The following is a 71,512-nucleotide window of genomic DNA, read 5'->3' on the forward strand; positions in this document are numbered from 1 at the left end:
AAAAAAAGTAAGTCTTAATTTCACTTATAAATCTATGGCATTTGAATTGGTGCTGACTGACCAGGAATAAGCTCCTGGGATAGCTCATTCATGCACCATTACTGATGCCAGAGAAATGGTAACTTGGTCAGATGACAGATACCCATTCACTACTCATAAAAGCTCTGCCACAATGTAAGCATTCTTCGCCGCCGCCATGTGGTTGGTGAGCTAATGTTACCTCACACGTTTGATGGACCTGTTTCAGACAGACATTTACACCACCTGCATTCTAGTTGCATAGCAGACTAACACTAGGGAAATACAGCTTCCAATCTCCATTCTCTGGGTCAACTCCAGCCAAGGGAATGTTGTGAGGATTCAAGGGGAGCAAAGAGAATAGAGAAAGCCAGCCTATGTTTCATTGCTGAAAGGTGGTGAAAAATGTGAAAAATAAACTGGTCATGTCTATGGCTCATAGGAAAGAATATAGTCCTTATAGTTTTTCTATATCCCAAAAGTCTCAGATCTAGATTTTGTGCACTATTTACTTTCCTCACGTAATAATGCCACTTTATTCACAGCGTGTTATCAAAGTTCTTCCAGCACATCCTTGCCCTGGTGTTTGCGATTGATGAGATCAATGAGAATCCCAAGGTCTTGCCCAATGTCACGCTTGGGTTCCACATCTATGACAGCTACTATGATGCTAAGATGACCTACCGCACCACTCTGGATCTGCTGTTTAACTCATATACGTTTGTCCCCAACTACAAATGTGGCTACCAGGAAAATGTAATAGGAGTCATTGGGGGACTGAGCTCTGAGGTCACCTCGTGTATGGCAGACATCTTGGGTCTTTACAAAATTCCACAGGTGGGAATATTATGGTTATCAAAAAATTGTGATTTCACACCATAATTTACTCTCCAGCTCTCTTTCTAGCAGGAGTATATTGATTCATAAATTTGGAGTGTTATAACAGGGACAAGTGAAGGGGACTGAAATGTGTGGGTTTCTTGCTGTTATAGCATTGGGTCTCAAACAATGTGCATGACAGGGGCAAGGTTACAAAGGACATGTGCTTAATACATGTAATGGAAATTGCTTCAAAGGTGCCAGGTTGGGAAATGGGATATCCAGATGGGAACATATAACATCCTTGGAACATATTATCAGTGGATCATGTAAGATCCGGACATGTTAACTAGGAATGCTTTCCATAAGAATTGGGAAATTCTTTTTCTGGGGAACTATGCTGTTTCTGCAAAATGTTCACATTCAACGGCTAATTGAAAACCATGTTTTCTAGTTACTGTTCTGTCATTCGGCATTTGGGAGACACTTCTAGCAGTGCCAGTATTATATGGTGTTCTGTATTGTTTAATTTCATTTTAGTTCTTTTGTTTTTTGCTGGATGTGATTGTTGCATGGCAAGTCCCCTCCCCCATGTGAAATGAAGACACTGGACACATTATATAAGGTTAATGGGCATAAAAAGGCCACAACTTTATTGATTACAGAATTGAAAGGTATTGGCCTTAGGCATTGGCTCCTATCGACTACCCAGCATGGAGACCGGGAAGGGTTATCCACAAGCCGTGGGAGTCCTGTTGAAGTACGCCAACTAGGATCCCACGGGTGTCACCGCTCGGGGGCGTGCCGGAGGCCCTTATCTCCCTAGATTTCGGAAAAGGCAACGCCCCCCGGAGTCCTCTACCGGACTACCCTTTCCTTGGGGGAAGGTGATGGCGCTTCCTTCCCCCCCATTCATTTGCATAACAATGAACCCCTGCCAATGCCTAACCGCCAATACCGTGGAAGTTGTGACGTTTGCTACGAGGTAGGCGAAAAAACCAAAAGGCTGACAGTGCGCCAAATTGGAAAAAATTCCTACCAGGCCCCTTGCGGCGACCAACCGGAGTCCATAGCAAGGTCATAGCTAGCTAAGCCTAAGGGTGGGTGGGATGGGAAAACCACTCAGCTGGCAAGGGGAAAGAGGGCGGTCCCCGGGCGTACCTGGCCTTAAGTATGCTAGGGCACGCCTCCCCAGCCTGCCGATTGGCGGGCCGGGTCGCAGGCACACCCGGGGATTCCCTGGATCTCGCGGGGGCAAAAGGCCAGCCCCCGCGTGTGTGGGAGGGGTAACCCGCAACCCCCTCTCCTCCCAAGGTCGGAAATGGCTATATGCTATTTTTGTATTTTACTGCTTTTTAATTTTGTGGTGCTAAAAGCAGCAAATTTAAAAAGAGTAAATGCTCTCCTATACTTGAAGTAAAGTAACATCTACATGTAGGAATCTGCTTTGATTCCGTAATAATGGGAATTAATATCTACAGGGCAGGGGAATGAGCAAGACTGTGTTTTTATTTTTTATGTAAGTGTGGGTGGGTGTTTTCCATAAAATCAGTATATTGGAGATCTATGGGATAAATAGGTTTGTTATGAATTCTTTCACTCAGAATGCTTGGACTTTTCCTTTTACAGACTTCGTATGGCTCATTTGAAGCAGCCACAAATAATCAAATTAAGTTCCCTTCCTTTTACCACATGGTTCCTAATGAAGGACTTCAGTATCAGGGACTTATCCAATTACTTCTGCATTTTGGATGGAAATGGGTTGGGCTCATCACTCCTGCTAACGAAGCTGGAGAACGTTTCTTGAATACCATTGAACCAATGTTTTTCAAAAATGGGATCTGTTCAGCATTCACAGAAAGAGTTGAATACCATCTACGTTTCACTGGTAACATACTTGATATGGTGCGTGACACAAGTTTTGTTTTCCCAGCTTTCATGAGAAGCGCAGCAAACACAGTTGTTGTATACGGAGAAAGTACATCTCTTATGTGGTTGTCATTTGCTCTAAACGTAATGAAGGTAGCTGAGCTCATACTTGCTCAGTCCAAAAAGAACTTACCTGAAGGGAAAGTATGGATTACCACAGCTCAAATTGATTTCGCAATAAATATTTTTCAAAAAAAAATTGATGTTGATATACAAATGTTCCATGGTGCTATCTCCTTTGCAATTCATTCCAAGGAAATTCATGACTTCCGATACTTTCTGCAGAATGTAAATCCTTCCTTGGTAGATGGAAATGGTTTTATCACAGATTTCTGGGAACAAGCATTCGGTTGTTCATTTACAGACTCTACTAAGTCAATATACAAAGCTAAGCCTTGTACTGGAGAGGAAATGCTGGAGAGCCTTCCTGCGCCATTTTTTGAAATGAGCATGACCAGCCACAGCTACAGTATCTATAATGCTGTCTCTGCTTTGGCACATGCCTTACATAGGCACTTGGCTGGATCCAACAACAGAAGAATGGAGGCTGCAGGCAGACGATCTCCTCAAGATCTAGAGCCTTGGAAGGTAGTGTTTGCTGTTACAAAGAGTTTGGTTTACAAAGTGTTCACTATTGTGCCCTGCCTTGATATTTTATGTGAGTTGGTATTTACGGTAGTTATAAATAGTGGCTAAATAACAGCAGATATTTGAAGAGTTGGAATGAATGCTGTTCCTATATTTCAAGTGGCATTTGATTAGACAATTGTTGAAGCTTTGGGGCTGGTAGTAACTGTGAAGTGGATAGTAACAGAAATCCAAACCAAATTTGGTGTGGCATAATTGTTTAAATACATTTGCTGGGATATAATGCCATAAGCTCAATCAATGTTTATTATGGCAAACAGCTAGCATATTAAATCAAAATTTATGGATAATTCTCTACATAAACAATAAAAATGATCAGTATGGGGTTTAACAAGCAATATAGTGTTTAAGTGTACTTGAAATACATGTCCAGTGGAATAAAACACCATAAGAGTTTAAAATAATAAAAGATTTAACTAAGAACTGTACCAGTTTATGATGATTTATGCAGCTGTGTAATCTTTTGCTTTCTTTTACTTATGGCTGTTTCACAAATCTAGCTACATTTCTGGTGACATAAGAATTCTGGTTGGACAGGAGGTAATTTAAATAGTATTCCTCTATCCTCCCTGGCAGGTTTATGAGGGATGCTCTGAAATCTGAATAAAAACTACAATGGAATAGAATATGGTTCACTGTTTCTGCTTGACCGCTCTTACGTGGACAGATCTGCTTGCCGTTAAAAATCTTTCTATATCTGCCTTCCAATAGATCAGAAGGCATAAATGCCCTTCTAAATTTGAGGATAGCCAAATTTGTCAAATATTTGGGAAGTACCAGCACCAATCTGTTTGTCCTGAGCATGGGATATAAATCAGCTAGGGCTAAGTGATTTTGTAGCTTGATATGTCTGATTCTCTGTGAAATATTCACTTTTGCTTTATCATTTACGTGGGTTAGGATATCGCTGATGGAAAAACCCAAATTTAATAATTTAACTGTTTTTTTCCACTTGGAGTAAAAAGAATCGGTCAATGTGAGAGGAGCTAGTCCCACAGGCACATACATCACTTTCAACCAAAAGTGGAACCTACACAGTCATATTCAAGTTTCTCTTGAAATTGGGTCTGCTTTCAGTCATATTATTGCTCTTCTTCTTTGGCGATCACTCATAGCTGAGTAAGATCGTCTTCCATAAACATGGTTTTAACACCGAGTCCGTAAGTGACTGTGGAGGCCAATTCTGGATCCACACGTCCTTCCACGGTGGGGATATTGGTTTCTGGGCGGGAAGTAATCATGGTGTGTATTTGCCAAGTATGCCTTCCTCTTGGCACATTTCTCCCTTGCATCCTGAGTTTGAGTGTCTTCAAAGCCCATGACACCTTTGGTAAAGGTTGTTCTCCAATTGAAGCCCTTTCAGGCCAGTATTTCACAGTTGTCAGTGTTTCTACAACGTTTTAAAAGATTTGCCTTGAGAGAGTTTTTAAACCTCTTTTGTTGACCACCAGCATTTTCCTTTCCTTTTTTAAATTCAGAATAGAGTAGTTGCTTTGGAAGATGATGATCAGGCATCAACACAACATGACCAGTCCAACAAAGTTGATGTTGAAGAATCATTGTTTCAACACTGGTGATCTTTGCTTCTTCCAGTACACTGGCATTAGTTCACTTGTCCTCCCAAGTGATGTGTAAAAATTTTCAGAGACACTGTTGATGGAATCTTTTGTGGAGTTGGAGACAGTGTTTATAAGTGGTCCATGTTTCACAAGCATACAGTAAGATTGGTAGAACAATAGCTTTGTAAACAAGCATTTTGGTTTCCCTGAGAATGTCCTGGTCCTCAAACACTCTACACTTCAATTGGTAGAAAGCTGCACTTGCAGAGCTCACACAATATTGGATTTAGACATCAGTGTTGGCCCTTGTGGAGAGATAACTGCCCAGGTAGGAGAAGTGATTGACATTTTCCAATGTTACACCATTGAGTTGGATTTGTGGTGCTGTAGAGAGGTTGTTTTGTGCTTGTTGGTGCAGCACTTTGGTTTTTTGTAAGTTGAGTGATAGGCCAAGCTTTATGTAAACTTCTGCAAAGATATTTAGGATGGTTTGTAGGTCATCTTCTGAATGTGCACACATTACATTGTCATCAGCATACTGAGGCTCTATGATGGAAGTTACGGTAACCTTACTCTTTGCTTTCAGCCTGCTAAGATTAAAGATCTTTCCATCTGTTTTCATATGATTTCCATATGATTTCTACTCCGAAGGGGAGTGTCCCTTCAACAAGGTGTAGGATCATGGCAATGAAAATAATGAATACAGTTGGGGCGATAACACAACCCTGTTTAACACATGATCCCACTGTGAATGGTTCACTTTGAGAGCCATTGTTATCTGTGATTGTTGCTGTCATATTATCAGGGAAAAACTAAATGATGTTCACAAATTTATCTGGGCAGCCAATTTTCAGAAGGACAGTCCACAGGGCATTACAATTTACAGTGTTGAAGGCCTTAGGTCAATAAATGCCATATACAGGGGTTGGTTTTTCTTTCTGCATTTTACTTGAAGCTGTCAAGTGGTGAAAATCATTTCCACTGTCCCCAGAAGGTCTAAAACCATTTTGGGATTCAGGAAAAGTCACCTCAGATATTGTTAAGAGACCTTAAGATCCTTTGCTAAGATCCTTGCAAGAATTTTGCCGGCTGCTGTTAATAAAGAGATGCCTCAATTTTTTCCACAATCTGTTCTGTCACCTTTTTTAAAGAGATTGATAATTTTGGCATCCCTAGCTCTACTCTCTATCTCCCATAATTTTTTGATGAGCTTGTGAAGTTGTTGTGCAAGTTCAATTCTGCCCACTTTGAAGACTTCGGCAGGTATCCCATCGTCTGCTGGCTTTGTTGTTTTTCATTTGGTTAATAGCTGCACACAACTCTACCAGATTTGGAGATACCGCAAGCTCATCTCTAATTTGTTTTTGTGGAATTTGTGAGAGGACCTCAGCAGCTACGTGGGAGTTGTGGTTAAGGAGATGCTGGTAATGTTCTTTCCAGTACAGTGCAATAGCTTCTTTATCGTTTAGAAGTGTGGTATGGTCTGTTGAGTGTGGGGGCATATGCCATGATTTATTGGCCCATAGATGGTCTTTGTGGCTTTAAAGAAACTCTGTGCATCATGAGTATTGGCTAAGTGCTGGGTCTCTTGAGCCTTTTTTATCCACCAGGTGTTTTTTAGTTCTCTGGTTCTTCATTGAACCTCAGCCTTAGCATTGGCATAGGGTTTTTTTCTTACTGGCGCAGTTTCTGTCTCTTTGCCAGATCTGAAAGGCGTTCCTTTTATTGTCAAACATGCGTTCAATCTCACTGTCATTCTCATCAAACTAATCCTGGTGTTTCTTGGTTTGGTATCCAATAGTTCGTTCACAGGCTGCAATAATGGATGATTTTAGCTTGGCCCAGAGTTCCTCGATGTTATCAGGGAGTTCCAAAAGCAGATGGTCCTTAAGAGTCACTTGGAAGCAATCCCGTTTAATAGGATCTTGAAGGACTTGAGTGTTCATTTTGTGCCTTGGTTTCCTTCCTTGAAGCCTGCCTATCCTTGATAGCCATTGTGGAGTGTATTAATCAGTGATCTGTCCATCAGTCATCGGCATTCGTCATAGCTCTGGTAAGGAGCACATCGCATTGATCTTCAGGTCGGACAATTACCAGAACATAGTCAAAGAGGTGCCAGTGGCTTTTCACCAGCTTTCTCTGCACTGCCACAACCAGCAATAGCAGCAAGAAAAAATACACTTTTGTTCTTCAGAGGAGAAGTGAGCCATTGGGGAAATGGGGCAGTGGAGCAGTTTGACATTGCACTAGATAAAGCTAATTATCCATGATACCAATTTTGATATGTTGCAGGTCACAATGTACCTCAAAGAAAACACAAAGGGTAGAGGCAGCACCCAAGAATAACGAACTGCAACTTCTCAATTAACTGGTACTGAGGTTAAATATTGTCATTTAGAGTGATTGTTCAAAATCTCTGAAAATTTGTTTCTAAAATGTCCTGTTATCCAGGTGAATAAGGAGATCCTGTTCATGCTCATTTTAACAATTTATCACCAGACTTAACACTTCCAAGGGATTCTTCTGACCAAAGTTCTTTTATCTGCTTTTGAGTGTATTCAAGTGGTAGATTAGAATAGCAATGGTTTGCCGAAAATGAGACAGCAGTCATTTGATTTAGCAGGAAGTGAAATACCTGCTTACAAAGAATTTCCTTCAACATATCCTACCTTATTTCTGTAATGGAGACTTTTGAATGGCCTCCTCAAATCTAAAAGAAGATGCCTACTGAGTTGCAGGCTATGCTCCTTAAGCAGAACATAAATCATTGGGAGGTTTTGTCATAACATTAACTTTTTAAAACTCCTCAGTTGTCATGTCCACTCCAGATATGATCCTTAGACCATCTTCCTCCTAGAGGTGAGATACTGGTCTGGAGAAGCAATTGCAAATATTTTATTATGTCCCTGAATGGTCCCAATTATGCAAGAACATATCATCACACAATACTGATTAAAAAGTGAAAAGGAAAAGGGGCATAAAAGAAGTCTTTTAACATGACAGCATGTAACTTTTCCTCCATATGTGGTGTGTGTGGTATAAATTCCTTCATTTGCAGAAAACAAGAATGGATCTGCCAATTCTACACTGTCACAAATTATACTTTGAATCAAAACTTTATAACCCCTAGTTATAAAGAGCTTGAATGCATCTAGAAAAGCTATTCAGCAATCTTAATCAGAATGTTTTAATACTTTATAGACCTTTTGATTCTCTTTCCACCTAGCTCCACTCATTCCTACAGAAGATCTCATTCAACAACTCTGTTGGTGATGAAATTACATTAAATGAACATGGAGAATTAGCAGCTGGTTTTGATATTACAAATTTGATCACTTTCCCAAATAGATCCTACATCAGGGTCAAAGTGGGAAGGCTGGATCCTCAGGCCCCTCCAGGGAAAGAGTTCACCATTAATGATGGACAGATTAAGTGGCACAGGGGCTTGACTCAGGTGAGGAAATTAATTTCTCAAATACCAACATTCATGGTTATCAATCAAGTAACCTTTATTGGCATCACATAGGAACAAACATAGGAACGGCCTCGGTCCAGTATACCTGAAGGAGCGTCTCCACCCCCATCATTCTGCCCGGGCGCCGAGGTCCAGCGCCGAGGGCCTTCTGGCGGTTCCCTCATTGTGAGAAGCAAAGCTACAGGGAACCAGGCAGAGGGCCTTCTCGGTAGTGGCACCCGCCCTGTGGAATGCCCTTCCAGCAGATGTCAAAGCGATAAACAACTACCTGACATTCAGAAGACATCTTAAGGCAGCCCTGTTCAGGGAAGTTTTTAACGTGTGATATTTTACTGTATTTTGGGTTTCTATGGAAGCCGCCCAGAGTGGCTGGGGAGGCCCAGCCAGATGGGCAGGGTATAAATAATAAATTATTATTATTATTATTATTATTATTATTATTATTATTATTATTATTATTACATAAAATGGGATGCAATGAAAACAAGGAGGCATTTTTCACTTAGCACCTGATTAAATGTGAAGTTTGCTGGGAGAGAAAAGTAGACTTTAAGAAGAGGAAATTAATATGTAGATGGACAGTATTTTAATGGAGAGAATCTCTATTTGAACCATTAGCTTTGCTTGTGGGAAAATGCTTGCACATTAGTTTAAGAGACCCTATTTGCTGTCCAGCTTATGTTGACTGCATTCTGCTTGGTATGTGATATTATATTGTATACGATTTAGAAATTCCATTTTTGTTTATTGCATATTTGTAAGCCACCAAGGAATAAGCAATATACTTTAAGGAATACTGTAAGGTCTATCATTAAATAAACAAATGAACCACAATACAAAAAAGAGCAACATGCTCAGAAGACATCTAACATTGAGAAGGACCAATGGATATCAGAAAGTGTTGTCAGTCATTCTTGTGTGTGAAATACATGAGGCAGATCTCCAGTTAGTGGCATCAGATAGAATGCTAAGCTTGTTACAGCATTCCTTGGGCTTAAAATGAACATTATAATCCTCTTGAGTTTGTATGATGCTATGCAGCTGCTTCTTATCCCATTGTATGTGCCACCTGTGCAAATATGGACCATATGTTTCACGGTATTGGTCCTTCTATTCCTTATATATCACCTGGTGTTAGGTTAATACCACCCAACCATTTTTTTAAAAAAATTCTTCCAATATTTTTGGATAGGTGCCACCCCTGTCAGTATGTAATGACAACTGCCATCCTGGTTACGGGAAGAAAAAGAAGGAGAAAAGTAAATTTTGTTGCTATGATTGTGAAGCATGTCCCAGCGGGATGTACTCAAATGAAAGGGGTGAGAAATGTTATGTTACGATAGACCAAACTGCACAATTTGTTTAGTCAACTCTGAGGTCCTTAAAATTTTGTTGTCGTTAAAATTCTGGTGTGGGGGAGGGTTAAATAATGGATTTTTAAATTGTTCTTATTGTTTGCAATATAATCTTTAAAACATCCTGAAGAAAAAATATTTAGAAAGGAAGGTAATACATTTTACATCCAAATTCTACTAAATTGTGATGGAATCGAAGTGATGGTCACTCCTCTAAGAAGAAGGCAGTTTGGGGAGAGAATGAATGTCTCATTCATTGCACCTCTCACGGTTCAGAAGATTTTAGCTGTAATATTGCTCTCTTTTCACTACAGAGCAGCTTGTGATTCCAAAAAAGAGGAGGAGGACCACTAAAACATAGAGATGTCCTCTATGTAGAAATTCCAGATTTGATGCATGAGATCTATTTTTGAAATATCTCAAACAAAAGTCTTTAAACTAGAAGTTTTGAAAGCTACCCTGGTAAAGAACATTAACTAGTTGAACTCCTGGTGACAAAAATTCTTAAGAATTTCCTTCGTAATTTCATTTTGTCTTTTCAGACATGGAAACATGTTTCAGTTGCCCAGCAAATAAGTATCCAAACCAAGACCAGGATAATTGCATTCCTAAAATACCAAACTTTCTTGGCTTTGATGAAACTTTGGCCATCATTTCAACTTTCTCGGCACTACTGTTGTCTCTGATCACAGTTCTAGTGTTGGGCATCTTCATTAAACACCAGGACACTGCCATAGTTAAAGCCAACAATAGAAGCCTCACTTACATTCTCCTTGTGTCCCTCCTCTTGTGTTTCCTCTGCTCCTTGATGTTCATTGGAACACCTAAGGAGGCAACCTGCCTTCTCCGACAAACAAGTTTTGGCATCGTCTTCTCTGTGGCCCTCTCTAGCATCTTGGCCAAAACTATATCAGTGGTTTTGGCATTCATGGCTACCAAGCCAGGATCCACAATCAGGAAGTGGATAGGCAAAAAACTGGCTTATTCCATCATCCTCTCCGGCTCCTTTCTTCAAGTAGGGCTTTGTGGTCTTTGGCTGGCAACTTTTCCCCCTTTTCCAGATTTGGACATGCAGTCAATGAGTGAAGAAATTATATTGTTATGTAATGAAGGGTCAGTCTTCATGTTCTTCTGTGTTTTGGGCTACATGGGCTTCCTGGCCACTGTCAGCTTCACTGTGGCTTTCCTAGCCAGGAAGTTGCCAGACAGTTTCAACGAAGCCAAGTTCATTACCTTCAGCATGCTGGTCTTTTGCAGTGTTTGGCTCTCCTTCATTCCAACCTACCTGAGCACCAGAGGAAAATACATGGTGGTTGTGGAGATCTTCTCCATCTTGGCTTCTAGTGCTGGATTACTGGCTTGCATCTTTTTCCCCAAATGCTACATTATTGTAGTGAGGCCTGAGTTGAACACCAGAAAGCATTTAATACAAAAAAGATATAAATAATATAAGAATTTATGCTTCCATGGTTGTTCTTAGTTTTCAACACTGAAACGTCAAAAATGTTAATGGATGAGGACAATGTGACCAAATAAAAATATTTCAGCTTTTTTGTGCTCTGTTTGTTGCATGTTATTGTAAGAGGCCAATCTGATCAAATGAGGCAAATGTTCACCTCAGCTTCTGAGCTTCAGTAAAAGTCAGTAAAATTCTGAAAGAGAAACATCAACATTACTCTGTAGCTATTCTGATTAAACAGCTAATATGAATGAAGAATAGAGAGTATTAGTATTAGAGTTGTTGGGTTTTTTTGATATATGAATTATTTAAGAATCTAAATAAAAAAGCTATGTTATATTTGCGTGGCCTGAATCCAACAATAGAGAGTAACTGACAGAGAGAAATATGTAAATGAGAGGTGTGTTTGTAGTTTAACATATGTTCTTGGTATCAATCTAGGAACATGAGGTCTTAAAAGTGTAAATTGGAATCCCCATGTGTGTCCACAACCTACCTAACTCCTAAAACACACTCCCTTGTGAGATCTTTTGCTGGAGTCAACTGGGCACAGCTCAGAGAATAGGCCCAAATTACCTTATGCCCAGAAATGACCTCTCACAAACTGGACTGTTCCCCACAGTTTTGGTTTATGACTGAAAATGCTGAGTTGCAGTGATGGTGATAATGAAATATATTAGCAGTGGAAACATCACTAAATGCAGATTTCAGAACCTGAGATTTTGTCCGAACCTCTGCAGAGAGTATTCCTCAGTCAACTATATATACCTAAATGTGGGATGAGTAGAATAGCTGGTCATGTTGGGTGTCCAAAACTTCCTTAAGGTAGGAAATCCATTCAGGAGGACTCTCTTTAAGATAACCTTCTTTGACTGCACTTTGTCATGTACACAGTCATTTAATTATTAAGGCCCCTGTCACACAGCAACTTGCTAGAGAGGGTTGGAAAAGAAATAGGCAAAGGGGGTGGTTACCCAGGATACACTGCAGGTTAGGCCAACTTCGTAAAAGGTAAAGGGACCCTGACCATTAGCTCCAGTCGTGACCGACTCTGGGGTTGCGGCGCTCATCTCGTTTATTGGCTGAGGGAGCCGGCGTACAGCTTCCGGGTCATGTGGCCAGCATAACTAAGCCACTTCTGGCGAACCAGAGCAGTGCACGGAAACGCTGTTTACCTTCCCGCCAGAGCACTACCTATTTATCTACTTGCAGTTTGATGTCCTTTCGAACTGCTAGGTTGGCAGGAGCAGGGACCGAGCAACAGGAGCTCACCCTGTCACAGAGATTGGAACCACTGACCTTCTGATCGGCAAGTCCTAGGCTCAGTGGTTTAACCCACAGCGCCACCCGCATTCAACTTCTTATCCAGTTACAAACACAAAATGTAGGTCAAGCATTATAGACCTACATAATAGAGGTGTTAATGAATAGGGGCTGTGTGAAGGAATGAAACTATGGATGCTATGCAATATCAAATGACTGAAAGCCTGCTTCTGCTGTTCCTAAAGTCATGGTCTTGTGAAAGGCTCCTAGGGCTGAAGGGTGGGGCAAGGCAGGTGGGAAAAGCCATTGCCTGATAGCCAGCACAAAGTCTCCCCTCACCCCTTGTTTCTCTTTCCTCTGCTTCTCCTGCACACCATCGGTACGCTCCTATGGGAAGCTGCAGAGGGAAGAGAAGGAAGGGAAGCTAGATTATACTGAACCAATTCACTACTGCATTTAGTTCCATATTGTCTACAATGATGGAGAGCAGCTTTATAAGGTTTCAGACTGGGGTCTCTTCCAGCAATACCTGGAGATGTTAGGTATTGAATGTCAGACCCTCTGCACATGAACCATATGTGGTACCACTGTGTAATAGCTATTTTTCTCTTTCTTCTCCACTCGTAGAAGTTTGTCCCATTTATAAATGGATGCAGTTGGATATCAGCCCTTTTTCATCTGTTTTGCTTTTCTGTTTTGGATTGTATAGTGACTGCTTTTTCCTTCAAGTTCATTTTACCATATATACTTTTGGGTTGGTGAGGATTCACAAAAGGGTCAAAGGTTCAATTAAAGAATGATGGACCCAGGTGCATTTTTTAGGAGGAGCTTCGACTTTGGCTATTCACGCCTTACTGCCAGCCCTGCGCCAGTTTGCGAGGCTGGCATCTGATCTCAATGATTTACCTAGCAAACTAGTAAAATCTTACTTTTCCTAATTGAGAATTGCCTGAGGCAACAAATGTTTACTTGACAGTTCTGCCAAAGATGATGCAAGATGGAGTCCGTAAAAAATTGCAAGTGATTGTCTCCCCTGCAATTATTAAAATGACAGTAATTAAGTCACCTTGCCAATGCTCCAGAAGGCAAAATGTGAGGTGGGGGAGAATCAGCAAGCAAGTCTGAAATGTTTATAGTCTCCCAGTGTCCCATAGACAGTTAGAATAATGCAGGAGAGAGAGGCCAGGCTCTGTGATTGTACAGGTCTTATATCAAATCACATCATCTTATTTACCATTCAAGGCAGGTATTTGCGACAAGAGTTTAATGATAAGATGCATGCATGTCCCTTTAAGCACTGAACTGGCAGAATCAGCTGCCTCCAAATCCATGCTGTTCAAATCAGGCTGATGATGATAATGATGATGATATTGTAGAGAGGCAAAGAAGAGTCCATGTGTAGAACCTTGCTGCTGCTGCTTCTCTGGCTCTTCCCCAACATGGTGTGCCAAGTGCATAGTGCTAATTTTACTACAACTAATCCTGTACCTATTCCACATGAGTGGTATGAGCCAGGTGACCCTGTCATTGGTGGGATAGCATCTCATATCCGCTACCTCTTCCCCACTGTTTTATTCAATAAACACCCCTCTGAAGTCTTGATTGACAGACCAATGTAAGTAAATAGTCCTTAATATTATTTTTTTCATTCTTTACATTTTTATATTTGACTGAAATATACATTGTTTTGAATGAATAGTTTTAGAACTGTATTGATTTGATGGATGATATGAGAAATATCTGTGCATACAGGTTATGTCTGCACTGTCAGTTAGACATTAGGAATCCTTAAGATTTAGTGATCCAATTCTGCAAAGAGAAAATTGAGTAAGAATAGAACAGGGCGGCATAAAAACCTAAGAAATAAAGCAGCCAAATTTGCTGACGTGACAAAAAATTTCAGAGTGCCTAAAACAAAAATGAATTGTGAAGAGCTCCAAACATATTTTGCCAAACTGGATGTATAGACAGTTAAATGATGAATGTAATTCAATCTGTAAAGTGATCTATGGTTTTTTTTTTGGGGGGGGGAGTCCTTCATTCACTTATAAGTCTATGGTGTTTAAACTGGGGGTGATTGACCACAAATGAGTTACTGGGACAGTAATGGATAGCTCATTGAAAATAATGACTCAGTGTATAGAAACTGTAGAAATGACAAATTCCATTCTAGAAATCCTCACTTAAGCCTTAAGGGACTGAAACCAAAACCACCCAAATCATAATGCTATCATACTAATTATGGAATAGTGTGCACAGTCCTGGTCACCTCATCTAAAAAGATATATTGTACATCTGGGAAAGGTTCAGAAAAAGCAAAAATCTATGGTGCGACTACACTTGGAATACTGTGTTCCGGTCACCTCATCTAAAAAGGAATACTGTACACATCATAATGCTATTATACTAATTATGGAATATTGTGTACAGTACTGGTCATCTCTGAGGCAGAGAGCAGCACAACAGTTCATCAATGCTGCTCCAACTGTTAAGACTGTTCAGTTAACTGCCATAACTGTCAACTGTCATAACTTCCACAACTTGTATGACCTCACAGAGTTCTACAGCTCTTGAAATTAACCTTTTACATATGCATTTTGGATGCTAACATCCCACAGTCTGAGGGGAAGAAGAAGCAGAGAGTACACTCGCTATCATTGCTAGCATACAAGTAGGCATACTTGGTAGAAATACATGTGAAACTCTCCATTGCTGTATCTTTATTCTCTTGAAAACCTGATGATTTGCACTGAAAATTGCAACTGCTGTCAGCTTTATTATCATTTAATGCAAGTTTGCATTTCCAGAGAAAGCTACAGCCAAAGGGATATAGCAATAATTTCAAAAACTGTAGCATAGTCATATGACACAGCAGTTATTTCTAGATGAAGTGAAAGTCAAGAAAATTCCTGACCCATTCTGTATATTCACAATCTATGTCTTTGAGAAATAAAATAAAAAAAGATTTGAGCTAAAGAGTCATTCAAATATTCTAACAGAACAAAACAAGGAACAAAACAAGACCCATCTTTCCTCTGAAAGTTCTCTCTCTCAGATTTTGTACACTATTTACTTTCCCCACGTAATAATGCCACTTTATTCACAGCGTGTTATCAAAGTTCTACCAGCACATCCTTGCCCTGGTGTTTGCGATTGATGAGATCAATGAGAATCCCAAGGTCTTGCCCAATGTCACTCTTGGGTTCCACATCTATGACAGCTACTATCAATCTAAGATGACCTACCGCACCACTCTGGATCTGCTGTTTAACTCATATACCTTTGTCCCCAACTACAAATGTGGCTCCCAGGAAAATGTAATAGGAGTCATTGGGGGACTGAGCTCTGAGGTCACCTTGTGCATGGCAAACATCTTGGGTCTTTACAAAATTCCACAGGTAGGGACATTCTGGGTATCAGAAAATTGAGTTTTCACACCATAATGACCGCTCCCCGCTTAAAATGGGGGGCGCCCTTTGCGTGGATGCGTGCAGCCCCTAGATCTGGAGCGGCTCCAACAGCATAGGCTTGGCTTTGCCTTCCCTCAGGTGGGATACCTGGAGGTCTCCGCCTACCTCAGTCAGTTGTCCAATCCCACCTGGGGGAAGCGTTGTCAAGGAGACCAGGCCAGGTAGGGGAGGGATTACCTGCCCACACAATAGAGGGAGGATCTTACCTAGGAATCCTCACTTGGCTCCAGAGCTTCTCCCACCCTACCCACCCTCAGTTAATGTCTTATTTTGCAGGTTAACTTTTCTTCACAGGTATGCGGGCGCTGCTATGTTAAGGTCGCTATTAAAGGGCCGGAAAGGAATTTCCCTGCATTGGCAGGTTTCGCCTTTCCCGTAGCAAAACGTCACAACTTTGGCGGTATCAGGCCTTGGGCGGAATCCTTTTGTCCATCTTCCTCTTGCGGTGGCGATACCAGGGTTCCCCGTTAAAGGGGTTTTCTGAAGGGAGGCTTTGGCCATACACCGAAAGGTTGTCATTGCTCCCTCCTGCGGCGGCTGCGTTACGGGGGCGGCCATCTCTGCTTGAACATATGTTCTCCAGAGCCGGCCCATCCCCCCCACACACACACACACACTGGATAACCCTGATGCTCCCTAGGTCCCTGGCTGGGGACCGGGGAGGGAGAACGCCCAATGCCTGAGCCAAGGTCTACCCACATTTGAAATTTAATAAAGTTGTGGCCAATTTAATCCCATAGAACGTTGTCTTGAGTCGTTATTTCACATGACGGGGGGGACCGTGCAGGATCTGGGGACTCCGCCTGTCCACGCAATTCACTCTTCAACTCTTTTTCCAGTAGAAGACTATGAATTTATAAATTTGGAGTGGTATAACAGAGACAATTGAAAGGGACTGAAATGTATGGATTTGTTGCTGATGTTATAGCATGGGGTCTCCAACAATGTTCATGACAGGGGCAAGGTTACAAAGGATGTGTGCTTAATGCATTTAAGGGAAGATTAATTCAAAGGTGCCAGGTTGGTAAATGGGATATACAGATGGGATCATATATCCTGGGAACATATTGTCAATGAATCATATAAGATCAGGACATGTTAACTAGAAATGTTCCCCATATAAAATAGGAAATTGAGCAAGATGGCTTGTGCATTTTTTATGTAAGAGGAAGTGGGTTCCTCCCCCCCCCCAAAAAAAACCCAACAACAGTAAATTTGAGATGTGTGGGATAAATAGGTTTGTTATGAATACTTCCATCAATTCCTTATGGTTGTCTTTTTTCTTTTTCAGATTTCATATGGTTCATTTGAAGCAGCCACAAATGATCAAATTAAATTCCCTTCTTTTTACCACATGGCTCCTAATGAAGCTCTTCAGTATCAAGGAATTATCCAGTTGCTTCTGCATTTTGGATGGAAATGGGTTGGGCTCATCACTCCAGCTAATGAAGCTGGAGAACATTTCTCGAATACCATTGAACCAATGTTTTTCAAAAATGGGATCTGTTCAGCATTCACAGAAAGAGCTGAATACCATGTGCATGTCACTGGTAAGATAACTGATATGCTGAGGGAGACAAGGATTTTGTCCCCAGCTTTCATAACAAGCAAAGCAAATGCAGTTGTTGTATATGGAGAAAGTGCATCTATTACATGGTTGTCAACTGCTCTAAAGCTGATGAAGTTATCTGAGTTCATATTTTCCCAGTCTAAAAAGAACTTACGTGAAGGAAAAGTATGGATTACCACAGCTCAGATTGATTTCATTTTATATGAACTTCAGAAAGTTATTGATGTTAATATACAAATGTTGCATGGTGCTATCTCTTTTGCAATTCATTCCAAGGAAGTTCGTGACTTCTCAGATTTTCTGCAACATGTAAATCCTTCCTGGGAAGAGGGAGATGATTTTATCTCAGGTTTCTGGGAACAAACATTTGATTGTTCACTTGCACACTCCACAAAGTCAACAAAGATAGCTAAGCCTTGTACCGGAGAGGAAATGTTGGAGAGCCTTCCTGCGCCTTTTTTTGAAATGAGCATGACCAGCCACAGTTACAGTATCTATAATGCTGTCTCTGCTTTGGCACATGCCTTACATAGGCACTTGGCTGGATCCAACAGCAGAAGAATGGAGGCTGCAGGCAGGCAATCTCCTCAGAATGTAGAGCCTTGGAAGGTAATGTTTGTGGTTACAAAAAGTTTGGTTTGCAAAGTGTTCACTATTGTGCCCTGCCTTGATATTTTATGTGAGTTGGTATTTAGTTATAAATAAAACAAATTAAAGGTATCCTGTTAAAGAAACAAACAATGAAGATTTCTACTGCACTGCAGGCTATGCTTCTTATAGCAGAACATGAATTAAAGAGGGGGTTTGTCATAACGTTAACTTAAAAAACAACAACCCTCAGTTGTCATCTCCCCTCTCCTAGAACACGTTCCTCTTAGAGTTAGAGTATCTGCATGGAGAAACAATTGAACATATTTTAATATGTGATTGATTGGTCCCAATTATCCAAGAACATATAATAACATAATACTGATTAAAAAGTGAGATGGAAAAAGGGCATAATAGACGTCTTTTAATATGACAATATGTAATCTTTCTTTCGAATGTATTCAAAAATTATCAATCTGACTGTGTCATGTATGGTATAAAATTCCTTCATTTGCAGAAAACAAGAATGGTCCTCCCAATTCTACACTTTCATAAACTATACTTTGAATTAAAACTTTATAACCCTTAGTTATAAAGATCTTGAATGCATCTAGGAAAGCTATTCAGCAATCTTAATCAGAATGTTATAATACTTTATAGACCTTTTGATTCTCTTTCCACCTAGCTCCACTCATTACTACAGAAGATCTCATTCAACAACTCTGTTGGTGATGAAATTACATTAAATGAACATGGAGAATTAGCAGCTGGTTATGATATTACAAATTTGATCACTTTCCCAAATAGATCCTACATCAGGGTTAAAGTGGGAATGCTGGATCCTCAGGCCCCTGCAGGCAAAGAGTTCACCATTAATGATGGACAAATTAAATGGCACAGGGACTTCACTCAGGTGAGGAAATCAATTTCTCAAATGCCAACATTCATGGTTATCCAAATAAAATGGGATGCAATGAAAACAAGGAGGCTTTTTTCACTTAGCACCTGATTAAATGTGATGTTTCCTCGGAGAGAAAAGTAGGGTTTATAGAGAGGAAACTCATATATAGATGGATAGTATTTTAATGGAGAGAATCTCTATTTGAACAATTGGCTTTACTTGTGGGAACACGCTAGCATGTTAGTTGAGATTTTAGAATGTTTTATCATTTTACTGTTGTTAGCCTCTCTGAGCACGGCTTCAGCTGGGGTGGGCGGGATATAAATAATTTATTTTTATTATTATTATTATTATTATTATTATTATTATTATTGAGATCCTACTTGTTGCCCAGCTGATGTTAATCACAATTTGCTTTGTATGTGATATTATATTGTATATGATATGAAAATTGCCTTTCTATATATTGTTTATTTGTAAGCCACCAAGGAGTAAGCAATGTCCTTTAAGGAACACTGTAAGGTCTAACACTAAATAAACATATGAGCCACAATACGAAAAAGAGCAACATGCACAGAAGACATCTCCCACTAAGAAGGAGCAATTGCTATCAGATACTGTTGTCAGACATTCTTTTATGTGACGTCCCAGAGGCAGATCTCCGGTTAGTGGAATCTGATATAATGCTAAGCTTCTTACAGCATTGCTTGGGCTTAAAATGAACATTATAATCTTCTGGAGTTTGCATGATGCTAGGTGCAGCAGGTATACATCTAAGCATAGCTGCACCTAGTGCATCAACCTAAAAGGGACATAAGCAGACCAGCCACAGAAGCCACTTGAGACCCTAGTGATGAGTTGGAATCTCAAGGTAGTTCCAGACTACAAACTTCTTCCTTCACAGTGAGTCCAATCCCTCCCAGAAGGGATCCCAATCCTTTTGAGAGATAGAATCCACTCACCCAAAGCACTTTGGAATTATAAGGATTCAGCCACCATCCTGTCCAACACCACCTTCAGACAGCAGTGCAGAACCTTCACTGTTTCTCCTCATTCCAAGGGAATTCTAAGTGTTCATCATCAGTATACATATGAACACTGTGCTCCAGATTCCTTGAAGATAGCCCCTAACTGTTTCATATAAACGTTTAATCACAAAGATGAAAGAACCTGAAACCTCATGGGGAACCACAGCCCCAAAACCATGGAACTAAGCAAGATGCTCCTAGTAGAACATTCATGTAATTCTGCAAGTAGAAGCAAAACCGCTAACATATACTCAAATCTAATAATGCTTAATGACTGCTTTTTATCCAATTTTATGTCCCACTTGTGCCCATATGGATCATAGGTTTCACATTATTGGTCCTCCTATTGCTGATAGATCCCCTGATGTTAGATTAAATCCCATAAAACCTTTAAAAACAAAATTATTCCTATATATTTGGATAGGTGCCACCCCTGTCAGTATGTAATGACAAATGCCGTCCTGGTTACGGGAAGAAAAAGAAGGAGAGAAGTAAATTTTGTTGCTATGATTGTGAACCATGTCCCAGCGGGATGTACTCAAATGAAAAGGGTGAGAAATGTCATCTTAAGATAGACCAAAATGCACAATTTATTTAGCCAACTCTGAGGTCCTTAAAATTTTGTTGTGGTGTGGGGGTTAAATAATTGATTTCTGTATTGTTCTCATTGTTTACAATATAATCTTTAAAAAATCCTGAAGAAATTATTTTTTCAGAAATGAACGTAATACATTTTGCATCCAAATTCTACTAAATTCTGATGGAATAGAAGTGATGGTCACTCCACGAAGAAGAAGACAGTTTGGGGAGAGAGTGAATGTCTCATTCAGTGGACCTCTCTTGGCTCACAAGATTTCAGCTACAGATAGGTAGCCGTGTTGGTCTGCCATAGTCAAAATAAAAAAATTCCTTCCAGTAGCACCTTAAAGACCGCCTTAAAGTTGGTCTTTACGGTGCTGCTGGAAGGAATTTTTTTATTAAGATTTCAGCTGTAACATTGCTCTCTTTTCACTACAGGGCATTCTAAGAAAGAGGAGGAGGGCCACTAAAAGATAGAGATATCCTCTATGTAGAAATTCCAGATTTGATGCATGAGATCTATTTTTGAAATATCTCAGACAAAAGTCTTTGAGTTAGAAGATTGAAAGCTACCCTGGTAAAGAACATTAGCTAGGTGGACTCCTGAGGACTAAAATTCTTAAGAATTGTCTGTAATTTCATTTTGTCTTTTCAGACATGGAAACATGTATCAGTTGCCCAGCAAATAAGTATCCAAACAAAGACCAGGATAATTGCATTCCTAAGATACCAAACTTTCTGGGCTTTGATGAAACTTTAGCCATCATTTCAACTTCCTCTGCACTATTGTTTTCTCTGATCACAGCTCTTGTGTTGGGCATCTTCATTAAGCACAAGGACACGGTAATTGTCAAAGCCAACAATAGAAGCCTGACTTACATTCTCCTTGTGTCCCTACTCTTGTGTTTCCTCTGCTCCTTGCTGTTCATTGGAACACCTAAGCAGGCAACCTGCCCACTCCGACAAACAAGTTTTGGCATCGTCTTCTCTGTGGCCCTGTCTAGCATCTTGGCCAAAACCATATCAGTGGTTTTGGCATTCATGGCTACCAAGCCAGGATCCACAATCAGAAAGTGGGTAGGCAAAAAACTGGCTTATTCAATTGTCCTCTCTGGCTCCACTGTTCAAGTGGGGCTCTGTGGTCTTTGGCTGGCAACTTTCCCCCCATTCCCAGATTTGGACATGAAATCAATGAGTGAAGAAATTATATTCTTATGTAATGAAGGGTCCGTCCACATGTTCTACTGTGTTTTGAGCTACATGGGCTTCCTGGCCACTGTCAGCTTCACTGTGGCTTTCCTAGCCAGGAAGTTACCTGACAGCTTCAATGAAGCCAAGTTCATCACCTTCAGCATGCTGGTCTTTTGCAGTGTTTGGCTCTCCTTCATTCCAACCTATCTGAGCACCAGAGGAAAATACATGGTGGCTGTGGAGATCTTCTCCATCTTGGCTTCTAGTGCTGGATTACTGGCTTGCATCTTTTTCCCCAAATGCTACATTATTCTTGTGAGGCCCGACCTGAACACCAGAGAACATCTAATGCAAAGAAAGATATAAATAATATAAAAATTTGTAGTTTCATGATTGTTCTTAATTTTCAACACTGAAATCTCAAAAATGTGAATGAATGAGGACATGTGACCAAAAGAAAATATTTCAGCTGTTTTGTGCTCTGTTTCTGGGCTGCAAAATTGTTGCATGTTATTTTAAGAGGCCATTCAAACCAAATGAGGCAAATGTTCACATAACCTTCTGAACTTCAACTGAAGACAATGAAACTCTGAAATTGAAAGAGAAACATCAACATTATTCTATAGTTGTTCTGATTAGACAGCTAACGTAAATGAAGTTAAGTATTACAGTTGTTTTTTACTAAGTGGTATATTAATTATTTAAGAAACTAAATAAAAAAGCTATGTTATATTAGTGAGGCCTTAATTCAACAATAGAGAGCAACTGATATAGAGAAATACAGTGGTACCTCAGGTTAAGTACTCAATTTGTTCCAAAGGTCCGTTCTTAACCTGAAACTGTTCTTAACCTGAAGCACCACTTTAGCCTATGGGGCCTCCTGCTGCTGCCGCACCGCCGGAGCACAATTTCTGTTCTCATCTTGAAGCAAAGTTCTTAACCCAAGGTAATATTTCTGGCTTAGCGGAGTCTGTAACCTGAAGCGTATGTAACCTGAGGTACCACTGTATGTAAATGACAGATGTGTTTGTAGTTTCACTTATGTTCTTGGTATCAGTTTAGGAACATGAAGTCGGACAAGTGTATATTGGAATCCCCATTTGTGTCTACAAACTAACTCACCCCAAAATATTACGGCTTGGTTTCTCCCACAAACACGAGATGACTCTGGCTGTTAATTATTTCAGATTTATTGCTAAAACAACAAACTAGATGGCGCTCCTCTACACATTGTCCTCCCTAGAAGATGGAGTTGCCCGGACTGAGCTCCTCCCCCTTCCCCAGCACGGAAGCCCCCATCTTCTCTTCCAGTATCTTTCGTGTGTCTCTGCTACTTTTGAAATCCTGAGATTTGGCAGAGAGTGTTTCCTGCATTCCAACATCTTGCCAACTATTGGAGTTCTCACACATCTGACTGTCCCTTTGGTCAGAGCTCAGATTACAGCTGCTCTCCCCCTCCTCTCTGCTTTCTGCTGTTGACTGTCCTCTCCCTGTGCCAGCTTCTTCTCCTCCTGTCAGTATCTGAGCTTCGCTGACACTAAAACACACTGCCTTGTGAGCTATTTTTCTGGAGTCAAATGGACACAGCTCTGAGAATAGGCCCAAATTATCTTATGCCCAGTAAAGAGCTCTCACAAACTGGACTGTTCCCCATACTGTTGGTTTATTACAAAAGAATAAATGATCTTTTAACAATAGATTGATTAGCATAGTTCAGAATATATAGAACCATGCGTGCATATCCTCATGCATTCAAACTCAAAGTAATAAGTTCCTACACTACAAGGGGAAGATAAAGGGATTGAGGATAACAGTGTGTTGTATGATTCCCAAGCAGGGCTGGCCCTCCCATGAGGAAAGGTGAGGCAACCATCTCTGGTGGCAAGATCCACAGGGGCAGCAGATCCCAATGTTGATCTTTATTCCCCACTTGTTCCTGATGGAGACATTCACTCATTCCTTCTTCCCTGGAGAGGATGGAGATGCCATTTTGTGGCTTACCTCAGGCACCAAAGTGTTCTGGACCAGCTCTGCTCCCAAGAAGATAGTGATCGATGCAGAGTTTACCTGTATCTATCCAACCACTTACTAGAGCAATTGCTGCAGCTATGTGGGCATAAGACTGTGCTGCATCCAGGATCCAGAAATTCTATGCCTGAAGCTATTGCACTTCTGAATGATATATCTGGGCTTCACACTGACAAGCAACTTCACTAAAATCTAAATTGACTTTTATTTAACATCATCAGAGGCTATGTCATTCAATCCTCCACAAGTAGCATCTAATACAAAGAAAGATATAAACAGAAGACTTTATGGGTTCATACATGTTCTTTGTATTCTAAGTCAAAATATCAACATATGTAAATCAATTTATGTAATAAAAAATCTTTTATTTCTGGATTGCAAAATGGTTGTCTCTTCTTTAAAGAAGCTGTTCTGACCAAATGTGAAAAACAGTTGAAAAGCGGATCCAAATTTCAACTGAAGAAACTGAATCTTTGAGATGAAAACAGAAACTTATTATTTATTTTTATGAAGCTATATAGAGCTTGTGGTTGCCAGACCACTATAAATTCTGGACCCAGCAAGTGTCAGAATTTAATTAGGGTTTGGGATGCCAAACTATGTACTAGACATCTCTAATCCCCTGAATCAGCAGCTGATTAATATAAGCTAATTTCCCGTGAAGTGATAGGCTGGGTGATGTGTCAAAGGATCAAAGGGAACCCAGTGTGAAATGGCAAAGACATCCGCTCCCCAAAATTATCCAGTTCCCCTCCCCCATTACATTCATATAATTGACCTAGGTACCCAGAAGCCATTGTTCTTGGTGAGAATTTGCTGCTCACACAAATAGAAAGTTATCATGTTGCTTCCATCAACACCTTGCTGACAAGGTACCCACGAAGGCACAAGAAGCAGTATCTACCTCCCTCCATTTTCTCACTTCTCCATTACATGGCTGCATACAGAAAAACAACAAAAAACAAGCAAAATCATGTTCTTCCTAACCTATAATTCCATGAGGTGATAAATATATTTACTTGACAGTTCTACTAATGATGATGCAAGATGGAGTCCTTTAAAAATGGCAAGAAGTGATTGTCTCCCATGTAATTATTAAAATTACAATAATTAAGTCACCTTGCCAGTGCTCCAGAAGGCAAAATGTCGGGTGGGGGAGAATCAGCAAGCAAGCCTGAAAGTTTTCATAGACAGTTAGAATAATGCAGAAGAGAGAAGCCAGGCTCTGTGATTGTATAGGCAAAATTTCAAATCACTTCATCTTATTTACCATTCAAGGCAGGTCTTTGTGACAGGGTTTAATGATAAGATGCATGCATGTCCCTTTAAGCACTGAACTGGCAGAGTCTGCTGCCTCCAAATCGATGCTGTTCAAATCAGGCTGCTGATGATAATAATGATATTGTAGAGAGGCAAAGAAGAGTCCATGTGTAGAACCTTGTTGCTGCTGCTTCTCCTGCTCTTCCCCAACATGGTGTGCCAAGCGCATAGTGCTCATTTTACTACAACTAATCCTGTACCTATTCCACATGAGTGGTATGAGCCAGGTGACCCTGTCATTGGTGGGATTGCATCTCATATCCGCTACGTCTTCCCCAATGTTTTATTTAATATACACCCCTCTGAAGCCTTCATTAACAACCCACTGTAAGTAAATAGTCCTTAATATGATTTTATTAATTCTTTACATTTTTATATTTGACTGAAATATACTTTGTTTTGAATGAGTAATTTTAGAATTGTATTAATAAACTGTATTAATCAATTGACTGTATTTATTTGAAAGATTTGATAGACTGTATGAGAAACATCTGCGCATACAAGCCACGTCTAAACTCTCACTTGGACATTAGGAATCATTAAGATTTTGTGATCCAATTGTGCAACTCATTGGGTTGCTAACATATATAAAAACATAATATTACATTAAACATTTAAAAACTTCCCTATACAGGGCTGCCTTCAGATGGCTCGGGGGTCGGATAACTCCATACCCCCCCCACACACAACATTTCTCCAATGAAAATAATAATAATAATAATAATAATAATAATAATAATAATAATAATAATAATTTATTTATACCCCACCCATCTGGCTGAGTTTCCCCAGCCACTCTGGGCGGCTCCCAATCAGTGTTAAAAACAGTACAGCGTTACATATTAAAAACTTCCCTGAACAGGGCTGCCTTAAGATGTCTTCTGAATGTCAGGTAATTATTTATCTCTTAGACATCTGATGGGAGGGCGTTCCACAGGGCAGGCGCCACTACCAAGAAGGCCCACTGCCTGGTTCCCTGTAACCTCACTTCTCGCAATGAGGGAACCGCCAGAAGGCCCTCGGCGCTGGATCTCAGTGTCCGGGCTGAACGATGGGGGTGGAGACGCTCCTTCAGGTATACAGGACCGAGGCCGTTTAGGGCATTAAAGGTCAGCACCAACACTTTGAATCATGCTCGGAAACGTACTGGGAGCCAATGCAGATATCTCAGAACCAGTGTTATGTGGTCCCGGTGGCCACTCCCAGTCACCAGTCTAGCTGCCGCATTCTGGATTAATTGCAGTTTCCGGGTCACCTTCAAAGGTAGCCCCACGTAGAGCGCGTTGCAATAGTCCAAGCGTGAGATAACTAGAGCATGCACCACTCTGGCGAGACAGTTCGCGGGCAGGTAGGGTCTTAGCCTGCGTACCAGGTGGAGCTGGTAGACAGCTGCCCCGGACACAGAGTTAACCTGTGCCTCCATGGACAGCTGTGAGTCCAAAATGACATCCTAAGGAAAACTGGGACATTCCGGGATCCAATCATAAACCAGGATGGCTTCTCTTAATCAGAGACGTCCCTGTAAAATAGGGAATCTTGGAGAGTGTGGAGGTGCCTCTTCAGTATTTGCTGAAAGCTACGTAGCGAAGTTGCCAGATGCACTTCTTGTGAGAATTAGACTCTAGTTCCCATTTCCAGAGCGTGCAGAAGTCAGCCTTGGGTTATTTGATCCTTTAATGAGTTCTCTTTTCTTCTCCTATAAAAACTATGCAAGACATTCCCTTTTAAAGTTTAAAGAACCCATAACTTTTACTTAGTGTACTTGCAGTTGCAGATAAAAAGTGTACAACACAGGTAGGTGAGACTTAAATAGCTAAAACTTCTTACATAGATAAAACTGTGGGTTACCTACAGCCTAGGGAGTGTTATGAGGATTCATAGCAAGTGAAAGCCAGCCTGTGTTTCCTTGATGAATTGGGGGTGGGGGTCAAATACTTGTGTTCATTTTTATTGGAAAGAATCAGAGGTAAGTTAGTAATGGAGAATGGTTTCAAAGCATTTTGTAAACATGGGATCAGAGCCTTTCACAACCATCATTGCTAGCTCACAAGTAGGCATACTTGGTAGAAATATGATATGTGAAACTCTCCATTGCTGTATCTTTATTCTGATACTTTGCATTTAAAATGGCAGCTATCATGAGCTTTATTATCATTTAATGCAAATTTCCATTTCCAGAGAAAGCTACTGCCAAAGGGATACAGCAATAATTTCAAAAACTGTAGCATAACCATATGACAAAGCACATGATTATAGATGAAACTGAATACAGAGAAGGAACAACATGGTCAGAAATGCAAAAGATGAAGTTAAATTCAAGAAAATTTCTGACCCATTCTGTATAGGTCTCTTCAGAATCTATGTGTTTGAGGAATTAAAAAAACAGATTTGGGCTAAAGAGGAATCCAGACATTCTAAAGGAACAAAACAAGACCCATCTTTCCAATAATACTTACTTCATGACTAATTTTGCTGCCTTTCCTTATAGTCCTTATATACCACAATAGTTTGAAAGTTGCACCTCTCAAAACTAGATTATGTGCACTATTTTATTTCCCCATGAAATAATGCCACTTTATTCACAGCGTGTTATCAAAGTTCTTCCAGCACATCCTTGCCCTGGTGTTTGTGATTGATGAGATCAATGGGAATCCCAAGGTCTTGCCCAATGTCACTCTTGGGTTCCACATCTATGACAGCTACCATAACTCTAAGATGACCTACCGCACCACTCTGGATCTGCTGTTTAACACACATAGCTTTGTACCCAACTACAAATGTGGCTCCCAGGAAAATATAATAGGAGTCATTGGGGGACTGAGCTCTGAGGTCACCTTGTGCATGGCAGACATCTTGGGTCTTTACAAAATTCCACAGGTAGGAACATTCTGGATAAGAGAAAATTGAGATTTCACACTATAATTCACTCTTCAGCTCTCTTTTCAGTAAGATTCTATTGATTCATAAATATGGAGTGGCATAACAGGGACAAGTGAAAGGGACTGAAATGTATGGGTTTGTTGTTGTTATAGCATTGTTATAGCATGGGCGTCTCAAACAATGTGCATGACAGGAACAAGGTTACTAAGGATGTGTGCTTAATGCAGGTAAGGGAAGATTGGTTAAAAAGTGCCAGGTTGGTAAATGGGGTATCCAGATGGGATCATATACAGTGGTACCTCGGGTTACAGGCGCTTCAGGTTACAGACTCCGCTAACCCAGAAATAGTACCTTGGGTTAAGAACTCTGCTTCAGGATGAGAACAGAAATCGTGCGGCGGCAGCACAGTGGCAACAGGAGGCCCCATTAGCTAAAGTGGTGCTTCAGGATAAGAACAGTTTCAGTTTAATAACAGACCTCCGGAACGAATTAAGTTCTTAACCCAAGGTACCACTGTAATCATATAATATTTTCATTTAAGCCCAGGACATGCTAACTAGAATGCTCTCCATAAGAAATGAGAAATTGAGCAAGATTGCTTGTGTATTTTTTATGTAAGTGGAGGTGGGTATTTTCCAAAATATCATTAAATTTGGGATATGTGAGATAAATAGGTTTCCTTTGAATTCTTCCATCCCTTTGAAAGTGGGTATTCTCTATTCTCTTTTTCAGATTTCATATGGTGCATTTGAAACATCCACAAATGATCAAATTAAGTTCCCCTCCTTTTATAGCATGGCTCCTAATGAAGATCTTCAGTACAAGGGAATTATCCAGTTGCTTCTGCATTTTGGATGGAAATGGGTTGGGCTCATCACTCCAGCTAATGAAGCTGGGGAACGTTTCTTGAATACCATTGAACCAATGTTTTTCAAAAATAGGATCTGTTCAGCATTCACAGAAAGAGTTAAACAACATGTTCATATCACTAGTAACTCATTTAATATAGTGGGTGACACAAGGATTTTGTCCCCAGCTTTCATAACAAGCAAAGCAAATGCAGTTGTTGTATATGGAGAAAGTGCATCTATTATATGGTTGTCAACTGCTCTAAATATAATGAGGTTAACTCAGATGATACTTTCCCAGTCCAAAAAGAACTTACCTGAAGGAAAAGTATGGATTACCACAGCTCAAATTGATTTCATAATATACTTTCTTCAGAAACTTATTGATGTTAATATACAAATGTTCCATGGTGCTATCTCTTTTGAAATTCACTCCAAGGAAGTTAATGATTTTCAAGATTTTCTGCAGCATGTAAATCCTTCCTGGGAAGAGGGAAATGGTTTTATCTCAGGTTTCTGGGAACAAACATTTGGTTGTTCACTTACAGACTCTACTAAGTCAACAAAGAAAGCTAAGCCTTGTACAGGAGAGGAAATGCTGGAGAGCCTTCCTGCGTCATTTTTTGAAATGAGCATGACCAGCCACAGCTACAGTATCTATAATGCTGTCTCTGCTTTGGCACATGCCTTACATAGGCACTTGGCTGGATCCAACCACAGAAGAATGGAGGCTGCAGGCAGCCGATCTCCTCAGAATATAGCGCCTTGGAAGGTAGTGTTTGCTGTTACAAAGAGTTTGTTTTGCAAAGTGTTTGTGCACTCCCTTGATATTTTATGTGAGTTGGTATTTACTTACAAAGAAAAGAATGAAAAATATTCAGTTACAGAAATAAAATTCAAGTATAATAGATACAATATCAAAGATGGGAATTAGCATATTTCTTAAAACGATACAGAACCAATACTGGATGAGGGACTTTCATAAGCACCAGACTAGCAGCTACCTGAAGACAGAATAGCTGCTAAATAACAGCAGCTGAGAATGAGTTGGAAGTAGTGTTTTCCAATATGTCAATTGGCATTTAATTAGACAATTTTTGTAGCTTTGGGGTGCATAGTAAAAATGGGGTGGGTAGTAATAGAAATTCAAACCATGTTTGGTTAGGTGCAGCGTAATTGGTTAAATATATTTGCTAGGAAGGTGTGCCTGTCTTTTTTTTCTCTTTTGCTACCTTCTGATTGTATGCACTGTTCTAGCAAAGTATAGGCATGCCATAAACCAAAAAGAGAAAGAAAATTAAAATCAAGCACATTTTCCACTTGGCCACCTTGTGATGTTAACAAAGAATAGAAAAAATATAGGCAATCCCCTTCCCGCTTTGAATTTCTTAAGAACTTTCTGACTCACCCATACAAACTTTGAAAAACCTTCTCTGCACTGCCAACACCAGCAAAAGCATCAGAAAAATCAACTATTGATTTGCAGAGGAGAAGGGAGAGATTGGTGAAATGAGGCAGCAGAGTCGTTTGGCATTGCACAAAATATAACTACCGTAATTATTCAAATGATCAGTATTGAAAAAGTATCTTTAAGGTTCAAATATACCTTTTTTAAAAAAAATAACATAGGGTAGGAGGCACATCCTAGAATAACAAACGGCAGCTTCTCAATAAATTGGTAGTGGGCTTGGATATTGTCATCCAGAGAGATTGTTCAAAACCTCTTAAAAATTGCAAGAACATATCATCACACAATACTGATTAAAAAGTGAAATGGAAAGGGGGCATAAAAGAAGTCTTTGACATGACAGCATGTAATTTTTCCTCCATGTGTGGTGTGTGTGGTATAAATGCCTTCATTTGCAGAAAACAAAAATGATTCAGCCAATTCTACACTGTCATAAATTATACGTTAAATTAAAACTTTATAAACCTTAGTTATAAAGATCTTGAATGCATCTAGGAAAGCTATTCAACAATTTTAATCAGAATGTTTTAATACTTTATAGACCTTTTGATTCTCTTTCCACCTAGCTCCACTCATTCCTACAGAAGATCTCATTCAACAACTCTGTTGGTGAAGAAATTACATTAAATGAACGTGGAGAATTAGCAGCTGGTTTTGATATTACAAATTTGATCACTTTCCCAAATAGATCCTACATCAGGGTCAAAGTGGGAATGCTGGATCCTCAGGCCCCTGCAGGCAAAGAGCTCACCATTAATGATGGGCAGATTGAATGGCACAGGGACTTGACTCAGGTGAGGAAATAACTGCACAGTTTGTCAAATTCATGGCTATCCCATAAAATGGAATGCAATGAAAACAAGGAGGCATTTTTGTCACTTAGCACTGATTAAATGTGAAGTTTGCTGGGAGAGAAAAGTAGTCTTGAAGAAGAGGAAATTCCTATCTAGATGGATACTATTTTAATGGAGAGAATCTCTATTTGAACAAATGGCTTAACTTGTGGGAACATGCTTGCAGGTTAATTTAAAAGAGCCTACTTGTTCCCCAGCTGAGGTTGATTGCACTTTGCTTTAAATTAGATATTATATTGAATAATATAGGGATATTGTCTTTCTATTTATTGTATATTGGTAAGCCAACAAGCAGTAAGCAATATACTTTAAGGAATACTGTAAGGTCTAACACTAAACAAACATATGAGCCACAATACGAAAAAGAGCAACATGCTCAGAAGACATCTCACATTGAGAAGGACCAAGGGCTATCAGATACTGTTGTCAGACATTCTTTTATGTGAAGTCCCAGAGGGAGATCTCCAGTTTGTGGAATCTGATAGAATCCTATGATTGTTGCAGCATTGCCTGGGCTTAAAATGAACATTATAATATCCTGGATTTTGTATGATGCTAGGCATAGCTGCACCTAGTGCATAAACCTAAGCTGGGCATAAAGAGCCAACCACAAAAGCCACTTGAGACCCTAGTGATGAGTTGGAATCTCAAAGTAGTTCCAACCTATAAACTTCTTCCTTCAGATTTAGTGCCATCCCTCCCAGAAGAGATCATTCACATAATTCTGAGACACAGAAAACACTCACCCAAATAACTTTGGACTTATAAGGATTCAGCCACCATCCTGTCCAGCACAACCTTCAGACAGCAGTTCAACACCTTCACTGGTTCTCCTAATTCCTACGGAAAGCCGAGACAGAGATGCAGGTCATCAGTATACTTGTGACACTGTCCTCCAGATTCCTAGAATATAGCCGCAATTCCATATAAATGTTGAATCATAAAGATGACTGAACCTGAAACCTTGTGGGCCAGCACAGCCCCAAAGACATGCAACTAAGCAATACCCTCCTAGTATTACTTACTAGTAACAACCCTGCAGGTAGGAGCAGAATCATTATACTACAGTACCTCCAATTCCCACATCCTTTAGTTGCATAATAATAATAATAATAATAATAATAATAATAATAATAATAATTTATATCCCGCCCTCCCCAGCTGAAGCCGGGCTCAGGGCGGCTAACAACAATAAAACAGTACAAAAGTACAGCACAAACTCCACATGGAGTTCAGTGTGGACTATGGAAAAGGGGCTGATCTGTCAAGAAGGGACAAAAATACTGTCAAGTTGGAGTTTCCACAAGTGAAAGGACCAGGAGACAAAGTAAAGTACAGGTATAAATATGAAGAAGATCTGCGGAAGGGACATGGAAGAGACTTAAGGGCCTCGGACATAAGATTACCAGGTTAATGAACTAGATGGATGGGATAGAAAGGACTGACAAAACCCGGGACCAGGAGGAAGAGACGTTGGATGAAGATGGGAAGAAAGTTTTTTAAAAAAAATATTTAGGATTGTTTTGTAAAATTAATGAGTATTAGAAAAATGTTGGAACGAAATTATTTGGCTTTAGCAGAAATGTTAAAAAGAACTATGCAAGAATATGTTATGGTTATGAGAAATTGGTATAAATAAGATTTAAGTTTTAGGGTTTTTTATAGTAAGATAAGGTTAAAATAGATTAAGGTAATTTAATGACAGAATATTATGAAAAATGGCAAGGATTTGCTGTGATAATTAATAACTAGAATACAAAAAAGGGAGGTGTGAGGAGGTTGATGAAATATGGTAATGACAGTTAAGGATTTGAGAATACTGGATCTGTTTTTAAATTTTTGTGGTTTACTTTTGTTTTTTGATTTTGATGTGTTATGTGTTTTGGTTTTGCTTTTTGATTTTGATTTTTATCAATTTGTATTGTTTAATTGCTGTTTGTTTTTCCCTTTTTTTCTTCTTTGTCTTTTTGTTTTTTCTGTAATTTTAAAATGCTTAATAAATATAATTTTTAAAAAAACAACACAAAAGTACAGCACAAACAACACTCTAAAATCATTCATTATAAAATTAATAAGGACACCAAGTGACATTCGTGAAGGAAACAGCTGTGGTTCCTATAACTGGCATAGCCAATTTATTGAATTCTAATGAAGTTGTATGTATAGCTATGCCAAATATGTATGCTCAAATTATATTGGGCTCCTATGATGCTTAACAACAGCATTTTATCCCATTCTATGCGTCACCTGTGCACATACGGATCATATGTTTCATGTTATCGGTCACTCCTTTTGCTGATAGACCCCCTGGTGTTAGATTAAGTCCCATAAAATATTTTATTAAAAAATAAATTATTCTTATATTTTTGGATAGGTGCCACCCCTGTCAGTATGTAATGACAACTGCCATCCTGGTTACGGGAAGAAAAAGAAGGAGGGAAGTAAATTTTGTTGCTATGATTGTGATCCGTGTCCCAGCGGGACATACTCAAGTGAAAAGGGTGAGAAATGTCATATTAAGACCAAACTACACCATTTATTTAGCCAACTCTTAAGTCCTTAAATTTTTGTTGTCACTAAAAGCATGGAGGTGAAAGGATTAAAATTGTGGTGTCTGTATTGTCCTCATTGTTTGCAATATAATCTTTAAAACACCCTGAAGAAAATATTTTTAGAAAGGGAGGTAACCTCTCTCAGTTCAGAAGATTTTAGCTGTGATAATGCTCTCATTTCACTATAACAGCTTGTGATTCTAAGAAGGAGGAGGAGGACCACTAACACATAGAGATGTCTTCTATGTAGAAATTCCAGATTTGATATATGAGATTAATTTTGAAATATCTCAGACAAAAGTCTTTGGACTAGAAATTGTGAAAGCTACCCCAGTAAAGAACATTAGCTAGGTGAACTCCTGATGACAAAAATTCTTAAGAATTTTCTTCATAGTTTCAAATTCTCCTAATCATTTCTTTTCAGACATGGAAACATGTATCAGTTGCCCAGCAAATAAGTATCCAAACAAAGAACAGGATAATTGCATTCCTAAAATACCAAACTTTCTTGGCTTTGATGAAACTTTGGCCATCATTTCAACTTTCTCGGCACTACTGTTGTCTCTGATCACAGCTCTAGTGTTTGGCATCTTCATTAAACACCGGGACACTGCCATCGTCAAAGCCAACAACAGAAGCCTCACTTACATTCTCCTTGTGTCCCTCCTCTTGTGTTTCCTCTGCTCCTTGATGTTCATTGGAACACCTAAGGAGGCAACCTGCCTTCTCCGACAAACAGGTTTTGGCATCGTCTTCTCTGTGGCCCTCTCCAGTATCTTGGCCAAAACCATATCAGTGGTTTTGGCATTCATGGCTACCAAGCCAGGATCCACAATCAGGAAGTGGATAGGCAAAAAACTGGCTTATTCCATTGTCCTCTCCTGCTCTAAAATTCAAGTAGGGCTTTGTGGTCTTTGGCTGACAACTTTTCCCCCTTTCCCAGATTTGGACATGCAATCAATGAGTGAAGAAATTATATTCTTATGTAATGAAGGGTCAGTCTCCATGTTCTATTGTGTTTTGGGCTACATGGGCTTTCTGGCCATTTTCAGCTTCGCTGTAGCCTTCTTAGCCAGGAAGTTGCCGGACAGCTTCAATGAAGCCAAGTTCATCACCTTCAGCATGCTGGTTTTCTGCAGTGTTTGGATCTCCTTTATTCCAACCTACCTGAGCACCAGAGGAAAATACATGGTGGCTGTGGAGATCTTCTCCATCTTGGCTTCTAGTGCTGGATTACTGGCTTGCATCTTTTTCCCCAAATGCTACATTATTCTTGTGAGGCCTGAGTTGAACACCAGAGAACATCTAATACAAAGAAAGATCTAAATAATATTAGAATTTGAGGTCCCATGGTGTTTTTCTTTGTATTCTACAGTGAAACATCAAAAAATGAGAATAAATGAACCTATTTCAGCAATTTTGTCTTTTTTTCTGGACTGCAAAATGGTTGCATGTTATTTTTGGAGCCCATTCTGACCAAATGAGGCAAACATTTGCTTCAACTGAAGAAACTGAAACTCCGAAAGAGAAAGAGAAACATCAACATTATTCTACAGTGGTGCCTCGCAAGACGAAATTAATCCGTTCCGCGAGTCTCTTCGTCTAGCGGTTTTTTCGTCTTGCGAAGCAACCCTATTAGCGGCTTAGCAGATTAGCGCTATTAGCGGTTTAGCGGCTATTAAAGGCTTAGCAGCTATTAAAGGCTTAGCGGATTAGCGGCTAAAAGGCTATTAGCGGCTTAGCGGCTTACAAAAGGGGGGGGAGCGGGAAAAAATCGGAACACTTGCAAGACGTTTTCGTCTTGCAAAGCAAGCCCATAGGGGAAATCGTCTTGCGAAGCAGCTCAAAAACGGAAAACCCTTTTGTCTAGCGGGTTTTCCGTCTTGCGAGGCATTTGTCTTGCGGGGCACCACTGTATAGCTTTTCTGATTAGATAGCTGATATGAATGAGAAGTAGAGATAATATATGTATTATAGTATAGTTTTTGATTAAGTGATATATGAATTAAAAAAACTAAATTTAAAAAGTTACATTATTTTGAGTTAAATGTGGTTAAAAAAGTGAAATACCTGGGGGTCAACTTGTCTTCCAAAAATTTGAATTTATTTAAAGATAACTATGAAAAATGTTGGTCAGAAGTTAAAAAAGACCTAGAAATCTGGTCAATATTGAAACTTTCCTTGTTGGGCCGAATCGCAGCTATAAAGATGAACGTATTGCCAAAGATGTTGTTTTTGTTTCAAACCTTACAGATCGTGGACAGAGTGGAATGTTTTGGAAAGTGGCAGAAGGATATTTCAAAGTTCGTTTGGCAGGGCAAAAAGCCCCGAATAAAGTTTAAAATACTAACTGATGCAAAAGAAAGAGGGGGGTTTGCCCTGCCAGACTTAAGGTTATATTATGAAGCTGCAGCCTTCTGCTGGATGAAAGATTGGATATTGTTAGAGAACACTGATGTCCTAGATCTGGAAGGTTTTAATAATTCGTTAGGATGGCATGCGTATTTGTGGTATGACAAGGTAAAAACACATAAAATGTTCAAAAACCATATTGTCAGAAAAGCAATATTTATGGTCTGGACAAAATATAAAGACTTATTAGAAAGTAAGACCCCGAGGTGGTTATCACCAGTGGAGGCTAAGGCCCGGAAGAAACCCAATATGGAGGCCGGCTGGCCGAAATATGGGGAAATAATAGAAAAAAATGGAGACAATTGGAGGTTGCAGAGCTATGAAAAACTAAAGAGTAAGGTGCAGGATTGGTTTCATTATGCTCAAATTCATGAGGTTTTTAAGTTGGATAAAAAAACAGGATTCCAGGTGGAAAAATCGAAACTAGAGACAGAACTGTTAGAACCGAGGACTAAGGTACTATCGAGAATGTATAACTTGCTGCTTAAATGGAACACCCAAGATGAGACAGTTAAATCAGCCATGATAAAGTGGGCTCAAGACATTGGGTACAACATTATGTTTGAAGACTGGGAAAGGTTATGGACCACCGGTATGAAATTTACGGCATGCAATGCCCTGAAAGAAAACATTATGAAAATGATATACAGGTGGTACATGACCCCAGTCAAGCTTGCTAAGATATACCATCTGTCTGATAACAAATGTTGGAAGTGTAAGGAGGCTGAAGGGACATTCTTTCACCTTTGGTGGACTTGTCCAAAAGTGAGGGCCTTCTGGGAAATGATCTACAATGAGTTAAAAAAGGTGTTTAAGTACACCTTTCCTAAGAAACCGGAGGCCTTCCTCTTGGGCATTGTCGGCCAAAAGGTGTTAAAGAAGGATAGAACGTTTTTTATGTATGCAACTACAGCAGCAAGAATTCTTATCGCCAAATATTGGAAGACTCAAGATTTGCCCACACTGGAAGAGTGGCAAACGCAATTGATGGACTATATGGAATTGGCCGAGATGACTGCCAGGATCCGAGATTTGGGAGAAGAAGCAATGGAGGAGGACTGGAAAAAATTTAAGGACTATTTGCAAAAACTTTATAAGTTATATGAATTATAAGAACTCGCATGATTTGGAAAGGTTAGCTCCAGCAATGAGAGTGGATGATATACGAAACTAAGCAATACCAATGAAAGGACTAATGTTTAAATGTTTAAAATGAGATTATATTTGTTTTTAGAGTAAATGGATAATAAGTAATTTAAACTTAAAATGCAATGATCTGAAAGTACTAAAGAAACACATGAAACAAGGTTATAATTTGCTGATAATTTTATTGTTAAGAATGCACTGTGTGGGAGATGTGGGGAAGTCCGATAGAAGACTGAAATAAGCTTTGAAATGATCCATCTTTTTTCTTTTCTTTTCTTGTTGTTTTCGTTTCTTTGTATATCTGACTGTATATCTTTATCTGGAAAAAATGCAATAAAAAATATTTAAAAAATAAAAAAAAGTTACATTATTTTGGAAAGGCATGAATTCAACAATAGAGAGCAGCTGATAGAAAGAAATAAGTAATCAACAGAGATGTTTGTAGTTTCACTTAAGTTGTTGGTATCAATGTAGGAACATGAGGTCCTAAAAGTGTAAATTGGAATCCCCATGTGTGTGTGCAACCTACCTAACCCCTAAAACAAATTCCCTTGTGAGATCTTTTACTAGAGTCAGCTGGACACTATGCCGGCCAAGAGTGCCAAGAGGGGCCAAACATGGAGTCCATGGAGTCCGGCACTCTTCCGCTGCGCAGCTTACAAACTGTCCGTGCCGATCCAAAAGCCCTTCTGCCTCTCCTTGGCCGGTTAGCAGAGCGATCACAGCGGTTAGAAAGCAATTGCAGTGTGTGGGTAATAATTCAGAACAAACACAAGGCGCTCCTTATCTTCTTAGCCTTTAATCATGTAGAATAACAGCGTACATCAGACCTGGCGAAACCTCGCACATTCTCCCTCTCGCATAGCGACAGACTGAAACACTCAGAGCAAAACCACTCCCATAAGTGTCTGTGACCACGCCTCAGGAAAGAGACGTCACTCAGAACTCTTTAACCCTGTAAGTTCTGAAACCTTTAAGCTCTGAGAATTGACCCAAATTATCTCATGCCCACAAATGAGCTCTCACAAATTGGACTGCTCCCCACAGAGTTGGTTTATTACAAAATAATAAATGATATTTTAATTATAGATTGATTAGTATGGTGCAGAATATATAGAACTATGGGTGCATTTAAAGTAATATCCTCATGCATTCAAACTCATAGAGACTCTCCTCCCTGAAAGGGAGGGTAGGGGTTGTGGTCGGAGCCCGAGCCCCGGCTAGCAGGGGGCGTGGCCCCCTGCTGCCCGCTCACCTGGCTGGCGCTCACGCCCCCTCGGTGGCCATCCAACCGGGGGCCACGGAGGGGGCGTGTTCAGCAGCATTTTGCTGCAGCGCCAGCCTTCCCCGGCCTCATTCTTCCTTCTTTCGCCCCTCGCGAGTCAGCAGCAGCTCATCTCTCATCCGTGCTCAGCAGCAGCGACCACGTGGAGCTGGACACGACGCGGACTTTCTACCAGGGGAGTATTCGGCTTACTTTTCCTGTTCCGTGTGCTTTTCTCTTTTCCGCCCCTGATTGCCCCTCGTCCTCTGTGTGCATTCGTAGCTCGTTACAGCTTCCTTCCTAGATCCCGGCTCCTTTGTCTCTGTTTCCCAAACCTCATCCCAGCGCCTTATTTACTGGCCGTGGTCAGTTTCCTGGTGTGGCTTGTGAGTTTAAGGGAGCTTAAGGGTGCTGCAGGGAAGCTCCGTGGTCCGGGGTGCCTGTTTAACCACGTGGTCGAAACCTCTTTGCAGCCGCCGGCCGGGTTCAGCCGCCCAACAGCTGACGGGCGCATCTAGCTTATTTTGCTTGCTTTCACCTCCCCCATTACCTTCCCTTCCCCCCAGAGCCATAGAGGGGTGGGGTGAGTGTGTGCCCGCTAATTATTCCGCTTGAGCAATTTAACATTGGGAAGCACAGCGTTGTTCGGAGGTTTTAAGAGTTTAAAAGACGTTGCCGGCGCTTCCCCCTGCAGCCCTAGAATTTAAATCCCAGTTGCCGGCGTTTGCCTTCACGCTCTCTCTCCGTTCCGTCTGTGCTACAGAGCGGTAGGGTGTATTTAAAGGGCGGCCCGAATTGGTCTGTCGCTGCGGGAGATAAAACGCGTCGCTAGCACGTTTATTGCGTTGTAGCCAGGTCTCCACTTGTTTCGCTGCTCTTTGAGCTTTGTTTCTACAACCCCCCATGCTTCTCCCCCCCCTTCCGACTGAGAGCTGGTCACGGTGGGGGGGGTGCCCAGTTGGCTTCATCTAAGTACCTACGCGTGTTGCTTCCAATCCCAACTTGTGCTGCAGCATCTGCTTTTGTTTGCGTGGCTTTGAGGGACCCATTTTCATTCGCCTAGCAATTTGTGCAGCCCATGTGCGTTACTCCACGTGTTGCTGCCGCGGCTATTGTTTGAGATTATTACAGCTTCACCTCACCTGGCTTGGGGGACCCCCTCTTCGTAGCCTACCAAGTGTTGCTGCCCACGTGCTTTAGCCTCCCGTGTTCTGTGGGTGTGTGCGGGTGTGAGTGTGCTCGTAGCTCTGGGTGTGGGTGAGTGTGTTCTCAGTCGTGCCTGGCTATTTAGAGTTCTGCTTCTGCCCCCCCCCCCCAGCTGGCTGGGTGTTCTTTTCCCCTCCTTCTCCTAGCTGGCCGGTATTTGTTTTTACCCAGTACCTTCTCCTCTTGCTGCTGAACTATAACGTGATGAGAGAGGGTTATTTCCTATTTTGTTCAAAACAGCAGGACTGAGTGTGCTCTCCACGTGCTCGCCAACCCTGCAAGTTTTCTGCTTTCCCCCCTCTTTTCTCTAGTTTGTGATCCTTTATGTTTAGTATAAAGGGGATAAGTTGTTTCTGGGTTACTGGGTGTCTTCTAGTTCGCTTAGTTTCAATCATTCGGCTGAAGTTTGAATTGTAACGTGGGGAGGGAGAGCTATTTCTATTTCTATTTTGTCTCAAACAGCAGGGCACAGTGTGCTCCCCACGTGCTTGCCTACCTTATAATTTCACTGCCCTCTTTTGGGTTTCTGATTCTCAGTGTGTGGTTTAAAGGGGAATAGTTTTTCCGTGTTGCTTGAGGTTCAGGTTTTCTTTTTCGTGCCCACTTGGGTTATTTCATTTAAAAAATTCTTTCCCACCTCTGCCCTTGTTTTTAGCTTTCTTGCTGCCCCCCCCCCCGTCCTTCCCCCCCATAGGATTAGAGGGTGTTGGTGAATTTGTTATTGTCTTATTGTCTGCCTCTCACGGTTGCTGGAGGAACGCTGGTTGAAGCTCACCGGCTAACGAGCGGTGCTTGGGGGCTTTGTTATTCAGCATTTGCATTTGGAAAGAAGCACCGATTCACCTCCAGCTGTGTTCCATGGGCTTGGCTGCTGAGTTATTGTTCCATTGTTTCCTTACCAGTACTTTTAGTGTCACCTTTCGTTCTGGCAGTCGTAGGATCCTTTTTGTTGTTTGGTCGCTTAGCAATTGATTACCCTGCAGTTTCTTGTTGGCTGGTCAGGAGTAGCTCAGCTTTGGGGAAGCCTGAACTAATTGCATTGTTGAATAACTAGGTGGAGCTTGGTAGCTTTTGTGGGAGTTTTATCTCTGGCCTACCCTGGGTTACTCCCATAGGGCAGTGGCTCCACATATACAGCTGCGATTCACAGGCTGATTTGTAAAGCATTTTTGTTGTAGTATCAGGAAGAATATCAAAGTTTGGGATACGTTGAGATTTTATTAGCGACAATACTGAAACTCATCGTATAGTTGCTAATCAGTCAATAGCAGGAGTAGCAATTAAAGTCAATAGCTACAGGATATTTGATTTGGTTAATTAGCACAACCAATATTGGGAAATATTAATCGGAATATAGGGAGAGAGATTAGTAATTAAATTAATATGCAAATAAATAAATAAATTATATAATAAATAGATATATAGACATAGTTAATAAATTAATACTTAATTTAAATAAATAAATAAATAAATAAATAAATAATAAATAAATAAGATAAGATAAATAAATAAACAAATACACACACGCTCACACACACACACACACACACTAACTTACATCGTTACATTTGTGGTTCAAAGCGCACCTGATGGCCCCTAAGAGGAAGCGCGCGCCTGTGGCCACACGTAGCTCAGCAGAGAGCGCATCACGGGGACGACAGGGCAGGGGTAATAATACAAAGCCTCCTGTCTCCCACTTCCTAAACGCTTTTAGATCTTTTATAGATGAATACGAACAACGCTTCCCGGACGCGAACCACAGTCCCCCCTCTTCCCCTGATGTCATCCCGGATACCCAGGAGTTCCCAGAGAGTTCTCAATCTTCCCAATGGGATGAACTGCCTAGTACATCGGCCGCCCTCTTTAATGATACACAACCGGTGCGGACTAGGTCCCAGTCACGGGCTTCGGCATCCGGGTCTCGGGCGCGGGGGGGGAAAGCTACCTCTCTGTCTATTCGCAATAACAATCCTGCTGCCCTTAGCTTTTCTAATCGCTCACAGGACAAGCTGCCCAGGGTCCAGTCGCCCGATTCTGCGGCTTCGTCGGCGGCTGAAGACGCGCAACAGGGGGAGGAGGGCACCGTCGCTGCAGCGCCACTGGAGAAGCCTTCGGGAAAGAGGCGTGAAAAGAAGAAGCATGTATGTCGGAAGAGCAGGTCTCGGAGGGAGGACTCCGATGATGATACAGGTACTTCTTCGGAGTATGACAGTGACGCGTCCCTAGGTTCCTATTGGGGGAAGGGCGAGGAAGTATCTGGTCTTCCGGACTGGGCACTGTCGAGGAGGGCCAATTGCCATCGTAAAAAGTTTGGGGGGACCCAGGAGTGGAAGGATGGGGCTCTGGTAAAAGATGCCACCACATCCACCTACTCAACCTCAGATGTTATACCAGGTGATCACCTATCTCCTAAACTACGAGCAAAAATCTTAAATGGTGAATTTGTTGACATGTTTAAATTAGTGCCCCCAGCAGAGGAGTTAGGTAGGGGTGAAAAGAGGCCCTCGCATGGTAAGAGAAAGAGCAAGTACCCTTCTGTGCCTAGGACATTTGAAAATTGGCTTGATGGTTTTCAAGCCTTTATGGGGACAATTGCTGCTGCTTACCCCAAGCGGGCGGTTCACCTTGTTGCCTACCTTTCACATATTTGCACGGCCTGTGCTCTTTCGGGGGAGGCGGCAGCCATAAGCTATGACAAGAAATTCAGAAGGAAGGCGTCCAGGATCCCATTAGCACGCTGGGATCAGATTGAGAATGGAATATGGTCCGTGGCTGTCGGTCCGTACGTGGAAAAGAGGCCAGTCGACTCATATCGGTCGGCCAGAAGTGACCAAAGGAAGGATTTTAAGCGTCGGGTGTGCTGGGAGTACAACAAAGGGTTTTGCCAAAGGCCATCTTGTAAATTCACACATGAATGCGAAAGATGCGCCGGGGGTCACCCTGTTACATCCTGCTTAAAAGGGGGGAAACAGCCCTTTCGTGGAGGCCGGGGGTTCCATCATCCCAGTTCCAGGGGGGCCCCCACAGCAGGGAACAGACGGTGAGGTAGTCTTGGGATTGGCCTTTTCCCCTATTAAGCTTGTCCCCCTTTGCAACCTTTTGTCTCTTTACCCGGATAAGGATGCAGCTTCCTACCTCAGGGAAGGTTTTTCCAGTGGGTTTCGTATTCCCATAGCGGGTTCTTTAATTGCAAAAGATTCACCCAATCAAAAATCAGTTAGAGAGAGACCGGAAGTTGCTGAAAGAAAGATAGCAAAAGAGGTCAGCGCGGGCAGGGTTGCAGGCCCCTTCGATAGTCCCCCCATACCAAATTTGCACATATCTCCACTAGGCATTGTGCCCAAGAAGACCCCCGGTGAATTTAGGCTCATCCACAATCTGTCCTTTCCAAAGGGTGGCTCGGTCAATGATGCCATCCCGCCCGAGTTATGCACAGTTAAATACGCCACCTTCGATCAGGCAGTTAAGTTGATCCGCAGTTTCGGCCCCGGGGCGTTGTTGGCAAAGTGTGATATCGAATCGGCCTTCCGCCTCTTGCCAGTACATCCTGCTGATTTCCGGCTGCTGGGTTTTAAATTTCAGGGAAAATACTATGTTGACAGGGCCATGCCAATGGGCTGCGCTGTTGCCTGTTCGGCATTCGAAGCCTTCAGCACGTTCTTGGACTGGGCCCTGCGTTTCAGGGCAAATACCATTGGGGTCACACATTACCTGGATGATTTTCTTTTTGTGGGTGGAGCCAACACGGGGGAGTGCGCCTCCTTGCTGGAGGCCTTCTCAGCCCTGGCCGAGGACCTTGGGGTCCCTCTTGCTGCGGAGAAAACAGAGGGACCAGCCACGCGCTTAACTTACCTTGGCATTGAGCTGGATACAGTGGCCCAGTCATCCCGCTTACCTCTGGAAAAGATTGAAGCCCTTAAACAACTAATTCAGGACACTCTTAAGCTTAGGAAGATCACCCTTAGGCAAATTCAATCTTTATTGGGCCACTTTAACTTCGCGTGCAGGTTGGTGTCCCCCGGACGCCCCTTCTGCGCTCACCTTGCCAGATTGTCAGTCGGTCTGAAACACCCCCTCCACAGGGTTCGCCTCCCCAGGTCGGTCAAAGCGGATCTCGAGGTCTGGACAGCCTTTTTGGGGAAATATAACGGGGTTTCTCTTTGGCAGGATGTCTTGAATCTGTCATCTGACTTTCAGGTTCAATCGGACGCAGCAGGGTCTTTAGGTTTTGGTTTGTACTTCAAAGGGCGCTGGTGCGCGCAACGCTGGCCTTCAACATGGCAGGGTCAGGCCATCACGCGGGATCTCACCTTTCTCGAGTTCTTTCCAATAGTAGTGGCCGTGCACATCTGGACGGAGGAGTTTCGAGACCACCGAGTGTGCTTCAGGACCGACAACCTGGCGGTGGTGAACATTCTTGCCAGGCAGTCATCTCGGTCTGCGAGGGTCTCCTCTCTCCTGCGGGCGTTCGTCCTCCGTTGCCTTGAGTACAATATTTTATTTTCAGCCAAATTCATACCCGGAGCCAATAATGATATAGCCGACGCCTTGTCTCGATTCCAGATTCCTCGCTTCCGGTCGCTCGCACCTGGAGCACAACTGTTGCCCGAACCCTTTCCGGAGTACCTGTGGAACGTTGGAGACGCAAAGTGATACAGGGAGTATTAGCGTCCGTGGCACCTTCCACGCTCAGGTCCTATAAGAAGGCCTGGTGTGATTTCCTGGGTTTCAGGTTTGGGTTGTCTGGGCTGTCGCATAACACACACCCCACTACTGACGACGTCCTGCAGTACCTGTCCCATCTGGATGATCTCGGACGTGCTACAAAAACTTTAAAGATCCACGTAGCAGCCATCAGCTTCTTTTCAAAGGCGATGTTTGCGCAAGACCCATGTTGCGATTTTCTGATCCGTAGAGCCATTGAGGGTTGGGGCAGGTTGCAACCGCCTAGGTCCGTTGGCCGTAAGCCGATTTCTTACGGATTGCTATCTCAGATACGCGTAAAACTCAGGACAATTTGTTGGTCCAAGTTTGAGGCACGGCTATTCTCTGCGGCTTACGCTATAGCCTTTTTTGGTGCGCTCAGAGTTGGTGAGGTGGTGTGTGAAGCTAGTGCGCGGGGTTTAACTCGCGGCCTCCTGTGTGAGGATGTACAGCTATCCGAATCTGCTGTGTCAGTACTTGTGCGTCAGTCCAAGACCGATCAGACTGGCAAGGGTGTCCTGCTCAAGCTCACGGTGTCGGCCCAGCAGGGCCCATGTCCGGTAAAGGACACGAGGCGGTATCTACGCCTTAGACCAGCCGTCCCGGGACCGTTTTTGATACACGAGGATGGGTCGCCCCTGTTGAGGTACCAATTCACTAGAGTAATGCGCAAGGCTATTGAGGCTTGTGGCCTACCCCCCCCCATGAGTACGCTGCACATTCGTTCAGGATCGGGGCCGCCACCACGGCCGCGCACCTGGGGTTACCGGCAGAAAGGATAAAAGAGTTGGGCCGGTGGAAATCCAATGTTTATAAGTCATATATTCGCAACCTTGCGGCTACTCCTTAGTCTGCTTACCCTTCCTTTGTTCTATCTTTATCCCCAGCTATGTCCGGAAGAAGCGTGTGGATTTGCGGCCATAGTATAGTCCATTGGGCCCGTGTGCGAGCGGTGAGCTGCGTCCTGGCACCCAACCTTGGTCTGCCACGTGATGTTCGAGTTTCCTGGTTTTCGAGAAGAGGCATGCGTTGGGAAGAGCTGATGCCTTTGCTGTGGGAGAAAATAGCCAAGCTCGGCTCTCCCGACATCCTGGTGATTCATTTAGGGGAGAATGACCTTGTCAACAAAAGGAGTGTGGACTTGTTGTCGAGCATAAAAAGAGACTTGAATGCATTCGCTGCCTTGTGTCCCAGAACGACAGTATTCTGGTCCTCCTTCCTGAAAAGAACTGTGTGGCGCGGTGCGCAGAACTGTATGGCCATTGAAAGAACCAGGAAACTCGTAAATCGGGTGGTAGCCCGTTGGGTGTGCTTTATGGATGGCCGAGTGATTTATCATGACCGTATCCGGATTAGCGACAAAGCTTTATACCGGGATGATGGTGTCCACCTATCGGATCTGGGGAATGACTTTTGGTTAGCTAGTGTCATTAAAAACATCTGGGATTGGTTGCAGCTTTGAGGGTATTGGCGGCGAGCCTTTGGCTCGGGTGGCGGTTAGGCATTGGAATAATGTGTTGCGCTGTGTGGAAGTGCTAGGTGTGGCCATCGCCTATGCCTTCAATTTTTAGGGGTATTCCGTTAAAGGAATCTGGGGGTCGTGTATTCCGTCCGATGCCTGCTTGGCGGGAGGCCTTGGCACGACCCTCGGTGACAGCAGGGGTGAGCCTATAGTTGGATTAGCATCAACAGGCTCCACCTACTGGTGAAGAACCCACTTGTTTCGATCCAATGCCTAAGCCAATACCTTTTCAATTGCTGTAACCAATAAAGTTGTGGCCTTTTCTAGCCCATTAACCTTATATTCCGTGTCCATGTGTCTTCATTTCACTTCACCTGGGTCGGGTCCTCGAACCACAATAATAGGTTCCTACACCACAAGGGGAAAATAAAGGGATAGAGGATAACAGTGTGTTGCATGATTCCCAAGCAGGGCTGGCCCTCCCATGAGACAAGGTGAGGCAACCACCTCTGGCGGCAAGATCCACAGGGGCAGCAGATCCCAATGTAGATCTTTATTCCCCACTTATTCCTGATGGAGATCTTCACTCATTCCTTCTTCCCTGGAGAGGATGGGGATGCCGTTTTGTGGCTTACATCAGACAGCAAGATGTCTTGGGCCAGCTCTGCTCCCAAGAAGATAGTGATTGATGCAGAGTTTACCTATCCAACCACTGACTAGAGCAACTGCTGCAGCTATGTGGGCATAAGGATGTGCTGGACCCAGAATCTAGGAACAGGAATTCTATGCCTGAAGTTATTGCACTTCTGAATGATATATCTGGCCTTCACACTGACAGGCAGCTTTACTAAAATCTAAATTGACTTTGGTTTAACATCATCAGAGGCCGTGTCATTCAATCCTCCACAAGTAGCATCCAATACAAAGAAAGATATAAACAGAAGACTTTGTGGCTTCAAACACGTTCTTTGTGTTCTACACCAAAACATCAACAAATTTAAATTAATTAGGACAATGTGGCCAAATGAAATTGAGGGGGTTTTATGATCAGATGGTGAACATTTTATTTATGAAATAAAAAATATTTTATTTCCGGGTTGCAGAATGGTCGCGACAGAAGTTCAAATGCAGATCCAAAGTTCAACTGAAGAAACTGAAACTTTGAGTTGGAAAAAGAAACCTCAACAGAATGCAATAACTTTCTTAATGGTCAACTGATATGAATGAGGAGTAGAGATGATTAAACCTATTATTTATTTTTATGAAGCAATATTGAGCTTCTGGTTGTCAGACCATTGTAATCACTGGACCCAGCAAGTGTCAGAATTTAATTAGGGTTTGGGACGCTAAACTGTGTATTAGACACCTCTAATCCCCTGAATCAGCAAGCTAATTCAGACAAGCTAATTTCCCGTGAAGTGATAGCCTGGGTGACGGGTCATTAAGAGAACAAAGGATCAAAGGCGCCTCGGTGTGAAATGGCAAATGGGTGAGGCCCCACTTCCTCAACTGATAAAGATACATACCAATAACATTCCATTTTACAGACCAATCTAATACAAAGTTTTCCTCATGCCAAGGAACAGAAAATTACAATTTCCCCCCACATATTATCCACTTTGCCTCCTCCGTTGCATTCATACAGTTGACCTAGTTACCCGGAAACCATTGTTTCTTGGTGAGAACTTGCTGCTCACACAAATAGAAAGTTGCTTCCACTGAAGACTTGCTAACAAGGTACCCATGAAAGCACCCAGAGCAGTATCTAACATCACCTCATTTTCACTCTTCTCCATTACATGGTTGCATACACACACAAAACAAGCAAGAAAAACCTTGTTCTTCCTAAACTATAATTCCATGAGGTGATAAATATATTTACTTGGCAGCTCTGCTAATGATGATGCAATGTGGGGTCGTAAAAAAAATGGCAAGAAGTGATTGTCTCCCCTGTAATTATTCAAATTACAGTAATTAATTCACCTTGCCAATGCTCCAGAAGGCAGAATATGGGGTGGGGAGGGGGGGTCAACAAGCAAGCCTGAAATGTTTATAGTCTCCCAGTGTTCCATAGATAGTTAGGATAATGCAGGAGAGAGAGGCCAGGCTCTGTGATGGTACAGGTCATATATCAAATCACTTCATCTTATTTACCGTTCAAGGCCGGTTTTTGTGACAGGGTTTAATGATAAGATGCATGCATGTCCCTTTAAGCACTGAACTGGCAGAATCAGCTGCCTCCAAATCGATGCTGTTCAAATCAGGCTGATGATGATAATGATGATGATATTGTAGAGAGGCAAAGAAGAGTCCATGTGTAGAACCTTGCTGCTGCTGCTTCTCCTGCTCTTCCCCAACATGGTGTGCCAAGTGCATAGTGCTCATTTTACCACAGCCAGCCCTGTACCTATTCCACATGAGTGGTATGAGCCAGGTGACCCTGTCATTGGTGGCATAGCATCTCATATCCGCTACGTCTTCCCCAATGTTTTATTCAATAAACACCCCTCTGAAGTCTTGATTGACAACCCACAGTAAGTAAATAGTCTTTAAAAAAAATTTTTTCATTCTTTACCTTTTTATATTTGACTGAAACATGCTTTGAATGAATAGTTTTAGAACTGCATTGATTTGACAGCCTGTAATTATTTGAAGATTTGATAAACTGTATGAGAAACATCTGTACATACAAAGCATGGGATACAGCAACTCGCCTATGAGAAAAGGTTATAACATTTTAGTTCTGAGAAAAGTGAGCAAGAGGTGACATTATATAGGTGTACCAGATTATGTATGGTGTGGTGAAATTGGATAGAGAAAAGTTTTTCTCCTCTTTCCTAATACTAGAACTTGGGGAAATCCAATGAAGCTAAATCAGAGCCAGTGTGGTGTAGTGGTTAAGAGTGGTAGACTCCTAATCTGGTGAACCGGGTTCGCGTCTCCGCTCCTCCACATGCAGCTGCTGGGTGACCTTGGACCAGTTACACTTCTCTGGAGTCTCTCAGCCCCACTCACCTCACAGAGTGTTTGTTGTGGGGGAGGAGTTGTTAGCCGCTTTGAGACTCCTTCAGGTAGTGATAAAGTGGGATATCAAATCCAAACTCTTCTCTTCTTCTTCTAAATGTGGAAAAATTTGAGACAAGCAAAATAACCTATTATTCACAAACTGCATAGTTAAACCATGCAATCTGCTCCCCCAAGAGGTAATGGAGAATGCCTTGAACTTGCCTAATGACTGGCTGCTAAGGTAAAACAAAATGAGCCATAATGTTGGTCTTAGTTACTCAGTTATTCATAAATGAAGTGGCTTTTTAAAAGAAGAAATTACCTATGTGATTTCTAGTCTCCCATATGAACTTTGACTAGTGCAGACGTGTTTACACATGTTGGTGTTCAAGATCTTTCTTACTAAATGGCCAATTGTTCTTCTATTAGCATTCTTTCAAGGACTCAGTGACTCATTCCCTTCCACCTTTCTCCGATGAAAATAGGGACGCCCTATTCAAGAAGAAGAAGAAGAAGAAGAAGAAGAAGAAGAAGAAGAATTTTACTATTTATTTCCCACCCAACACACTGGGTTGCCATTCTGGGTGGCTTTCAACATATATAAAACCATAATATTACATTAAACATTTAAAAACTTCCCTATACAGGGCTGCCTTCAGATGGCTCGGGGGTCAGATAACTCCATACCCCCCCACAACATTTCTCCAAGGAAAGTAGGGACATCTGAAGGAAAAGTGGGACATTCCGGGATTTATCAGGGACATCCCTGGAAAATAGGAACACTTGGAGAGTCTGGAGTTGCCTCTTCAGTATTTGCTGAAAGCTACATAGTGAAGTTGCCAGATGAACGTCTTGTGGGAATTAGACTCTAGTTCACATTTGCAGAGTGTGCGAAAGTCAGCCCTGGGTCGTTTGATCCTTCCATTAGTTCTCTTTTTTCTCCTATAAAAACTATGCAAAACTCTTTTTTAAAAAGTTTAAAGAGCCAATAACCTTTACTCAGTATACTTGCAGTTGCAGATCAAATACAAAGCATGTAGCTGAGACTTAAATAGCTAAAACTTAGATAAAGCTGTGACAGACTTAGCTAACTCTGAGGCAGAAAGCAGCACAACAGTTCATAGCTGTTGCTCTCACTGTTAAGACTCTTCAATTACGTGCAATAACTGTCATAACTGCCACAAAGTGTATGACATCACAGAGTTCTACAGCTCTTGAAATTAACCCTCTACATATGCATTTTGGATGCCAACACCCCAAATTTCTGAGGAGAAGGTGGAGCAGAGAGTGCACTAGATATCATTTGACAGGCTCTACTGTGATATGAAACACTGTCTGACTCTGAGTGATATTGTCCCCAAAGTGCCACCCTAAATTGTTACAGCAGGCTGATGTCAGAGAAACGCTAACTTGGCCAGATGACAGATACCCATTCACTACTCATAAAAGCTCTTCCATATTGCTGTTTGTCAGTGCAATAGTGGCAGAGAAGTAAGCACTCTTTGCCACCGCCATTGCTGTGTGGTTGGTGTGCTAATGTTCCCTGGCATGTGTTTGATCAGTTTCATACAGAAATTTACAGTGCAATATGTGTAACTCTCCATTGCTGTATCTTTATTCTCTCGAAAACCTGATACTTTGCATTGAAAATGGCAGCTGTCATCAGCTTTATTATCATTTAATACAAGTTTTTATTTACAGAGAAAGCTGCTGCCAAACGGATATAGCGATAATTGCAAAAACCGTAGCACATTCATATGGCACAGTACATATTTCTAGATGGAACTGTATAGAGAGAAGGAACAATATTTTCAGAAATGCAGAAGATGTAGTTAAAATCAAGAAACTTTCTGACCCTTTTTAATTCTGAGGAATTAAAAAAAGCAGATTTGGACTAAAGAGCAATCCAAACATTCTAAAGGAACAAAATTAGACCTTTCTTTCCAATAAGACTTAATTCATTACAAACTTTGCTGCCTTTGAATATACTCCTTATATATCCTAACAGTCTGAAAGCTGTATCTCTCAGATTTTGTGCACTATTTACTTTCCTCACGTAATAATGCCACTTTATTCCCAGGGTGTTATCAAAGTTCTTCCAGCACATCCTTGCCCTGGTGTTTGCGATTGATGAGATCAATGAGAATCCCAAGGTCTTGCCCAATGTCACTCTTGGGTTCCACATCTATGACAACTACCATAACTCTAAGATGACCTATCGCACCACTCTGGACCTGCTGTTTAAATCACATACCTTTGTCCCCAACTACAAATGTGGCTACCAGGAAAATGTAATAGGAGTCATTGGGGGACTGAGCTCTGATGTCACCTTGTGCATGGCAGACATCTTGGGCCTTTACAAAATTCCACAGGTAGGAACATTATGGGTATCAGAAAATTGAGATGTAACACTATAATTCACTCTTCAGCTCTCTTTCCAGTAGCAGTCTATGGATTCATAAATTTGGAGTGGTATAACAGGGACAATTGAAAGGGACTGAAATGTATGGGTTTGTTGATGTTATAGCATGGGGGTCTCCAACAATGTGCATGACAGGGGCAAGGTTACAACGGATGTGTGCTTAATGCGTGTAAGGGAAGATTGATTCAAAAGTGCCAGGTTGATAAATGGGATATCCAGATGGGATCATATAATATCCTTGGAACATATTATCAGTGGATCATGTAAGATCAGGATATGTTACCTAGAATTGCTCTCCATATGAAATGGGAAATTGAGCAAGATTGATTGTGTATTTTTTATGTAAGTGGGGGTGGATATTTTCCCCAAAAAAATCATTAAATTTGGGATAAAAAAAATCCTTCCAGTAGCACCTTATTTTGACTATGGCAGACCAACACGGCTACCTATCTGTAAATTTGGGATGTGTGGGATAAAGAGGTTTGCTTTCAATTCTTCCATCCTTTTCTAATGGTTCTCTTTTTCTTTTTTCAGATTTCATATGGTTCATTTGAAGCAGCCACAAATCATCAAATTAAGTTCCCTTCCTTTTACCACATGGCTCCTGAAGAAGCTCTTCAGTATCAAGGAATTATCCAGTTGCTTTTGCATTTTGGATGGAAATGGGTTGGGCTCATCACTCCGGCGAATGAAGCTGGAGAGCATTTCTTGAATACCATTGAACCAATGCTTTTCAAGAATGGGATCTGTTCAGCATTCACAGAAAGAATTGAATACCATGTGCATTACACTGGTAACATACTGGAGATGGTCCGTGATACAAGGATTTTGTCCCCACCTTTCATAACAAGCAAAGCAAATGCAGTTGTTGTATATGGAGAAAGTGCATCTATTACATGGTTATCAACTACTCTAACGTTAATGAAGTTATCTGAGTTCATATTTTCTCAGTTCAAAAAGAACTTACCTGAAGAAAAAGTATGGATAACCACAGCTCAGATTGATTTCATTTTATATGAACTTCAGAAAGTTATTGATGTTAATATTCAAATGTTCCATGGTGCTATCTCTTTTGCAATTCATTCCAAGGAAGTTCGTGACTTCCGAGATTTTCTGCAACATGTAAATCCTTCCTGGGAAGAGGGAGATGATTTTATCTCAGGTTTCTGGGAACAAACATTTGGTTGTTCACTTACAGACTCTACTAAGTCAACAAAGAAAGCTAAGCCTTGTACAGGAGAGGAAATGCTGGAGAGCCTTCCTGCGTCATTTTTTGAAATGAGCATGACCAGCCACAGTTACAGTATCTATAATGCTGTGTCTGCTTTGGCACATGCCTTACATAGGCACTTGGCTGGATCCAACCGCAGAAGAATGGAGACTGCAGGCAGACAATCTCCTCAGAATATAGAGTCTTGGAAGGTAGCGTTTGCTGTTACAAAGAGTTTGGTTTACAAAGTGTTCACTATTGTGCTCTGACTTGATATTTTATGTGAGTTGGTATTTAGTTACAAAAAAAAGAATGAAAAATATTCAGTTACAGAAATAAACTTTAATAGATACAATATCAAGGATCGGAATTAGCATATTTCTTAAAATGGTATTAAACCAACTCTGGATGAGAGACTTTTATAAGCACCAGACTAGCAGCTACCTCAGGGACGCGGGTGGCGCTGTGGGTTAAACCACAGAGCCTAGGACTTGCCGATCGTATGGCCGGCAGTTCGAATCCCCGCGGCGGGGTGAGCTCCTGTCTTTCGGTCCCAGCTCCTGCCCACCTAGCAGTTCGAAAGCACCCCTAAGTGCAAGTAGATAAATAGGTACCGCTTTATAGCGGGAAGGTAAATGGCGTTTCCGTGTGCTGTGCTGGTGCTGGCTCGCCAGAGCAGCTTCGTCACGCTGGCCACATGACCCGGAAGTGTCTCCAGACAGCGCTGGCCCCCAGCCTCTTAAGTGAGATGAGTGCATAACCCTAGAGTCGGACACGACTGGCCTGTACGGGCGGAGGTACTTTTACCTTTACCTTTACCTTTACCTAGCAGCTAGCTGAAGACTGAATAGCTGCTAAATAACAGCAGCTGAGAAGGAATTGGAAGTAGTGTTTTCCAATATTTCAAATGGCATTTAATTAGACACTTTTTGTAGCTTTCGGGTGCGTAGTCACCATGGGGTGGTCATAACAGATATCCCAAGCAAGTTTGCTTAGGTGAAGCATAATTGTTTAAATTTATTTGCTGGGAAGATGTGTTTGTCATTTGATTTAGCAGGAAGTGACAGAAATTTCTTCAATATATCCTACCTGATTTCTTTTATGGAGACTTTTGAATGGGCTCTTCAAATCTAAAAGAAGATTCCTACTGAGTTGCAGGCTATGCTCCTTAAGCAGAACATAAATCATTGGGAGGTTTTGTAATACTGTTAACTTTTTAAAAATCTTCTGTTCTCATGTACACTCCAGATATGATCCTTAGAACATCTTCCTCTTAGACATGAGAAATTTGCATGAAGTAACAACTGCAAAGATTTTCATATGTGCTGATTGGTCCCAGTTATCCAAGAACATATCATCACACAATACTGATTAAAAAGTGAAATGGAAAAGGGGCATAAAAGAAGTCTTTAAACGTGACATCATGTAACTTTTCCTCCATATGTGGTGTGTGTGGTATAAATTCCTTCATTTGCAGAAAACAAGAATGGTTCTGCCAATTCTACACTGTCATAAACTATGTGTTGAATTAAAACTTTATAACCCCTAATTATAAAGATCTTGAATGCATCTAGGAAAGCTATTCAACAATTTTAATCAGAATGTTTTAATACTTTATAGACCTTTTGATTCTCTTTCCACCTAGCTCCACTCATTCCTACAGAAGATCTCATTCAACAACTCTGTTGGTGATGAAATTACATTAAATGAACATGGAGAATTAGCAGCTGGTTTTGATATTACAAATTTGATCACTTTCCCAAATAGATCCTACATCAGGGTCAAAGTGGGAAGGCTGGATCCTCAGGCCCCTCCAGGGAAAGAGCTCACCATTAATGATGGACAGATTGAATGGCACAGGGGCTTGACTCAGGTGAGGAAATTAATTTATCTAATATCAGCATTCATGGTTATCCTATAAAATATGATGCAAGAAGGCTTTTTTTCACTTAGCACCTGATTAAATGTGAAGTTTACTGGTACAGAAAAGCGGGCTTTAAGTAGAAGACATTCATATCTAGATGGATAGTATTTTAATGGAGATAATCTCTGTTTAAACAATTAGCTTTCCTTGTAGGAGCATGCTTGCACATTAGTTTAAGAGATCCTACTTGTTGCCCAGCTGATGTTGACTGCATTCTGTTTGGTGTGTTATATTATATTCTATATGGTATGAATATTCCTTTTTTATTTATTGCATATTTGTAAGCCACCAAAGAGAAAGCAATATACTTTAAGGAATACTGTAAGTCTATCACTAAATAAACAAATGAACCACAATACAAAATGAGCAGCATGCACAGAAGAAATCTCATGTTAAGGATGACCAGTGGCTATCAGAGAGAGTTGTCAGCCATTCTTGTTTGTGAAGTCCTAGAGGCAGATCTCCAGTTAGTGGAATCTGATGATGATGATGATGATGATGAATTTATTTATATCCCACCCATCCTGCTGGGTTTCCCCAGCCACTCTGGGTGGCTTTCAACAAAATATTAAAATACAATAGTCCATCAAACATTAAAAATTTCCCTAAACATAGAATAGTAAGCTTGTTACAGATGGAATACCAAGCTTGTTACAGCATCGCTGTATTATAATCTTCTGTAGTTTGAATGAAGCTATGTACAGCAGGTATATATCTAGGCAGTGCTTTTTCTCTAAAAAAAATGTTTAGGGGTACTCTCGTTTTGACTCAAGAAAATCAACATCTTATAATTCAAATAAAATGTATGATGCTATGTGCAGCAGGTATACATCTAGGCATAGCTGTAGCTAGTGTATAACCCTCAAATGGGCATAAGCAGCCCCCAACCACAGAAGCCACTTGAGACCCTAGTAATGAGCTGGAATCTCAAAGTACTTCCAGAATACAAACGTCTTATTTCACAGTGACTCCAATCCCTCCCAGAAGGGATCCTACACATAAATCTGACACAGAGAAACCACTCACCCAAAGCACTTTTGACTTATAAGGATTCAGCCACCATCTTGTCCAACAAAACCTTCAGATAGCAGTGCACCACCTTCACTGCTTCTCCTCAGTGACACTGTTCTCCAGATTCCTAGGAAATAGACCCTCTTCCATATAAATGTTGAATCACAAAGATGACAGAAACTGAAACCTCGTGGGCCAACACAGCCCAAAAGCCATGCAACTAAGCAATACCCTCCTAGTATTACTTTCTAGTAACAACCCTGCAGGTAGGAGCAGAACCCTTGTACTATAGTACGGTACCTCCAATTCCCAAATCCTTGATTTTCATCATAAGGATACCAAGTGACATTCCTGAAGGAAACAGCTGTGGTACCATCAACTGGCATACCCAGTTTATTGAATTTTAATAAAGTTGTATGTTCAGCTATGCCAACTATGTTTACCCGAATCTTATTGGGCTCGTATGATGCTTAACAACTGCTTTTTATCCTTTTCCATGCGCCACCTGTGCACATAAAGATCATATGTTTCATGTTATCGGTCCTCCTTTTGCTGATAGACCCCCTGATGTTAGATTAAGTCCCCCCAGACATTTTCTTAAAAAATAAATTATTTTTATATTTTTGGATAGGTGCCACCCCTGTCAGTATGTAATGACAACTGCCATCCTGGTTATGGGAAGAAAAAAAAGGAGAGAAGTAAATTTTGTTGCTATGATTGTGAACCATGTCCCAGCGGGATGTACTCAAGTGAAAAGGGTGAGAAATGTCATATTAAGATAGACCAAACTGCACAATTTATTTAGCAAATTCTTAGATCCTTAAAATTTTGTTGGTGTTAAAATTCTGGAGGTGAAAGGGCTACAATTTTGATGTCTGTATTGTTCTCATTGTTTGAAATGTAATCTTTAATACATCCTGAAGACATCATTTTTAGAAAGGAATGTAATGCATTTTACATACAAATTCTACTAGATTATGATGGAATAGAAGTGGTGGTCACTTCTCTAAGAAGAAGGCAGTTTGGAGATAGAGTGAATGTCTCATTCAGTGGACCTCTCTTGGCTCACAAGATTTCAGCTGTAATGTTGCTCTCTTTTCACTACAGAGCACCTTGTGATTCTAAGGAGGAGGAGGAGGGCCACTAACACATAGAGATGTCCTCTATGTAGAAATTCCAGATTTGATGCATTAGATTTATTTCTGATATATCTCAGGCAAATGTCTTTGGACTAGAAGTTCTGAAAGCTGTCCTGGTAAATAACATTAGCTAGGTGAACTCCTGATGACAAAAATTCTTAAGAATTTTCTTCATAGTTTCAAATTCTCCTAAACATTTGTCTTTTCAGACATGGAAACATGTATCAGTTGCCCAGCAAATAAGTATCCAAACCAAGACCAGGATAATTGCATTCCTAAAATACCAAACTTTCTTGGCTTTGATGAAACTTTGGCCATCATTTCAACTTTCTCGGCACTACTGTTGTCTCTGATCACAGCTCTAGTGTTTGGCATCTTCATTAAGCACAAGGACACTGCCATCGTCAAAGCCAACAACAGAAGCCTCACTTACATTCTCCTTGTGTCCCTCCTCTTGTGTTTCCTCTGCTCCTTGATGTTCATTGGAACACCTAAGGAGGCAACCTGCCCACTCCGACAAACAGGTTTTGGCATCGTCTTCTCTGTGGCCCTCTCCAGTATCTTGGCCAAAACCATATCAGTGGTTTTGGCATTCATGGCTACCAAGCCAGGATCCACAATCAGGAAGTGGATAGGCAAAAAACTGGCTTATTCCATTGTCCTCTCCTGCTCTAAAATTCAAGTAGGGCTTTGTAGTCTTTGGCTGACAACTTTTCCCCCTTTCCCAGATTTGGACATGCACTCAATGAGTGAAGAAATTATATTCTTATGTAACGAAGGGTCAGTCCTCATGTTCTATTGTGTTTTGGGCTATATGGGCTTCCTTGCCATTGTCAGCTTCACTGTGGCCTTCTTAGCCAGGAAGTTGCCAGACAGCTTCAATGAAGCCAAGTTCATCACCTTCAGCATGCTGGTCTTTTGCAGTGTTTGGATCTCCTTCATTCCAACCTACCTGAGCACCAGGGGAAAATACATGGTGGCTGTGGAGATCTTCTCCATCTTGACTTCTAGTGCTGGATTACTGGCTTGCATCTTTTTCCCCAAATGCTACATTATTCTTGTGAGGCCTGAGTTGAACACCAGAGAACATCTAATACAAAGAAAGATGAATAAAAAATAATATTAGAATCTGTGATTTTCAAGTTGGTATTCTGCAGTGAAATGTCAAAAATGTGAATGAATGAGGACAAAGTGACCAAACGAAACTATTTCAACAATTTTGTGCTTTGTTTCTAAACTGCAAAATGGTTGCCTGTTCTTTTAAGAGCCCTTTCTGATCAACTGAGGCAAATGTTCAGCTAATGTGGATACAAAGTTCAGCTTAAGAAACTGAAACTCCAAAAGAGAAAGAGAAACATCAACATGACTCTATAGCTATTCTGATTAGACAGCTAATATGAATGAGATGTAGAGATAATATATGTATTACAGCATATTTTTTGACTAAGTGATATATGAATTTAAAAAGCTAAATTTAAAAAGTTACATTATTTTGGAAAGGCTTGAATTCAACAATAGAAAGCAGCTGATAGAGAGAAATATGTAATCAACAGACATGTTTGTAATTTCACTTATGTTGTTGGTATCCCTGGAGAGGATAGGGATGCTGTTTTGTGGCTTACCTCAGACACCAAGATGTCTTGGGCCAGCTCTGCTCCCAAGAAGATAGTGATCAATGCAGAGTTTACCTATCCAACCACTGACTAGAGCAATTTCTGCAGCTGTGTGGGCATAAGGATGTGACACTTTTGTGTCAGCGTCATTTGTGTAGGTTCTCTTTGCTATTCGCTTGTGTTCCTTTGGTGGTGAGAGAGGTTGGGGTTGGCTTAGGCTGCGGTTGCTTGTTTGTGATTGGCTGTGGTGAGCTTTGTTTTCATGAGTGAGTGGGGTGGATGGGTGTTTTAACACAAAACCCCACACATACATTAAGCAAAAGAGAAACATCGCCACCAGACCCCAACCCCACCCACCATGGTCCCCTCCACCTCCCCCCCTTCTTTTCCTTCCTAATGTAACACTAAAGTCTCAACAAATGAAACTGACCTGTAGAAAATGTAACTTGAGGAAAGAGACTTTGCACATACTTTTGTTAACTAATAAATATTTAATAATAATAAAAAGAAAAAGAAAAGAAAGAAAAAGGATATGCTGGACCCAGGACCCAGAAATAGGAATAGTGACCAACAGGGCTAAAATCTGAACTTCTCTATAGGATTTTGGGTACCAGAAGTGGGCATGTATGTGATGCAACGAGGATGGGTTGGAACATAGGTAGGCTTGCCCCATGGCATGCTATAGTTTTACTCATCCCAAATTTTCGTGTCTATATTTGACTGAGTTAGCCTCTCTCTGGAGACACGGCTCTCAAGTTGTAAAATCTGCATTCAGGGATGTTTCCATTGCTCATGTATTTCATTATCATCATCACTGCGACTCAGCATTTTCAGTCATTTAATTATTAAGGCCCCTGTCACACAGCAATTGCTAGGGAGGGTCAGAAAGACATGAGCAGAGGGGGTGATTACCCAGAGTACACTGCAGGTTAGGTGAGCTTCTTATCCAGTTACAAACACAAAATGTAGGTTAACCATGAACCCTCATAATAGAGGTGTTAATGAATAGGAGCCGTGTGAAGGAATGAAACTATGGTTGTTACATTGGTTAAAGGATGTAGCCCAGCAGTAGAAAACTAGACACATAGAGAAAAGTGTTGTTCTTTTTTCATGATACTCTGTTGCATTGTTTTGTGTTTCATTGTTCTAACCTAAGATGTCATTTTTTCCCATTAAAAAATATTGAAAATCTAGTGTAAGCTGGGGGTCTGTTCATATTATTATGAGTTTGGAGTGCTAAACTGGGGTCCCTCTAATCCCTGGATCCAGCAAGTGTTAAAAGTTAATCAAGCCAGGCTAGCTTCCTGAACCCCAGGGTCCAGCAAATATAAGCCAGGCTCCTTTACTGATGAGGTGATCACCTGGGTGATGAGTCATTAAGAAGGATTAAGCGGCTCAGTGTGAGAAGGGAAATGGGTGGGGCTCCATCCCTCAACAGATAAAGCCAGAGTTTAGAGTAGAGAGTTTGGAGGGCAGTGATGTAAAATGGAGGAAAAACGTGAAAAGCTGGAGATGGGGGGAGGGGGCACTGTTTCATATGTATCTAATCCAAGGCTATGGGCTAAACAAGACCCTTTTGGGATGTTGATGCTGTGAAGCCTTCAATACAATATCAGGTTGTATATATGTGCTAATGAACCATATACAGTGGTACCTCGGGGATGTTAGTTTCTCTTTCTCACTGAGCAGCTGTGTGGAGTCACAGGACTCTGTTTACATTCCTGGGATTCCATACTATTGGAGTCTCACAGGAAAGGAGACAGGACGTTAGTGGTTTCCCGTTTCCTTTCTTCCTTTGTTCCTTTGTTTCAGCTGCTCTCTGCTTTCATAGAGAGAGGATGTCTTTTCTGTTCTGCGTAGTTTAGAAATAAAACTCTTTACAATGTAGCTCATACTATCTCATTCTTCCCTGTGCTGGGAACCCTGCTGGATAGAATGGGCTTGGAGCCTTATCAAAGGCTCAGGTCATTAAACACGTCGGAGGCGATTTCAAAGGCTCGGCTCGGAGGAAAATGAGGCCTTATTGGCTCGGTCAAGCGGAGTTCCGACAGAGTTAAGTACTTAATTCATTCTGGAGGTCTGTTCTTAACCCGAAACTGTTCTTAACCTGAGGTACCACTTTAGCTAATGGGGCCTTCTGCTGCCGCCGCACCGCCGCTGCATGATTTCTGTTCTCATCCTGAAGCAAAGTTCTTAACCCGAGGTACTATTTCTGGGTTAGCGGAATCTGTAACCTGAAACGTCTGTAACCTGAAGCGTATGTAACCCGAGGTACCACTGTATCATAAAGACACCACAAAGAACCCACGGAGGGGAGGGGAGAAGTCTTGAGACCCGGAATAATCTTGTGTAATTTTTAATATCTGTGATTTTGAATGTGAATGAATTTGTAAAATAAAGTAAAAATTATTTCCAAAAAAAAAAGTTTCATTTCTATCTAATCCAAGGCTGTGGCTATGCGCAAAACAAGCCCCTTTGGGGGTGATGATGCTCCATTGCAGGGTCAGGTTGTATAAAAGGTAAAAGTAAAGGGACCCCTGGCCATTAGGTCCAGTTGTGACCAACTCTGGGGTTGCGGCGCTCATCTCACTTTATTGGCCAAGGGAGCCGGCGTTTGTCCGCACACAGCTTCCAGGTCATGTGGCCAGCATGACTAAGCTGCTTCTGGTGAATCAGAGCAGCGCACAGAAACGCTGTTTACCTTCCCACCTCAGCGATACCTATTTATCTACTTGCACTTTGTGCTTTCGAACTGCTAGGTTGGCAGGAGCAGGGACCGAGCAACGGGAGCTCACCCAGTCGCAGGGATTCGAACTGCCGACCTTCTGATCGGCAAGTCCTAGACTCTGTGGTTTAACCCACAGTGCCACCTGCATCCCTTATGTCAGGTTGTATATATGTGCTAATAAACCATATATCATAAAGACACCACAATCTCAACCATGCTTCATTCCCAAAAGGAAACACGAACCCTGGGCAAGTGCCTGGAACCCCCTGGAATCTCACACCACTCACAACAATATTCTGATGGTCATGTATTACAGGTTTTGTAGCTGTGGAGGCCCTCTATCAGCAGAGGGTTGGACTAGATACCCTTGGCAGTCCACTCCATAATCTCTGCTCTAACAAATAAGTTTCCTTCGGCAGAGCGCCAAATGATGAGACATTACATCATCCCAAAGCATTTCAGTAGTGATTCTTTCCCCTGTAATTATTAAGATTACAGTAATCAATTCAACCAGCCAAAGCTCCAGAAGGTGGTAGGGAGACAGGGGAAAATCAACAAGCAAGGCTAAAATGATTATAAACACTTCAGTAATCCATGGCCAGATCAGATAAAGAACAAAAGAGTGATCAGGCTCTGTTAAGCTGTTCAGGTTCCTTCTTTCATTGTAGTGGGGGTAGTGGTATTTATTATTATTATGTTATGCATTTTGTGTCTTTATGTTGTAAACTGCCCTGTGTTCTTTAGAAGAGAGGAACTATAGAAATTTAATCAATAACAATCCTAACATAGCTAAAGCTTCAGATCAGTGTTACTTATCTGATATCCAAGGCATGCTTTTCTGACAATGTTGAAATCAAGGATAAAGTGGATATATGTCCACTTGAGAAATCCATTGGCAGATTCTGCTGCCACCAAGCCATCTTATTCAAATCAGGCTGAAAATAGCAACCATGTTGGAAAGAGACAGAGAGGGAGGAAAGCCCATGCATAGAATAAAGTTTGAAATCAGGATGATGGTGGTGCTGCTGCTGCTGTTCCTGCTCCCCAAACTGGGGTGCAAAGAGCATAGTTTGAAGTGCACCCAAAGCAATCCTGCACATATTCATCATGAGTGGTATGAGTCAGGCGATCTCCTCATTGGTGAGATGTCGTCTCATATCCATTATGTGTTTCCCAAGGTTTTATTCAATGAACACCCTTCTCGGGTCATGATTGACAACCCCTTGTAAGTAAATGGTCCATTTAAATTTCATTTATCTTTATATTTTTCTATCTGACTGTAAGGTGCTTCAGTTGCTTTGAAAAAAGTAGTTCTAGGATAGGACTTTTTGCAGCTTTCCTGGCTTCTGTATTGTGCAGGGAAGTGGGTTCCTGGACAAACCAGAGAATTCCCCTCTGCTCACCCAACCTCCCCTTTAGACCACCGGAATTAGAATCATAGAATTGCAGCTTTGGGAGGGTCCCAGAGTACAAATCTAGTCTACCCCCTGAAATGCAGGAATCACAGCTATTTTCCCTCATTCCTACATTTCAGGGGGTAGACTAGATGGCACTCTATTGAGGGAAAATCTACCGTATTTTTTGCTCTATAAGACTCACTTTTTCCCTCCTAAAAAGTAAGGGGAAATGTGGGTGCATCTTATGGAGTGAATGCAGGCTGCACAGCTATCCCAGATGCCAGAACAGCAAGAGGGATTGCTGCTTTCACTGTGTAGCGATCCCTCTTGCTGTTCTGGTTTCTGAGATTCAGAATAATTTTTTTCTTGTTTTCCTCCTCCAAAAACTAGGTGCGTCTTGTGGTCTGGTGCGTCTTATAGAGCGAAAAATACGGTAATCAATATGTTTTGTAGATGGTACTTAACACCTACCAAAATAGCTAAAATGTATAAGACAAAAACAAATCTGTGCTGGAGGTGTGGTAAAACAGAGGGGACACTTATACATGTTTAGTGGACCTGTGAAAAAATCAAAAGTTTCTGGAACACAGTATATGATGAGCTTAAAAAATGTTTAAGTATACCTTTATGAAAAATACAGAAGCTTTTCTACTAGGAATAACGGACACAGTTATAGCAAGATTAGAAAATATTCCTCTATGCAGGAAGCAGCAAGGATCCAAACTGCTAAAAACTGGAAAAAAGAAACTGTGCAACAAAAAAGGAATGGCAAGACAAACTGTTAGAGTATATTGAACTGGCCAGATTAACAGAGGCAATTAGAGATCACACTAGACAAGAGTTTCAAAAAGCATGGGGGAAATGCAGAGAATACTTCACAAAACAGTGCCCTAAAATACATACCTGGACTTGTTTCGATTAATGTCTGCAGACTTTGTGGATATTTAAGTGTAATGGGTATGGGGTTGCTCGTGCGTAAGTTGCCGCCTCTCCTGGTTATGTTGCCTTGTTAAACCTTTCTGTCTGGACAGCCCTTCAATTCGTGGCTGTCTCAGTCGCTAGCAGAATCCGTCAGTGGGCGTTTCTTAAATCTTTTCCAACATAAAAGTTGTTTGACACCCAGTCTCCTCCTACTCTCTCTGCGCGGAAGTCTTCTGCGCAGCGTGGGCATGGGTAGCGGAGGACCCATGCTCTCCCCGCTGGTGTCCGGTGAAGAGTCCTGGAGCCCTCTCGCCGATTCCCCCATCAGCCCCTCTATATCCCTGGTGTTGCGCTGATTTGCTTCCCCATCTGCGGAGCTGCCTCTCTCCCTGCTGGGCCCTTCTCCAGCATCATTTGAGAGCCTTCCCTTCGCCTCTAGCTCCGATGTCAGTTCCCTGACATTAAGTTATAATTAGAAAAATCTTAATAATTATTTATAAAGGAAACAGTTTATAAGAAGCAAATAAGGAGGCCAGATACAGGATAAAGGAAGTCTTTTATTTAGTTGTTTGTATTGTTGTATGTTATGCTCATTGTATGTTATGTTCACGTTTAATGAGGGTGGATTTGTGTATTGGGGGGGTTATGTTATGTTGTAAATAAAATTCGAATAAAACCAAAAAAATACAAGGAATCACAGCTATTTTACTACAAGTCTTCCTTTTAGCAATCAGCCTGAAATATGCTTTGCATCACCTCAATTACAACACAGATGGATGTGGGACTCAGTTGTGGGCGGTGTATAAATGGAGACAACAATGTTTTTTATGAAACTTGGTCTTATCTTCCCATCAAATAGCAAGTCGTTTTATTTGCAGAATGCTGACAAAATTCTACCAGCACATCTTGGTCTTGGTCTTTGCTGTTGATGAGATCAATGAGAATCCCAGGATCCTACCCAATGTCACTCTTGGGTTCCACATCTATGACAGCTATACTGATTCAAGGATGACCTACAGGGCCACTCTGGACCTGCTCTTTAATACAAATTACTTTGTCCCCAACTACCAATGCGGCATCCAGAAAAATGTAATAGGAGTCATTGGGGGACTGAGTTCTGATACCACTTCATGCATGGCAGACATATTGGGTCTGTACAAGATTCCACAGGTAAGACCTGAGCATCAGAGACAGAGAGACTTGGCACTGCAATCCATTCTTCTTTCTTTCCAGCAGGAATTTGTTGATTCATAAATATGGAACGATGCCCTGGGCAAAAGCAAAAGGAGCTGAAATATATGGGAAATGTCTGGGGAATATAATACAATGTGTATGAAAAGGGTGAGGATCTCAAGAATATGTGTTGAAAGATTATTCTGAAGGTGACAGGTTGCTAAATGGGACTGCTAGGTGGGATCATACCTACGGGACCGCCTCTCCTGGTATGCCCCGCAGAGGACCTTAAGGTCCATAAATAACAACACTTGGGAGGTCCCGAGCCCCAAGGAGGTTAGATTGGCTTCAACCAGGGCCAGGGCATTTTCAGCTCTGGCCCCGGCCTGGTGGAATGCCCTACCGCAGGAGATCACGGCCCTGTGGGATTTGACACCTTTCCACAGGGCCTGCAAGACAGAGCTGTTCCGCCTGGCCTTTGGGCTGGTTTCAGTCTAACCCCAACTCTCATTTATTTATTTATTTATTTGTTTGTTTGTTTATTATTATTATTTTATTTTATGGAACCCCTTATATGGGATTTGTATATATATTTTCCCTCGGCTCTGTTTGCTGGCCCATGTAGGACCAGCATGGATAGTTGGCCCTGGTGAATATTTGACGTTTTCTTCCCCCTTATGTCTTTGATCTATAGGCTACCACTAAAACGAGGCTGCATTTTAAGCTGCATTTTAAACTGTATTCTAACTTATATTTTAATCAACTGTGGGGGGTTTTGGGTTTTGTTTTGTTTTTAATTTTTTTACTGTATTTATATTCAGTGTTAGCCGCCTTGGCCAGTGAGGGTGGTGTATAAATAAAAAATTATTATTATTATTATTATTATTATTATTACTACTACTACTACTATGTTGATGCTAACTTACAAAGCCCCGAGCAGTTCAGGACCCATTAACTAAGGAGTACTTTCCTTAATACCCACTGATCCATGATTCTATGGTTTGAGATCAGATGGGGGAGTCATGCTTAATGTCCTACCAAACGTCATAGCCAATAGGTGATAACAAGGACCAGGGCTTTTCCAGGGTTGGTGTCCCAATTGTGAAAATCCCTCCCTGGGAAACTAGGAAGTTTCCCCACATTCTTCACGTTCAGGAGTCAATCAAAAAATTGTTTGTTGTAGTTCTGGCACTGGGGAGACAGATCTGGCACTGAAGGCAGCCCTGTTAAGGGAAGTTTTTAATGACTGATGTTTTAATGTATTTTTAATCTTTTGTTGGAAGCCGCCCAGAGTGTGGCTGGGGAAACCCAGCCTGATGGGTGGGGTATAAATTAATAATAATAATAATAATAATAATAATAATAATCCAGCAGTACTGCTATTGTACTGTTGTGCTACATTGCTTGAATGATTTTTGACCGGGGTAGACAACCTAAGGCCCGGGGGCCGGATGCGGCCCAATCGCCTTCTCAATCCGGCCTGTGGATGATCCAGGAATCAGCGTGTTTTTACATGATTAGAATGTGTCCTTTTATTTAAAATGCATCTCTGGGTTATTTGTGGGGCCTGCCTGGTGTTTTTACATGAGTAGAATGTGTGCTTTTATTTAAAATGCATCTCTGGGTTATTTGTGGGGCATAGGAATTCGTTCATTATATATATATATATATATATATATATATATATATATATATATATAGTCCAGCCCACCACATGGTCTGAGGGACGGTGGACCAGCCCCCTGCTGAAAAAGGTTGCTGACCTCTGGTTTTGATGGTTTTAGATGTTTTAATATTTGCTGTAAATGCTATGGTGTTTTTATATTTTACTGGCATTTCATTGTGCATTATCCTGGGCTCCTTATGGTGAAACAGTAATATATATATATTTTAAAAAAACAACTACATGAATGTAATAGGAATCAATATATTCAGAAACAGTTGAGCAAGACTATATGTGTTTGTGTATTTGTGTGCAAGCAGAGGGGGCATTGCTCTCAAAAAAATTGTGGAGTATATACAATTGCGCTGTGAAAAAATATTCAGTTAAATGGCAATGTGATCCACATTCTTGTTCCCATTCTTACATGTTTGCCTTTTTTTCAGATTTCATATGGTTCATTTGAATCACAAGCAAATAATCTAATTAAGTTCCCATCCTTTTACCGCATGGTCCCCAATGAAGCCCTTCAGTACCAGGGAATTATTCAACTACTTCTGCATTTCAGATGGAAATGGGTTGGGCTCGTCACTATGAATAATGAAGGTGGAGAACATTTCTTGCAGATCATAGAGCCAATGCTTTTTGAGAATGGGATCTGTTCAGCATTCACAGAAAGAGTTGTAAACAATCTGCGTTTCACTGGTGACGTATTTGATTTGATGAAAGATACAAAAATTTTATCATCAGCTTTTTTGACAAGCAAAGCCAAGGCAATTGTTATATACGGAAAAACTGGGACGATTTTATGGTTGGCAAGTACTATAAAGGCATTGAAGATGTTTCAGTGGCTATTTCCTCAATATAAGAAATCCTCTGAAGTAAAAGTATGGATTACAACAGCCCAAATTGATTTTGCATTACACAGCATTCAGAAAACTCTTGGGACTGATATACAAATATTCCACGGTGCTATCTCTTTCACAATTCACTCAAAGGAGCTTGCAGACTTCCAAAAATTTATTCAAAATGTAAAACCTGGTTGGACAGATGGAGATGGTTTCATAAATAGTTTCTGGCAACAAGCATTCACTTGTTCAGTTTCAAACTCCACGGAGACAATGAACGCTGATAAAGTGTGTACTGGAGAGGAGATTCTGGAGAGCATCCCTTCTCCATATTTTGAGATGAGCATGACTGGCCACAGCTACAGTATCTATAATGCTGTCTATGCTTTGGCACATGCTTTGCATGCTATGCAGTCAGCTGGATCCAACCACAGAAGAAGGGTGCTTGCGGATATGCCATCTCCTCAAAATGTGAAACCTTGGCAGGTGGTGTTCTTTTCCTCTAGTGTGGCATCTGAATATAGACTGCATTTTTAATCAAGACTTATATTGGCTTATATCTTGATCAGGTTCCTAAATTAAATGGGCTTAGATTTTCAAATGTTTCATGCCAGGCAAGAAGGCCAGCTGTTTTTAGAGAACCTTGACAGTGTTTTCCTCCTAGAAATGAGACGCCATCCGAGCTATCCTGATATATTAGTTGTCAGACATTTGTTTAGAAACCTTCAAATGAAGGAGATCTTTCAATGTTTATGTGAACCCAAGGTCTCTGACATCTGTTCAAGATAAAATTTTAAAATTATTAACCATCTGTTTTGGAGGGCAAGGAGGGCAAGAGGTGAGCTGGTAATTAAGATTCTTTGTTGAGACACATGTAAGATATATTACTACTTATTTGTCATTTATAGATGTAACAATATATAGCTCTTTGTATTCCATATAAGGACAGGAGGAGGATATGAGTGTATCTTAAAATTGGTTATAGCAATCAGCCAATAGGAAATTCAAGCAGGCTGATTGAACAGAGGCAGCCACAGGAGGAGCAAAGGGGGGTGGATTAAGGAAATATAAGTGCTGGCCATAATGGCAGGAGGCCAGGCCAGAGCTTGGTAACCATATACCACTGTGCCTCTTATTTATTTGTCTGACAAATAAATTATTATTTTAATTTCTCTGTTGCTGCGTTGAATATTTCATTCCAGCTAAGCGTTAACCACAAGCAGGGTGCTACATTTTATGGTGCCTGCGACTCGGATAAGTGGTCTGCTGGAACGCAGCGCCTTCGCCTCACTGGACGGGGTACAAGAGAGAGGACAACTGATTGCCTACCCAAGCGCGCACTGGAAAATTTTTTCCAGGGGAACGCAGCAGTCTCGTCTGTCTGATACCCTGCCCACCGACGGCGACGGACCGGGGGGGACCAGAGAAATAAACAGGGAACCAGCTAAGGGTAAGTGCACTAAGGGGTTTTGGCCCTCCAATTAATTGGGAGGAAGAGAAGTCCTGATCAAACTTCTGCGTCTCAGTAAAGGGGAACTGAGTACGCTAGGTGGCTGGGTATATCAGATGGTGGTCTGGTGGGGGAAAAGGGAAGAATGGGAGGTAGTGTGTGGTGAAGTATCTGGCGCATTGCATGTGTGAGAAAGTACAATGTGTAGCTGACCTAAGTGTGGAGTGAGTACTACTTCGTTTCCCAGTAAGGTGTGTGTGTGAGTGACTGAGTGGATACTTCACAGGGCCATACAATGGGAGTTGGGGGTTCAAAGGGGGGAAATACACCTTTTGAATGTATGTTAAATAATTTTAAGAAAGCCTTCTCAGGGGCATATGGAGTCAAACTGACGCCAGAGCACCTGAGAACGTTATGTGAATTAGAGTGGCCGAATCAAAATATTGAATGGCCATCTCAAGGAACCTTTGATATAAATTTAGTAAGCAAACTTTGGTCTAACATCGCCAAAGAGACTGGAGGGTGCCCAGAACAATTTTCATACATAGATTCTTGGCTGAGCACATTAAATAAAAATCCTCCATGGATAAGGGAATGCAAAGTCCAACGATGCAAATTATTGGCTGTAAAAGCCGAAGCTAGGAAAGGAATCTTGCCAAATAAATCCAAACACTCCACCAGTTGTAACCCCAAGGCAAGAAAGTGGAATGAATAATGGGGGTGGAGTCACAGAACTTGATTCCTTGATAGATTATGATAAATATCTTCAGGAGGCATTGGAGTCCTATAATGAAGCCCAAGCAGAAGTGGTTATTCCACCTGTGAGTCCCAGTAGAACTCCATCTACAGTCTCCTTTAGTGGAACAACTAATTGCCCACCCCAAACCCCTGTACATCCAAGTCCTAGAGAATTATTACAGAAGTTACAGGGAGACCTTAATCGGTCAGCAAGCAATACAGCCAGGCGTATAAAGTTGCTAAAAGAACGCCTTGGGACAGATACCATCCCCTATGATTTGAGGCCCCTAGAGCAAAGCGAAGAGAAAGATCACGTAGTAGCCCCTCTCAGAAGAGTATTTGATGCACTTGAGGAGCCTGTGCTGGTTAATGGGCAACCAGACCACGGCCACCTCGAACTTCGATCCTCCAGTACATTCCATTCACAACTACGGATCTGATGAATTGGAAAACACCCCATCTTCCGCAGAAAAACCTCAGGCTATGATGGACTTGGTGACTTCAATAGTAAATACTCATAGTCCTACTTGGACAGATTGTCGCCAGCTCCTGAATACTCTCTTCACCACTGAGGAAAGGAGAGACATAATTGAAAAGGCACAGATATATGTGCGTGAGCAGGCCAGAGTGGGAAATATTTATAATATTGACCGTCATCTCCAGGACAACTTTCCCTTGGAAGATCCTAATTGGGATCCAAACAATGCAATTCACCTGGCCAGGCTTACCACCTACCGCCAGACGCTTGTGCAAGGTATCTGCAGGGCATGCCAGAAGCCCACTAATATGTCTAAAGTCTCAGGAGGGTAGACGTGTTACCCATAACACTGTTTCGTGTTCGGTGCACACCCACAAAAAAAAGACTTAAGTTGTCACCTTTTGAGCTCCTGTATGGGAGGCCGCCCTCCTTTGTTCAGGATAGTCCAACTGACCTCAAACAAATAAGAGACCATGTGACACAGGGACAAGTGCAATCTCTCTCCCGTGTTTTTGTCTCTCTCCCGTGTTTGTTTGTTTGTTTTTTATCTTAACAGGTGGGCCCTCGAGCGCACGCAGTGCAGCATTGCCGTGCCGATTCATCAGCTTCAGGCTGGCATAGCATATGGGTGAAAGAGTGGAAACGTGATCCACTTGCACCTAAGTGGCGTGGACCTTACACCGTCTTGCTCTCTACTCCAACAGCGGTGAAGGTAGCTGAGGTGACCCCCCTGGATTCATCACTCCCGTTTGAAGAAGTCCGAAGGCAGTTGGACATGCAAAGGTGACCCCTCTAATCCTCTTAAACTGACTCTCTCCAAAAACCCCTGTATCTAGCCCTACGGGGAACGGGCTAGGTCACGGGCAACATTAGACGACCGGCCTGCTGCAGCCACACCCTGGAAGCTGGCTGACCTGCGCACGCCTGAAGCTTGAGGAGCGTCTGAACCAGTGACTGTGAGCGGGAAGATTCTCTTATACAATTGATTGACTGCCCCCTTGTGGAACAATTATCAGAGATATTACACATTGGGGATCCTTGGGATATATGTTTTGGTCTTGGTGGTTCCCCATTTCTGTCACTGGGGGAATTATATTGGGACTAATATTTATGCTATCACAATAAGGTAATCTTTTGTGGAAGGAATGCATATGCTAGACATCAACATGATTTTATTATTAATCCTGATCCCTTGGGAAGGGGAAGAGTCCTTGAATCTGACCAAATTTGCTAAATATGGATTCCGCTATGACCACAATATGTGGGTAGGTTTAGCTGAAATGGTAGGCAATGTTGCAAATAGGACCAATTGCCTTGTTTGCTCTCTTGGGCCAGATGATTCAGAGGGAGGTATGCCCTTATTACCGATACCATTAGATGCCATTGGTATGGTAAGCGAAATGCCACACCAAGCAGAAGTACAGAATTTCCTCGGATGGAACTCAACTAAACATTACGAGTTATACCTGTACAAGGGGAATTCTGTGTACATAAATCATCAGATGCAGCTGATTCTACCATGATAGGCTCTTCTCATTGTCACTATACTTGGGATTATATTAAGAATAGTCATACCTGGGCAAACGGTACTACCTATCGAATTCGGAATACCTTGCCCTGTGCACCTCCTTTTATTCATGCATGGAAAGTGGTATGGAACATAACTGTGACAGAGAAAGGCAATCTAACATACTGCACTGTGAACTCTCTACCTCTTTTGCTATTTCGCCTTCTGTACTCCACATACCAAAACCCTCAGACCCGATGGTTGTGGTGGATATGTGGAGAATGGGCATAC

General features: G+C 41.6%; 4 protein-coding genes and 1 long non-coding RNA gene across 10 annotated transcripts in view; 4 read left to right on the forward strand and 1 right to left on the reverse strand.

Moving 5' to 3' along the window:
• Positions 1–2,927: 2,927 nt before the first annotated feature.
• On the forward strand, positions 2,928–11,450 carry LOC308572192 (vomeronasal type-2 receptor 26-like). 3 transcript variants are annotated; one of them, XM_081168159.1, is made up of 3 exons: positions 2,928–3,354; positions 8,200–8,427; positions 9,641–11,450. In XM_081168159.1, exon 3 carries the CDS (start codon positions 10,348–10,350, stop codon positions 11,248–11,250), a length of 903 nt encoding a protein of 300 aa, XP_081024285.1. In that variant the 5' UTR covers positions 2,928–3,354; positions 8,200–8,427; positions 9,641–10,347; the 3' UTR covers positions 11,251–11,450. The 3 variants fall into 3 exon arrangements, with proteins under 3 accessions (XP_081024285.1, XP_081024286.1, XP_081024287.1); XM_081168160.1 differs by having other exon boundaries at positions 8,322–8,427; XM_081168161.1 differs by lacking the exon at positions 8,200–8,427 and having other exon boundaries at positions 10,346–11,450.
• Positions 7,279–22,100, reverse strand: LOC308572311. Its single transcript, XR_014001701.1, has 3 exons — positions 22,056–22,100; positions 20,017–20,103; positions 7,279–7,826 (listed from the first exon to the last, which is right to left on the reverse strand). It is a non-coding gene; the product is annotated as an uncharacterized lncRNA (long non-coding RNA).
• On the forward strand, positions 13,793–35,145 carry LOC308572025 (vomeronasal type-2 receptor 26-like). Of its 4 annotated transcripts, XM_081167799.1 has the most exons (7): positions 15,786–15,923; positions 17,287–18,174; positions 18,961–19,066; positions 29,477–29,700; positions 30,963–31,190; positions 33,625–33,751; positions 34,227–35,145. In XM_081167799.1, exons 3-7 carry the CDS (start codon positions 19,045–19,047, stop codon positions 35,126–35,128), a joined length of 1,503 nt encoding a protein of 500 aa, XP_081023925.1. In that variant the 5' UTR covers positions 15,786–15,923; positions 17,287–18,174; positions 18,961–19,044; the 3' UTR covers positions 35,129–35,145. The 4 variants fall into 4 exon arrangements, 2 of the variants coding, with proteins under 2 accessions (XP_081023924.1, XP_081023925.1); XM_081167798.1 differs by lacking the exons at positions 29,477–29,700; positions 30,963–31,190; positions 33,625–33,751; positions 34,227–35,145 and adding exons at positions 13,793–14,140; positions 20,507–20,633; positions 21,317–24,226 and having other exon boundaries at positions 15,632–15,923; positions 18,839–19,066; XR_014001627.1 differs by lacking the exons at positions 29,477–29,700; positions 30,963–31,190; positions 33,625–33,751; positions 34,227–35,145 and adding exons at positions 15,109–15,196; positions 20,507–20,727 and having other exon boundaries at positions 15,632–15,923.
• A 15,372-nt stretch (positions 35,146–50,517) lies between these two features.
• On the forward strand, positions 50,518–57,828 carry LOC308571853 (vomeronasal type-2 receptor 26-like; the record flags this gene model as incomplete). Its single annotated transcript, XM_081167466.1, has 5 exons — positions 50,518–51,374; positions 51,959–52,846; positions 54,280–54,507; positions 56,201–56,327; positions 56,918–57,828. The coding sequence occupies exons 1-5, from the start codon at positions 51,213–51,215 to the stop codon at positions 57,826–57,828; spliced, it is 2,316 nt and encodes a 771-aa protein (XP_081023592.1). The 5' UTR covers positions 50,518–51,212.
• Positions 57,829–64,106: 6,278 nt separating this feature from the next.
• LOC308570752 (vomeronasal type-2 receptor 26-like) overlaps positions 64,107–71,512 on the forward strand; it is a 17,456-nt gene continuing 10,050 nt past the window's right edge. The window contains exons 1-2 of the mRNA XM_081165668.1: positions 64,107–64,537; positions 66,647–67,534. Of these exons, the coding sequence (XP_081021794.1) occupies positions 64,247–64,537; positions 66,647–67,534 (1,179 nt within the window). The 5' untranslated portion in view covers positions 64,107–64,246. The remainder of the gene's footprint in view (positions 64,538–66,646; positions 67,535–71,512) is intronic.

The sequence above is a fragment of the Podarcis bocagei genome, assembly GCF_964188305.1.
Source record: "Podarcis bocagei genome assembly, chromosome: 13".
NCBI classification, from domain to species: Eukaryota; Metazoa; Chordata; class Lepidosauria; order Squamata; family Lacertidae; genus Podarcis; species Podarcis bocagei.

Excerpts from the sequence above, each read along its gene's own strand:
- LOC308572025 (XM_081167798.1), top strand. The coding sequence starts at position 13,920 with ATGTGTAGAACCTTGCTGCTGCTGCTTCTCTGGCTCTTCCCCAACATG. Across the intron at positions 18,175-18,838 it reads AGAATGTAGAGCCTTGGAAG|CTCCACTCATTACTACAGAA; the intron begins GTAATGTTTGTG and ends CTTTCCACCTAG. Across the intron at positions 20,634-21,316 it reads GATGTACTCAAATGAAAAGG|ACATGGAAACATGTATCAGT; the intron begins GTGAGAAATGTC and ends TTGTCTTTTCAG.
- LOC308572192 (XM_081168159.1), top strand. The coding sequence starts at position 10,348 with ATGGAAACATGTTTCAGTTGCCCAGCAAATAAGTATCCAAACCAAGAC.